The 60,948-nt window shown below is 42.2% G+C and overlaps 3 protein-coding genes, 1 long non-coding RNA gene and 4 other non-coding genes across 13 annotated transcripts; 4 read left to right on the forward strand and 4 right to left on the reverse strand.

Annotated features, from left to right (window-relative positions):
* The first annotated feature begins 15,640 nt into the window (after window positions 1–15,640).
* On the forward strand, window positions 15,641–26,289 carry ctps1a (CTP synthase 1a). Of its 2 annotated transcripts, none has more exons than XM_063899942.1 (19): window positions 15,641–15,829; window positions 17,179–17,378; window positions 17,461–17,631; window positions 17,896–17,996; window positions 18,081–18,197; window positions 18,922–19,005; window positions 20,040–20,120; window positions 20,217–20,368; window positions 21,071–21,203; window positions 21,584–21,672; window positions 21,751–21,845; window positions 21,956–22,018; window positions 22,492–22,535; window positions 22,616–22,712; window positions 22,793–22,848; window positions 22,948–23,044; window positions 23,304–23,448; window positions 24,989–25,081; window positions 26,078–26,289. In XM_063899942.1, exons 2-18 carry the CDS (start codon window positions 17,210–17,212, stop codon window positions 25,071–25,073), a joined length of 1,779 nt encoding a protein of 592 aa, XP_063756012.1. In that variant the 5' UTR covers window positions 15,641–15,829; window positions 17,179–17,209; the 3' UTR covers window positions 25,074–25,081; window positions 26,078–26,289. The 2 variants fall into 2 exon arrangements, with proteins under 2 accessions (XP_063756012.1, XP_063756011.1); XM_063899941.1 differs by lacking the exon at window positions 15,641–15,829 and adding an exon at window positions 16,384–16,519.
* On the reverse strand, window positions 26,283–28,254 carry LOC134875386 (uncharacterized). The gene is made up of 7 exons (XR_010167188.1): window positions 28,197–28,254; window positions 27,686–27,753; window positions 27,386–27,438; window positions 27,168–27,219; window positions 26,940–26,991; window positions 26,644–26,715; window positions 26,283–26,470 (listed from the first exon to the last, which is right to left on the reverse strand). It is a non-coding gene; the product is annotated as an uncharacterized LOC134875386 (long non-coding RNA).
* LOC134875585 (small nucleolar RNA SNORD99) lies at window positions 26,533–26,604 on the reverse strand. Its single transcript, XR_010167249.1, has one exon. It is a non-coding gene; the product is annotated as a small nucleolar RNA SNORD99 (small nucleolar RNA).
* Window positions 26,782–26,911, reverse strand: LOC134875574 (small nucleolar RNA SNORA44). The gene has a single exon (XR_010167239.1). It is a non-coding gene; the product is annotated as a small nucleolar RNA SNORA44 (small nucleolar RNA).
* On the reverse strand, window positions 27,510–27,646 carry LOC134875556 (small nucleolar RNA SNORA16B/SNORA16A family). The gene has a single exon (XR_010167222.1). It is a non-coding gene; the product is annotated as a small nucleolar RNA SNORA16B/SNORA16A family (small nucleolar RNA).
* A 1,066-nt stretch (window positions 28,255–29,320) lies between the features above and the next one.
* rab42a (RAB42, member RAS oncogene family a) lies at window positions 29,321–35,717 on the forward strand. The gene is made up of 2 exons (XM_063898451.1): window positions 29,321–29,642; window positions 31,298–35,717. The coding sequence occupies exons 1-2, from the start codon at window positions 29,428–29,430 to the stop codon at window positions 31,737–31,739; spliced, it is 657 nt and encodes a 218-aa protein (XP_063754521.1). The 5' UTR covers window positions 29,321–29,427; the 3' UTR covers window positions 31,740–35,717.
* A 705-nt stretch (window positions 35,718–36,422) lies between these two features.
* LOC134875582 (U11 spliceosomal RNA) lies at window positions 36,423–36,556 on the forward strand. The gene has a single exon (XR_010167246.1). It is a non-coding gene; the product is annotated as a U11 spliceosomal RNA (small nuclear RNA).
* Window positions 36,557–37,687: 1,131 nt separating this feature from the next.
* On the forward strand, window positions 37,688–47,986 carry gmeb1 (glucocorticoid modulatory element binding protein 1). Of its 5 annotated transcripts, none has more exons than XM_063900017.1 (11): window positions 37,688–37,787; window positions 39,340–39,529; window positions 40,279–40,343; window positions 40,439–40,554; window positions 41,393–41,496; window positions 42,376–42,527; window positions 43,002–43,127; window positions 43,218–43,355; window positions 43,815–43,952; window positions 44,075–44,607; window positions 45,638–47,986. In XM_063900017.1, exons 2-11 carry the CDS (start codon window positions 39,405–39,407, stop codon window positions 45,908–45,910), a joined length of 1,770 nt encoding a protein of 589 aa, XP_063756087.1. In that variant the 5' UTR covers window positions 37,688–37,787; window positions 39,340–39,404; the 3' UTR covers window positions 45,911–47,986. The 5 variants fall into 5 exon arrangements, with proteins under 5 accessions (XP_063756087.1, XP_063756092.1, XP_063756091.1 ...); XM_063900022.1 differs by having other exon boundaries at window positions 43,830–43,952; XM_063900021.1 differs by having other exon boundaries at window positions 40,291–40,343.
* The last annotated feature ends 12,962 nt before the right edge of the window (window positions 47,987–60,948 follow it).

A 60,948-nucleotide genomic window follows, 5' to 3' on the forward strand; every position in this document is an offset into this window, starting at 1 on the left:
TGTGTGTGTGTGTGAGTGTGTGTGTGTGTGTGTGCAAATGTTGCCCTTTACAGTAGCTCAACACCAATGTTGACTGACGTGTTTTATAGGGACAATGAAAGCCTCCTTAAGCAGATTATAACTGCAAACACACACACACACACACACACACACTGAAGCACATGGAGTGTAGAGGAAGGGAAACGGTGAATTACTGCGTCCCCTCGGCTGCAATTTGCGGAGTGGTGCGGAGATACCGTGCATAGTGAAAAATTGTGTACTCTGTATTCATTGCACGACTTCTCCTTCCTCTCCTTCCTCTCCTTCCTCTCATTCCCCTCCTTCCTCTCAGTCACCCCCGGCTATCTCCCTGCACACAGGCTCAAGCCATCGACTCACCGCCGATCAAACCCAATTATGTCTGATCGGCGACACAAATGGAGACGCAGGGAGAGAGGAGCATGTTCGAGGATCATTTCAGATTAGGGCACTGAGCGCTGATGTAGTATTAAATAAAAGTGTGTGTGGGGTGGGGGGGGGGTGGATCTATGACCTCCAGTCAGTAATTGTCTTTACGAAAAGCAACCCCCAGAATTGAAAGCAATCAATTATAGTAGGAGGCATCAATCTGATGCTCTTTACTGTGTCAGGTGCAGGAGGAGTGATGGCTCAGATAGATCGCAGCAGAGTGAGGTGACCCGACGCAGGGAGGATCTTACACAGGAAGTGGGTCACATTGAGAAATTAAATCCCCAAATCTTCCAGAGAACAGGTGCAGGTACTCTGTCTTCATACTGAGCCTTCAGATAGACCCTCAACCCCCCGGGAAGCTGTTCATCATTCAGGAGTTTTGCACTCAGAGAGAATCAAAAGCAAACCTCGACTTTCAATACGAAATCTGTGGATGTTTTTTCAGCCCACAGACCCTTTCTCTCTAACTACTCTAACACATGTTTAGAGAATTGATCTGCATATTAAAGAGGCCCTATTAAGCTCGTTAGTGTTTTCCGTTTCCTGTCGTGTGTTCTACAGGTTTGTGTGCATGTAAATGGTCTGCAGAGGCTAAAATCCCTGTGACACGATCAAAAACAAGCCTTTGCTGAAATGTTGAAATATTTTAAACTCAAATTGCTCGATCGGACTCACAGAAACGGTGGGGAGCGCTCAGAAAATAAGCTTCATTCTCATTGGTAACAAATGGCACTCAGAAGGAGGAGTTTTGTGAACACAGACCCTCAGATAAAGATGTGCAACAATAGCTAACTGGCTTATCGTTATGGGCAGCGTGATGTAGCACAGGTAGCTCGCTGATAGCACGGGGCTTCATGTGTAACAGCTATGGTATATTAAATGTTGTTTATTGACTATAAAGATAATAAATCAGTGTTTAGTGATGCAACTCTTAACTAGAACATCACAAAACAATATAACCATTCAAAATAAACGTGCTTTCAATAGGAACTGGAATAAACAGAACCAGGGAAGAATCACTTTGTATTTCTGGAACGTGAAATTAAGTGCATTAACAAGTGAAGCCAGTTCCCAGCAGAGTGTGTTTCCATGTTCTGTTCTTGTTTTCCTTTCAAACCGTCAGAAGATTACAGGAATTTGTCTCTGCACACACACACACACACACACACACACACACACACACACACACACACACACACACACACACACACACACACACACACACACACACACACACACACACACACACACACACACACACACACACACACAGCGTTATCAGCGGTGTGTGTTCCCTGGGAGTGTGAGACATGTTGTTCTGCAGGGTAATGTGCAGAGAAACAACATGTGTGAGGCAGACAAGTTGGCCTCAGGACAAGGAGGGGTTCGACCAAACCGAGATTAATATCGGACCTTCATTCAGATATTGAGCCATAAGAGTGGTTCTACCAGTGGCTTCATTCTGTTGCTGAACTGGTTACAGACAGTGGTGGAACAAAACACAGTACATTAAGTCCATTAAGAATCCCAATACTTTATTTATCCCAGGGGGAAATTGGGTTTGACGAAAGTTGCTCCATTTTATAATTAAATACAATAAAACGTAATACAATTTAAAAGGCATATCAACTTAAGAAGTTAAAGAATGATGTTTTGAATAATAAAATATATTTATAAAAACAAAAAGAGTTCAAATAAATGTCAAACTCACCCTCTGTCTGAAACCAGAGCCCTATTAGTCAGCCGCTTAGACATGTCCCGCCCCTTAGCCCATCAGCTGCATTGTGTTGTAGCGCTAGCCAATAGGAGCGTGAGTGTTCCATAGTGATGTGATTATGTTCTAGAAGGAAACAAAGGAGACCAATGGAGGCGTTTCAGGCAGGATTTAAGCCTTTGCGGACCATTTACATGCACTCAAACCTATATAACACACTACGGGAGAAGGAACACGCCACAAAGCAGGACAGGGTTAAAAACGACTGAATGCATGCGTTAATTATTCCAGCAGCTCAAAAACAGCAGAATCTTTAAGTGTTCTCTATGCTTCCCTTCACACCTCCTCTTCCTGTTTGTCTCCTCTGCTGCCGTGGTGAATTCTCCACATTCCTGACACTCGGCCGCCTCCTGTTAGGTCAGTTTCTCGCCCCCCCCGGCTCTTCACAACAGCCTCGTCCTCGTCATTATTTCCCCCTGCCAGAAGCCGCTCACATGACTCGACAGTGTCTCGTCACATCTGGTGGTGTTCAGACCTGCAGGTGTAGTTGTGCTGAGAGGTGTTTCCGGAGCAATCAACAGATTCCAGTGGGCTGAAACAAGTCCTTAATTCATTAGTCTGCTCCTGTGTGGCGCTCCTGCTCGGGCCTGATTACACTGTGGAGAGCTCCTTCTGATTTTCCCCTGCAATCAGTGACGGATCGGGATAACACAGCTCCTACGTCTCTGATTCAACACCTCACATCACTTTATGAGTCCTGGAAATATTTTTATACACTTGGTGATTCATTTTCTGTCAGAAAAACATCAAATCTGAGGTGCTTTAGGGGCAGCAGTGGCTTAGTCTGTAAGGGCTTGGACTGGGGTCCAAAGGGTCGCCGGTTCACGTCCCGGCTGAATCAAAATAAAAGGGAGTGAGCTGGCAGCTTGCTCAAGGGCACCAAACCCTGAAACTGCTCGCTGGCACCGGGTACCTGGCAGCCTCCTGCTCTGCTACCTCTCCTGCATGTGTGTGGTTGTTGCATATCCTCACTGTGTGTAAACACTGCAGTGGGGAAAGGGATCAATAAAGTATTTCTGTTCCTCTTCTTCTTCTTCTGTGTTTTTATAGGTGTAAATACTCGTTCCTTCATGATGCTTTTACAACAACAAAACACCAGTGAATCATCTGTGTTTAACGTGAGAAGCTTCATAATAATCTAACGGTATTCATCTTAATCTACGGGAACTCTTAAATGAATCTCAATCAAATCTGCACAAGAAAAGGCGGGTTAATGCTTGTTTCAATATCAAACTGTTATGCAATTATTACTAAAACTTTGATTTGATTGCTGAAGGACATAGTTTAGAAGACGCCGTCAGTCAATAGCCACCTTAATGTCTCCTTGTGATTCATTTTCTGACAAAAATCTAAGGGTGCTTCTCCTTCAAATGAAAAAATAATTAAGATTGTATACATATTAATGCTTGTTGCGCTGATATTCAACTGTTTTACAACCACAAAGCTCCAGCATGTTGTTTAAATTTACCTCCAAACGCGACATTTAAAGTCCATTGTGATAGAATCTGCATCAGAAAGGACAGATGAATGCTTGTTTCCATCGCCTACGGTTCGGGCATTATTATTAAAACCATTGTATTATTGCATAAGTGCAACACATTGACGTCAAAATCCCTTCAAACAGGGTATTTTTATACTCTTTTGTAAACTTTCCCTTGAAAGTGCTGCTTTTACCAGATTAAACCACATCAAGGCTTCTCTAACGCAGACGGTAAAGCGTTTCTAAACAACCGAACACCGGATTCTTCTATTGACATCAATGAGTATGGAGAGGCTGTTTTCTTAAGCAGCAGTGAGGCGGCTGCTGTGTTGCCATAGAAGCTGATTCAATGTGTAATTGCTAATGGGCTCATTAGTGAGGGAGCGACATGAGAGACGGGAAATATCCAATAATATGCTGCGGCGCGTTAACTGGGCTGCATGGATGTGTTTGGATGCTCTTTAAATGATGAAAATAAGGATTCAAAATGAGTTTCATGCTGTTTTTAACTTCGAAATGCTGTTTTATCTGCAGCCTGTAAGCTATACTGTTTTAAGAATATAAGTCGTGTTAGTATTGAGACTAGATGTTCATTAGGCAGGTTTCCAAGGCTCTATAAAGTATCTATAGAAAATACACCGTAGTGTCTCTACCATGACATGTTTACATGCTTTAATGTTCAAAAAGCTCTGTATTTTTAGCCCTTGCAGACCATTTACATGCACTAAAACCTGTATAACACACAATGGGAAAGGGGAACCCCACACAAGCAGAGTGGAGACTCTTTAAGACACCTTTATCTCCTTTATTACTAAACTTCAACTTTGACTTTAATTACACACACAGGAAATGTCTTTGCCATAGTCTTACATTTGCACCACGGTACAGATGGTTTAATAGCACGCACGGCTGATAAAAGCAGTAATTATAAACTTCATTTTCGGGGGAATAATTCCCACACGCTGACTGAGTGGCAGTGCGACGCTGGGAGCTAAATAAAAACACTTTTCCTCTGAAGGGTTTAACAGGAAGCATGGAGACGCACCCCGGATCTCTTCAGGATTCAAGCCACACGTCCATCAGCCGAGTTGTGATGAGTCATGCTGTTACACCATGCCCACGCACACGCACACACACACACACACACACACACACACACACACACACACACACACACACACACACACACACACACACACACACACACACACACACACACACACACACGCTCCTCCCCCCTTTATTCTGCGAGGCAAAAAGCTAGAACACAGTATTCTTCAGCGCCACCAATCCCTGCCCTGGTTTTTAAAAGGTATCTCCTGCCTAATTCAGTTACGTAACGGACAATTATACAACCCGAGCTCCTCAGAGACTCGCCTCAGAAGGGCACTGCGGGGAGCAGAGGTGGAGGAAGGACTCATATCTTTAGAAGAATAATAAGATGTATTTGTACAGAACTTCTCAGACAACAGGAGCAGCTCAAAGTGCTTTGACAACATGGCATGGATGACAATTAAAAACAAGAAATTCACTTCAGGTCAAACCCTTCTTCACACATGCAGCTTTAATGCATAATGTAACAATTCAGGTGAGGAAAGGAGAAGTACTCAGATCTTGTACTTGAGTAAAGTAGAAGTACTCAGATCTTGTACTTGAGTAAAGTAGAAGTACTCAGGTCTTGTACTGGAGTAGAAGTAGAAGTACTCAGATCTTGTACTGAGTAAAAGTAGAAGTACTCAGGTCTTGTACTTGAGTAAAAGTAGAAGTACTCAGGCCTTGTACTTGAGTAAAGTAGAAGTACTCAGGTCTTGGACTGGAGAAGAAGTAGAAGTACTCAGGTCTTGTACTTGAGTAAAAGTAGAAGTACTCAGATCTTGTACTTGAGTAAAAGTAGAAGTACTCAGGTCTTGTACTTGAGTAGAAGTAGAAGTACTCAGGCCTTGTATTTGAGTAAAGTAGAAGTACTCAGATCTTGTACTTGAGTAAAGTAGAAGTACTCAGGTCTTGTACTTGAGTAAAGTAGAAGTACTCAGGCCTTGTACTTGAGTAAAGTAGAAGTACTCAGGTCTTGGACTGGAGTAGAAGTAGAAGTACTCAGGTCTTGTACTTGAGTAAAAGTAGAAGTACTCAGATCTTGTACTTGAGTAAAAGTAGAAGTACTCAGGTCTTGTACTTGAGTAAAAGTAGAAGTACTCAGGCCTTGCACTTGAGTAAAGTAGAAGTACTCAGGTCTTGTACTGGAGTAAAGTAGAAGTACTCAGGCCTTGTACTTGAGTAAAGTAGAAGTACTCAGATCTTGTACTTGAGTAAAAGTAGAAGTACTCAGGTCTTGTACTTGAGTAGAAGTAGAAGTACTCAGATCTTGTACTTGAGTAAAGTAGAAGTACTCAGATCTTGTACTTGAGTAGAAGTAGAAGTACTCAGGCCTTGTACTTGAGTAAAGTAGAAGTACTCAGATCTTGTACTTGAGTAAAGTAGAAGTACTCAGGTCTTGTACTTGAGTAAAGTAGAAGTACTCAGATCTTGTACTTGAGTAAAGTAGAAGTACTCAGGTCTTGTACTTGAGTAAAGTAGAAATACTCAGATCTTGTTCTTGAGTAAAGTAGAAGTACTCAGGTCTTGTACTTGAGTAAAGTAGAAATACTCAGATCTTGTACTTGAGTAAAGTAGAAGTACTCAGGTCTTGTACTTGAGTAAAGTAGAAATACTCAGATCTTGTACTTGAGTAAAGTAGAAATACTCAGATCTTGTTCTTGAGTAAAGTAGAAGTACTCAGGTCTTGTACTTGAGTAAAGTAGAAATACTCAGATCTTGTACTTGAGTAAAGTAGAAATACTCAGATCTTGTACTTGAGTAAAGTAGAAATACTCAGATCTTGTTCTTGAGTAAAGTAGAAGTACTCAGGTCTTGTACTTGAGTAAAGTAGAAATACTCAGATCTTGTACTTGAGTAAAGTAGAAATACTCAGATCTTGTACTTGAGTAAAGTAGAAATACTCAGATCTTGTTCTTGAGTAAAGTAGAAGTACTCAGGTCTTGTACTTGAGTAAAGTAGAAGTACTCAGATCTTGTACTTGAGTAAAGTAGAAGTACTCAGGTCTTGTACTTGAGTAAAGTAGAAGTACCAGAGTGTAGGAATACTCTGTCACAGTGAAAGTATTCTAAATGTTCCTCCAGTGAAAGTAGAAAGTACTCTCCTCTAAATGTACTTAAAGTAGCGACAGTAAAAGTAGTCATTGTCTGATTGGTCCATTTCAGAATAATATCTCTGATATGTTTTATAATGATTGATCATTAAAGTGTTCTCAGAGCTGGTAAAGGTGCAGCTAGTTTGAATGGCTTTGTATACTGCAGGGTAGCTGCTGGATTTACTGCAGGTGAACTACAGTCTGATTTAAGGGAGATTATATTTACCATCATTAATCCAAATCTGCCTAGCAACTACAGGGGTTAAATACATGTAGTGGAGTAAAAGTACACCATTTACCTCTGAATTGTACTTAAGTTCCTGAGTAAATGTACTCGGTGACTTCCCACCACTGACGGTGAGCTGGTGGAGAGCAAGAAATGTGTAAGTCATTTTAATAAAGAGATAGAATACAGTTAAACCCCATCATGGACTAATGATAGGAAATGAATAACGGGGGGGATACCGGTGTGAAATTGTCAATTAGGATTTTCTTCCTGTGGCGGCTGCAGGGAATTGAATCAGCCGGAGATCACAGAGGCTGCACCAGCTAAACTGCAGATTAGAAAATCAGCTTTAATGAAGCCACTGAAGCCTCTCGTACAGGAGAGGCTTTATATTTCACCATCCAGTTAGTGTTGCGCTCCTCCGCGGTTTGACTGATGACATATTTATGTAGATGTTCTGTGTGTTTGCAGATCTCTTAAATGTACTGTAGTGGCACTTTTCTATTCCCATTTTATACATGTAGTGCAGGAACATTTTCTGTAGTGCAGGAACTCTTTTTTGATATGTGCAGCAGGTCAGGCACCTACAAATACACTCATTAAACACAATATAATGTATGTAAACTGAAAGACACATGCAAAAACTAAATAAATACTATGACAACAGGTGCATATTATGTATGGAGGCTGACTAATAACCCGAAACACAGTGGTGGAAAGTATTTACTCACATACTCGACTTAAAGGTCACCTATTGTGCAACCATTAGCCAATAACCAACCAAGGTAAGCCCCGCCCATCTCGTCACCTGGATCTCCTCCTGTGTTTCTTTAAACCAATCACCTCTCAGAGGGGCGTGGCCAGCAGCAGCTCATTAGCATTTAAAGCTACAGACACAGAATCAGCACATTAGGAACAGGGCTGAAACAGAGGGGTTTATGGGATGCTGCAATGATCTGTTTGGTGTCAGAATCAGAAACAGGCACCTCGACTGGGTTTGCATTATAGAAACACAATGCACTTATAAAGATAAAACCATGGGGGAGACTGTTTAAGGAACAAAAAGGGTAAATTATTCAATACCTTACAAACATGCAAGAAAGTACAAAGACATCATGTCTGTATATGAACTTTTTTTGCCAAGAAAAATGTCACTTTGCAGACCATTTACATGCACACACACCCATGTAACACACTACAGGAGAGGGTGGCTGTACTTTGACATTTGTGTAGTTGTACTTCACAACAACAAAGCGTCTTATTCTTGCACTGGCTGCATCACACTGAGCTGCTCCACTGTTTCCATGCTGACGACCATGAGCTTCCCACTGCTCTCCCACAGCAGAGCCCAGCATTCCTGGGAACATGTGATTCTCCCCTCTGCTTCCCTTCCACGTGACCACAGAGCTGCTTCTCCCTGGAAAACAGTGGGAGCGCTGCAGCAAAGAGTCAGAGACGCTTAGCATGTGTAAAAGGACTTCTGACAACACTGGCAATGCTAATGCTACAAGCTACTCCACTGACGCTGAGGCTAGTTCTACCACCACTGCAGATTGGTGGTTATTTGCTGCTCTGTTTGCCCAAGAGGACACTGCAGGGTCTTTTTTTATAGCTTCACGTGTACCCAGCCAAGTGTGTAAAGTGTGCCGATCACACTTTTGGTAGTTTCGTAGCCAGGCTGAGTACAGTTCTTTTTATTGTCACACTGGGGGGAAATCGACTCGAAGCACAGCTATGTTTCTTAGTGTGAGCAGAAAGTGCATAAAGGACCATATTAACAGTTAGCTTTTGTGCAAATCAAGCATGTTTATTGCACCAGGAAGACCTGTGGCCCGTTTGTTCACGGTGTGGGGTCTCAACGAAGGCTGGTTGCATAAAAGTCCAACCACATGCATCCCTTACACCCCCTTTAATCAGAGCTCTATCCCTGTCTGACAGTTTGGGAATTCTGTGGAGAGTTTTCCTCTTAAAGGTGGAACCGTATTGTTGTAAGGGTCGGAAATGATGTTTCCAACTCTCTCCATCACAGCATGTTACCCTACACATGTAGTTGTATTGTGATTTCAGTTTTGTTTGAAAAACCTATGGACAGAGCGGTGTTGCCTCATCAACCAATCAGTTAACAGCTGTATGTAGCGGTGGTAGCTAGCAGGGTATATAGCGATAGACTAAAAACATAACTAGCTGCAAGGCTCTGTCACCAACCTCTCAGTGAGCAAAGAGCAAATGTGAGCACAGCTGTAACACTCCCTAACCCATCACCTGCACCAAACTGCCGGTTCCTGCTGTTTTATTTGACCCTTACCCGTCATCATGACCCAAAAATACCTGAACTATCTCAACAGGGCAGTAACTCACTCCCAACATGGAGGAAGTAACCCACTGTTTTCCAGCAGGGAACCTTAGACTTGGAAGACCTGACTCCCAAATCATCCAAAGTACAAACTGGAGGTCACGGTCTGATTTAACGAATAGAACAGCATCATCTGCATAGAGTCGCAATTCTGACATACCCAAACCGGACCCTCTTCTTCTCCTGACTGCACCTTGAGTTTCTGTCCATGAATACCACAAACAGAATCAGTGACAGTGAGATAGTGTTTGACTTTGTGCTGAGTATAAGGACACAGCTCTCTTAGCTTATAGAAGAACCGTATATGTGTGAGGTTTATCGTACAGTGTGGGTCACCTTCAGTAAAAACACAATGCAATGAAAGACTGAACTCGCCTTGAGGCGCTGTCAGCCCAATATAAATAATTACAGCAGTCTGACTTGCAGTAGAAAACCCTGTAAACAACTATCTATGAATAAAGAAGGGGAAACAGGTCATCCTTGTACATTTCTGGCTCAAATATAGACACAAATGTTGAAGTATATAGCTTTAATTCTCTTCAATGTTGCTGTGTTTTTGGAGAACTGTTTGCACACATTCATGGTAAGATCCACTTCACAAAAAACACATCTAGAGGACAGAAGAAATGGAATATAAAACATGTCAAAGGACACAAACAAAGACCTTTAAGTCGAGCTCATGCAGGAAAACTAAAAGCAATGTGTGTGACCTGATCAGCCGGTAATATTTATATAAAAGAGATCCTACAGAAGAGGACGAGCTGAGGGTCCGCCCTTCGCTTCCCTCCTGTTGTAATCAACGGCAGCAGGAGGATTTTTGATTTATGTTTCCGAGGATCTGTGCTCCAGGAACGACCCCAGCTGTTGCACCGACACAGCTGAGGCCAGAGGAGAGAGATGAGTAATGCAATTAAGCGATGAATCGGACGAGGAAGATGGGGGGATCGGTGTACGTGAGGACGAGGAGGGGGTTACAGTTTCCCGCTGATGTTCCCACACAACAGAGCAGAGCGTGGACCAAAGCCCTGCTCCGGTGTCATCCTCTCAGCTTAATTAAATGAGATAAAAGTGGCCCTACAGTCTGACGTCTGCATCGCTCAGGCGTGGGTTCATGTTTCTGTGATTTAAACACACTCAGTGACATCTCAGAGGGGAGGCAGGGTTAACAGATGGGGAGTACAAAGCAGACTCTGGTACCAACACTGATAGATCCACACACACCGGATTTTGTACAGTTTAACTTTAATCACTCATTAGGTTTAGCTTTCATCTTTTTAACAAACGAATATAATCTTAAGCGTACATATTCAATATCTGTAAATGTTATGCAATGTTTCTAATTGGATGTTTCAATTAAGATCTCTAAGAGGAAAATCTCACTGACGTGTTTCAGCATCAAGTCTTTGTTTCAGTGATTAAATAAGTGGCTTAATTATAATTAAAAATGCCCTTTTAATCGTTAAAAAAAATAATTTCTTTAAGTTTTCCTCTGATTTTTGAGTCTACATCTATCCTAATAGATGCGCTTCTACCCAAACATTTGTTGATGACTAAATTTCGCCTGCAAACATTTTAACATCACGGTACCCTTAACTTGTTATTCAATTGTCAATTAAGGTCTTTTCAAAATAAAAAGGAGTTCACCTTTTCAAAATAAGAGCTTTGGAACAAACCAATTGTTTTCAAATGTAAAGATGGCATTTCAAATGAACGTGCTGTTCAAAATAAGAGCTTTCAGCCAGTGTAAATGAGGGATTAGGTCATTCATTTTGAGATTGCATCGTGAGGAGAGGCTTGTGGTGTTATGTGTGTGTGATGTACGATTATCAGCGGTGATATAACTGTTGGATATCCGACATCACATGGACAAACCTTCTGTCTGTTGCTCTGGATGGAGAGAGACACTTCACCACCATGGTGTAAGACAGAGTAATGGGCCCATCCCCCCCCCACATCTCTGTTAGCACGTGTGGAGGATCTGAGCAGCTTCTGCTTGCTGTTTAACCCCCGACATTATTACCAAAGCTGCAGAAAGACATTTTCCACAGTAGATGATCGGGATAAGTCTTGTGCCTCGCCATCCGATGGGATAAATTAGACGGACATCCAGATCCAGGATCTCTGACTCTGACTCTGCACTGGGAGGCTTTGCACTTTTACATAGTGTGTTAATGTGTGTGTGTGTGTGTGTGTGTGTGTGTGTGTGTGTGTGTGTGTGTGTGTGTGTGTGTGTGTGTGTGTGTGTGTGTGTGTGTGTGTGTGTGTGTGTGTGTGTGTGTGTGTGTGTGTGTGTGAACCCCTGGAACAATAGCCAATGCTAATGCTAGTGCTAATGAGGATCCCAATACAGATGAAAATGAAGTTTGCCCCTTCCTTTGTGTGTTTCTAAGTTGGGCATCTCCACACTTTGTTTTGGATGGACTTGCTGTTGGAGCCTGCCTCCTGTGGCCGTTTGAGGAACTGCAGTTTGGGGAACTGTTTATTCCTTTCGGAAATAAAAATGATTCTCAAGAACAGAAATACCCAGATCTTCCAAGGATTCACACTAGATCTTCTGCCAATTTAACCTAGATCTTCCCTTGATCTTCCCTGGATCCTTCCTGGTTCTTCCCTGGATCCTTCCTGGTTCTTCCCTGGATCCTTCCTGGTTCTTCCCTGGATCCTTCCTGGTTCTTCCCTGGATCTTCCCTAGATCTTCCCTGGATCCTTCCTGGTTCTTCCCTGGTTATACCCTAGATCTTCCATTAATCTAACCTAGTTCTTCCCTATAGATTGTCCCTTGATCTACCCCAGATTTTACCTGGATCTACCCTGAATCTTCCCTCGATCCGTCCTGGTTCTTCCCTGGATTTACCCTAGATCCTCCGTTACTCTACCTTAGATCTTCCCCTTGATTTTAGGCTTCCATTGGGTCCATTGAGAAACTTGGGTTTTCTTTAAGCCCTTTCTCCGATTTGTTACATCACATCCGGTCTCAGCTCAGTCACATGAATGAGTTTACCTTAAAAAAGAAAAAAGCGTATTGATAGATGTCTCTTTTTCAATGTAAGTCAATGGGGAAAGTATGTTTTGGGCCCAATGACATCACACGACTGACACTGAAGTTGTAGTACCACTGTTTGGCCACTATGATATTTGATTTAACTCTTGGTGCATTTCCTGTTGGCTTTGTTTTCTGCTTCCACGTCCTGGCTCCAAAGATTGATTTTCTTCTCAAACTTCCAGAACAAAAACAAATGTTTCCCAAAACTTTATCTTTAAATATTGACCACAGACCCCCAGCAGCAGCAGACACCCAGAGTTTGTAAGAACACATTACCCATGAAACAAAGTAAAAGCAGCATCTGACCTGCCTGCTGCTCTAATAGGAGGAAATGGCTTGTGGTGCATCCAGCCCCGCTGTGGGAGTTTAATTCAATCACAGCTCCGGTCAGAAATGAATTAAAACTCTCATTAAGCCCCCCCTCCCGTGTTCCAGACACTAAGCTGGCTGCTTTTACAGATTGGGGTGTTGCAGCTCTGTGTGTGAGTCAGCCTTCAGTCACTCACTCCCAACATTTTGTGATTTTAATTTGCCGTGCTCACCCACACAGCGAGCCTGATGAACACAGTGCGCACGTCTCGTTGTTTAATCCCAAACCAGTCACAGTTTGACGAAAGGTGAGACAGCAGAGCCTGTGCTTCATGTCTGAGCGAGCACAGTGAGGATAACACACTATCACAGGATCAATGACCTTATACTAAAAGCTTAAATAAGACAGAAATGTTACTCCAGGAAGAGGCCAGTTATTTAACTTCTACCTTAACTGACCTTCATTTTTCAGCTAGAGGGAAAATTAAAAGAGGACATCCATGTTATTTGATATATTTTGCCGCTGTTTTCCATTTTAAAGCCCATTAAACATAAGTAAGATCATCCATTAATAGATAAACCCCTGATGTTACACCGTGATGAAAGCCCTGTAGGGGGGATTGGATGTTGTGACAATTGCTCCTATAATAAAATAATGAAATCAATACATGCTAAAGCTATATTTACATAAATGAGAAATGGAGTTAAATACAATTAAGACAAATAAATATATGGATAAACCTAGAAGTTGAAGTTAGATTAAAAAAATACAACAATAAATATTTAATAATATTAAATATTTTGATTATTTATTTTACTTTTTCTCCATTTATGATCAAATAAAAAAGAATTTTATAAACAATCAAAGAGAGGTTGGATTATTAATCAAAAACATTTCATATGTAAAAATATGGTTTTTAGAATACATGCAATAGTGTAATAATATTCAAAATAAAATCAATGGTAATAAATTGGTTTGGTGGTAAATGAGATTGATTTTTAGGCCTAAAAATGTAATATAAATCTTGTTTGAGATATACAAATCCACATCCCATAATCACTAAGCACTTTATTAACAAAGCACAACATGTGCTTTTGTGTGTGCAGGGAGAGGAAGCAGTGTGTTGTTACCGTACACTGTTTGTATAAAGGTTGTAACCCGGAAACATCCACAGAGTTTCTGCAGAGAGGTCCATCCTGCAGCAGCTCTGCTCTGAGGCTCTGTGTGACACTGAAGCTCATTCCTATTATATCACAGTATTATTCTCAGTGGATTCAATGAAGTACAAGACAAAGTGTGCACGGCTCGTGGTTCTCTGCCACTTGGAGATAAGATATGAACAATGCAAGGAGCTTTAACTGTAATGCTGATGAATACCTTGTGTAATATGTGGAGATAAACAGCTGGCTGAAGGACTTTCTACAGGAGGGACATAAACACATAAATACATCCTGAAAAGTGAAACGTGAGCTCCCCCTGCTGCCTGGAAAAGTACTTTATCCACCTCTAGTAGAAATGTACTCATTATATTTATTAAAGTGTAATAATTATAATAGATTTCATTTACAAAGCGCCATTCAAGGGACCCGAGGCCGCTCTGCATGTTGAAGGACAGACAACAAAACAAACAAAGTAAGCAAATAGTAAAGTAAAATAATTAAATAGCATTATTATTGTTATTTAATTATCATTATTATTATTATTTAATTATCATTATTATTATTATTATTTTAATGATCATCATTATTATCATTATTATTATTATTGTTATTATTATTATTATTATTTAATTATCATCATTATTATTATTATTTAATTATCATTATTATTATTATTATTTAATTATCATCATTATTATTATTATTTTATTATTGTTATTTTTATTATTATTATTTAATTATCATCATTATTATTATTATTTAATTATCATCATTATTATTATTATTTTATTATTATTTTATTATTATTATTATTATTATTATTATTATCATTATTATTATTAATAATAATAATCATATCATCATTATTATTATTTAATTATCATTATTATTGTTATTTAATTATCATTATTATCATTATTGTTATTTTTATTATTGTTATTTAATCATCATTATTATTATTATTTAATTATGCTCATTATTATCATTATTATTAATGTTATTGTTATTATTATTATTTAATTATTAGATGTCTTTGATTTGTTAAACCGATGTTTCCCACCAGACTTCTCACATAACTTCATGTCCATAATCAACCAACACATATTTTTTATCTAAGGAAATATAAAAGATATATGTTTTAAAATCAGTCAAAGGGACCAAAGCTGTTATTTTACTTTAATACTTTAACTACATGTTGCTGCTAATACTGAAGCACTATGACTTTAGTATATTCCCTGCAGGCCTTCCACTTGTAATGGAGTATTTTTAGACTTTTGGATGACTCTCTTTACTTCAGCAAACTATGTTAGTATTATTTCCACCTCTGTGTTTACTTTTTCCTGTAGAACTTTAACTTGTAATTGAGTGTTTTTAATTTGCTATAGTGATATTTTTAAGTGAAGAATCAGAGTACCTTTTCCATCCTTGATTATAATTAAGTAGGATTTTTCTTGCAGAACTTTTACTTCAAACAAAGTGTGTTTACATGTCTGTATTAGTTCGCTATGTTTACCTAAATATGGATCTGAATGATTCTTCCAGCTTTGGTAAACAGGATCTAAAATGGCTCAGTGATGCATTAGCACCAGGAGGGGGCAGCAGTGCAGTCAGGAGGATGAAGCTGCAGTGAAACCCCCCAGAAGAAGAAGAGGAAGAAGATGCTTCTGTGTAATGAACTCATGAATAATGTGCTGCTGCAGACACGTGTAGAACCAGCTGCAGGATACATGGCTCTTTAAGGAGGCATTAAAAGCGTTTCTATTTGGATCGATATCTTATTTTGTTTAGAGGTTTTGTGAGCTTTTTTTCGTCGTCGACATTTTGTTTTGAAGAGCAGAATATTTTGGTGAGTTGATATTTGATGCTGTAAAACACTTACATTATCAGCTTAACACAACACATAAGCATGGGGACCCTTGACACATTTCAAAATAAAATTGCACTGTTATATAAATGCCGATTCAACTTCAACAACAGTCTGTTAAGGCAACACTAGTGTGTGTAACACTATTACAAATGCTTAGTTGAACTGTCTTGCGGTTTGGTTGCTATTATCTTCCTGTAAAAGCAAATACAAATCTACACAGCTTTTATTTTGAAGGCGATGCCGGATATTCTGTTCGGGCTTGATGTGGTTGTTAATCAAATTGAGACGTCTTTTTAGTATTTGAACACAATAATTGAAGTCAGTTAAGGTTGAAATAGTCCACTTTTTACCCACCGACACTTAAATAGCATTTATTTTGTGTGTCTCTTTGTAATGATCGTGTTATCCCTAACTGTTAGCTTGAAGCTAATCGCGCTCGCGGTATTACTGTAGTCTTAGTTGGATTTATTCACGGGAGCATCCTGTGCGGTCTCCTACTCTATCTCTATAACGGAATGAGGGAGTCCCCGCCCGCTCGTCCCACACGGTTTGCAAAATCAAACGCTCCTTATGTACCATGCTTTATTAATGAGGATCTGTTTTGTGAAGGATGAAAAAACTTCTGTCTTTTACCTTCGTGAGATTATTATCAAACGGTGGTTTCAGGAGGTAAATGTGCTTTGTTTATATGAGGATCTACTTGATATATTCTAGTAGAAAGACCCACGTTGTAGAAGGACATCGAGGTTTAGCCTTTGTTATGGTTAGCTAGCTATAGCAAGATTGTCCTTCATAGACATGCTTTCTAACTATGCTTCATGTGAGCTAAAACACTCTTTACTTTGTCAGATATCCAAATATAAATGAAAGTATAATGTTTAACATATGTGTCAAATGTTAATTCTCTACATGTATATTTTCTACTTTTAAATACCTTTTTACAGTAATGTTTCTCTAGTAAAAAAGCCTTACAAATGAAGTACTCTCTTAAGGTCCATACACTACATTTCTGTTGCCGCTTTCAGCCTCATTGTGTGGCTTTAATAAGCATGTACTGTCAACTCCAGTACTAGTAGTTATTACCGTTAAATCTTAGTCAAATATATTAGATTTATTTATTGTTTTAATGGTTTTCTTTGTCTTATAATAACCCTGTTTCCTATGCAATTCCTGAAAACTACAAGTAATAATTTACCAGCATAGTAAGTTATCGTTTTTTATTAAGTAGTTTCTATGATTTATCCTCCTCGGCTCGGTATAGTTGAGATATATTTGTCTTTGTTGAAATACAATATTGATAATGGCTTCCTTTGACTCGTATTTCCCAGGTTTTCTCCGACTTGCAGACACCAGAGCTCCATGATGAAGTACATCCTGGTTACTGGAGGAGTGATCTCAGGCATCGGTAAAGGCATCATAGCGAGCAGCGTGGGAACCATCCTGAAGTCATGCGGCCTGCATGTGACAGCCATCAAGATCGACCCGTACATCAACATAGACGCCGGCACGTTCTCCCCCTACGAGCACGGTACGTCCCAGGAGATATGGATTCAACACGTGTATGATTTAAACTGCGGCGTGTTGTAAGCGTGTTTTATCTCGTTGTGCAGGGGAGGTGTTCGTGCTGGACGACGGCGGTGAGGTGGATCTGGATCTGGGGAACTACGAGCGCTTCCTGGACATCCGGCTGACCAAAGACAACAACCTGACCACCGGGAAGATCTACCAGTCGGTCATCAACAAGGAGAGGAGGGGGGACTACCTGGGCAAGACCGTGCAGGGTAAATAACCCGTCTTAAGTTTGGGCTAGGGTGCTTTTATACTTTTCAGAAAGAATATGACATTATGGGGTATTTAATTTCATCTTCCATCATTCAAAGTGCACATTTTATTCCATGTTCAGGAAAACCATTACAGCATCGGGTTGTTTTATTACGATCCAAGTGATTCTATTTTTGGACTTTTTCAGGAAATGATCACATTTTGGGTTTCTAATGATATTTTCCTCAAGAATTGAGTGATAATTTGGGTTTTGCCTCTTCCAGTGGTGCCACACATCACAGACGCCATCCAGGAGTGGGTCATGAAACAGGCCAAGGTTCCTGTGGAGGACGACGGCGTAGAACCTCAAGTCTGTGTAATAGAGGTAAGAAATACACCAGAACCTGCACCACTAAAGGCCCATAGTAAGGTGAGTTGTTGCAGAATATCTCACGTTGTGTCTGTGCAGCTGGGCGGCACGGTGGGAGACATCGAGAGCATGCCCTTCATCGAGGCCTTCAGGCAGTTCCAGTTCAAAGTGAAGAGGGAGAACTTCTGCAACATCCACGTCAGCCTCATTCCTCAGGTGAGACAAATGCTGATTTACAGGTTTATTTGTGAAGTCTGCACCTGCACAACAACCACGCAGAGTACAGGCATTCAGCCCGGAGCACACAGCGAGTCTGCTCAGGTTCAAAACAAACCTGGTGATCTGTGCACACTGAAACCTGTTCCTGTACGACACAGTTTGCATCCAGAGCTCGTATATTAATATTGATGTGAGTAAAGTCACAGCTAGGAGGCAGACATGAGTAAACAGTTATCCTGAGTGTATATATATTAAGATATACTGTATATATTTAATCCTGGATCGATGTCAATGGTATATTTCCTGGAAAATAATTTGAACATTCAGCGATTCTTAGGCTTCTGAAATACTGAATTGGCTCATTTTCCTGGGGTTTTCTCAGGATAAAGGGAATATCTTTGGGTTTTTGACTTTGGTTTATGGAATTTTACACAGTTTTCCTCAAAAGTAATGCATAAGTGTACCTGCTGAGGTTTGCATGCAACGATAATCTCTGGTTGTGATCCTTAAATCAAACCCAATGATCGCATCAGAACGTTTTTATCCAAGTTCCTTTGTTGTCCACTTTTCATTTTGCAGATTCACAAACATGGCACGTTCTATGCTGACAAATAATAATAATTGTGTGTGTGTGTGTGTGTGTGTGTGTGTGTGTGTGTGTGTGTGTGTGTGTGTGTGTGTGTGTGTGTGTGTGTGTGTGTGTGTGTGTTATTGTGTGCAGCCCAGTGCGACAGGAGAGCAGAAAACAAAACCCACACAGAACACGGTCCGAGAGCTCAGAGGACTCGGACTGTCCCCCGATCTGGTGAGGCTCTCACACTTCTTGACTAAAACGTGTGTGTGTGTGTATCCAAAACAGACTCATGAGATCAGCAACAGATTCTCCTGACGGATCATGTGGAAACGAGGCTTAAGCTCCTTTACAAAATCATGTCTTGCTTTCTATAAATATAAGATGTACTGCAGCTGAGACAAACTGAACTAACCTTGTTTACAGTTTATTCAAAAATAGGTTCTCCTATGTTCACTTCATCTTTTTAAACAGTATCCTGGAAAAAGTGTGTTATTGTTCTGTGAAACATCCTGATTTACCTCCAGTGTGTCTGTGTGTTACTGATGTCTCTCTCTGTCCCTCTCTCGCTCTTAACCCCTCTCTCTACCTCTCTGTCTTTACCTCTACCTCTCTCTACCCCTCTCTCTACCTCTCTCTCTACCTCTCTCCCTTTACCTCTCTCTCTCTACCCCTCTCTCTACCTCTCTGTCTTTACCTCTACCTCTCTCTACCTCTATCTCTTTCTCTCTCTCTCTCTCTCTCTACCTCTCTCCCTTTACCTCTCTCCCTCTATGCCTCTACCTCTACCTCTCTTTCTTTATCTCTACCTCTCTCTGTTTACCTCTACCCCTGTACCCCTACCTCTCTCTCTCTACCCCTCTACCCCTACCTCTCTCTTTTTACCTCTCTCTCTTTACCCCTCTCTCTCTTTACTTCTCTCTTTACTTCTCTCTCTCTTTACCTCTACCTCTCTCTCTTTACCCCTCTCTCTCTTTACTTATCTCTCTCTTTACCTCTACCTCTCTCTCTACCCCTCTACCTCTCTCTCTTTACCTCTACCTCTCTTTACCTCTACCCCTCTCTCTACCCCTCTCTCTCTCTTTACTTCTCTCTCTCTTTACCTCTACCTCTCTTTACCTCTACCCCTCTCTCTCTCTTTACTTCTCTCTCTCTATACCTACCCCTCTCTCTCTACTTCTCTCTCTCTACCTCTCTTTTTCTCTTTACCTGTCTCTATACCTACCTCTCTCTTTCTCTCTCTCTCTCTACCTCTCTCTCTCTCTCAGATCATGTGCCGCTGCGCAACGGCTCTGGAGAACTCGGTGAAAGAGAAGATCTCCATGTTCTGTCACGTGGAACCTGAACAGGTACGTCTCTCCCTCTCTCTCTCTCGCCCTCCCTCTGCAGCACCTTTAATGAATCCCCCCCCCCAGACTCTCTCTGAAGATGTCCCCTGTCTTCAGGTGATCTGTGTGGCCGACGTCTCCTCCATCTACAAAGTTCCTCTGCTATTGGAGCAGCAGGGGGTCGTGGGCTTTCTGACCCGGAGACTCAACATGCCCATGGAGACCCAGCCGCGCAGGATGCTCACCAAGTGGAAGGAGATGTCCGACAGGTGAGCCCTAAAGCAGCCAGGAATATAAGAATGTGAATTTAACCCGATCATAAGTTGAATGAAACCCCAATAATTAAATAGTTTTCCCCAAAACGTAAAAAATAATCACTTAACTTTAGTGAAAGTGTAATAAAACACACTTTGTGTATTAACGTGAAGGATAATGTCTTTAAAAACCCCAAATTAGATCATTTCAACTTCATTGAAAGTGAAAAAAATTGCTGGATATCAAATTTTTACAAAGATTGACAATATTTAAATACCCAATAATGTCATAAATTATTCTGAAAAGTAAAACAAATGTATTTAAAACTCAAAGTAGATAGAAATGAATCAGAGGATGAATCCCTCTTTATTAGTCACACACATGCACACAGCAGAGCACACACAGTGAAATTGGTTAACCCATCCTAGTACTAGGAGCAGTGGGCAGCTATCGTGCAGCGCACGGGGAGCAATGGGGAGGGGGGGATTGGAGGTGTCCGGTGCCTTGCTCAAGGGCACAACAGCAGGGCCTAGGAGGTGAACTGGGACCTCTCCAAGTAGCAGTCCACTTTCCATATTTCAAATCTGTTTGGGGACTTGAACCGGCAACCCTACGATTCCCAGTCCAAGCCCCTACTGACTGAGCCACTGCTCAAGTATTAACTTGACCAACAGAAAGAAATATGTCCCCCCCCCCCCCCCCCCATCTGCTGTCAGGTCCGACCGGCTGCTCGAGCACTGCTCCATCGCTCTGGTTGGTAAATACACAAAGTTCTCCGACTCGTACGCCTCGGTGATCAAAGCTCTGGAGCACTCGGCGCTCGCCATCAGCCACAAACTGGAGGTCAAGGTAAAATCACCACGATCGCTTTCGATTATGCATCTGAATTAATCAAAGCTGCACAACATTCAGGTGCATCACCTCCAGGATCAGCATTGAGCTGTACCTTTGTCTGGTTCTGTTTTATTAATATCAGTTACGCAAAGGCCTCATTTACACTCCTATAGTGAGACAAATATAGAGTAAAAATGATGTGATAAATTCTGGTCATTAAAATGTGACCCACGCAGAACATTTGAGCTGGAAATGATTTCACCTTCCTCTATAGTTAATACAATATAAGTTGCTTTCTTAGCAACACTGCACATATAGCTATCGCTTCTTAAAATGTGGAGTATTCAGCATTAAATACATCCGTTCACCTAATATAACGTGCTTTTCCCCCTCAGTACATCGACTCTGCGAATCTGGAGCCGTCCATGCTGCAGGAGGAGCCGGTGAAATACCACGAGGCCTGGCAGAAGCTCTGCAGCGCCGAGTCAGTGCTCCATACACACATCTGTAATAAAACATCCTGGACTTTCTAAATGTGTACTAACGTCTCCTCTGTCCTCAGCGGGATCCTGGTTCCTGGGGGGTTCGGCGTCAGAGGAACTGAGGGGAAGATTCACGCCATCAGCTGGGCCAGGAAACAGAAGAAACCCTTCCTAGGTCGGGAGATATCTCACTGCTGCTGCCATCCCTGCTATTATTATTAGATATGTTATATTAAAATACCTGTGTGTGTGTGTGTGTGTGTGTGTGTGTGTGTGTGTCTGTAGGTGTGTGTCTCGGGATGCAGTTAGCTGTGTGTGAATTTGCCAGGAACACACTCGGCTGGACAGGTAAAGTAAACTCTCCTTGGTTTATCATTTTCTGGGCCTGGCGTCGTGACAAATAGCTGAAATCTGCTCAAATGAAGTCACTGTTGAAGCGTCGGAGCCAGTTACCTGATTCCTCCATTAACACAAACTAAATCACAGAAGAACCTCAACGATGTCAGACCAACAACAACATTTATGAACGAGTTTCCACATATTTAAAACTGATATTAATAAATGAGCTGGACAGAGATGCAATAGATATAATATTTAGAATATAGACGATCTCTGTGTGGATGGAAATGAGTGAAGTGTATTTATGTAAACAAAATGAAGCTTTTTGCCTTAGAATAATACACATTTTGAACTGATCCTGATAAAGCAGTTTGACATTTGGGAAGTAAATGTGTCTGAGGTTATTCATATTTACCCTTATCTTATCATTCATTACTTCTCTCAAAAGCTGATTCCATGCCTTCTTCTGTTTCCTACTTTAGACGCCAACTCCACTGAGTTCGACCCGGACTCAGAGCATCCTGTGGTGAGTCAGTCTTTAAGTCAGGAGGGAAATGTGTTTTATTTTTACCTGGAAAGGTGTGTTGAATAGATTTCCTCCTGCAGGTGATCGACATGCCGGAACACAACCCGGGTCAGATGGGCGGCACCATGCGGCTCGGGAAGAGACGCACCATCTTCAAGACCAACAACAGCGTGCTGCGTGAGAAACGCTTCTAGTGATGCCTAATGTGTTGTTGTTGTTGTTGTTTACCTGCTGCTGACAGCCGCTCTGTGTCACAGGTAAACTGTACGGAGACGCAGAGTATGTGGACGAGAGGCACAGACACCGCTTTGAGGTACGTCTTCCTCTAAAGAGCTTTACATGGACTTCCAACCTTTCCGGCAGGCGAGGAGCTAGATTTATATTTGTGTTTATTTGTTGTTGTCCCGTGCAGGTGAACCCGGAGCTGAAGAGCCACTTTGAGGAGAAAGGGTTCCGCTTCGTGGGTCAGGACGTGGAGGGAGAGAGGATGGAGGTCATCGAGCTCGACGGTGAGAGGAAGGAGCTAAATCAGAAAGTGTCTCTTGAGGGTTTTAAAGAGGAGCTGCAGGATCTGCTATTATTTCTGACTGATTTTGTGATTTACTTTACCAACCACTGATGTTACTCAGGGATAACAACCAAAAACACATTCAGAAAACCATTGACTTCCTCACCAGGGGACAGGAAGTGATGAAATGCTGACTCTTCAGGGTTTCTTGCCCCCCTCTCTCTGGATACTGACTGGACTAACATGTGTTTGTGTTTCAGATCATCCGTACTTCGTGGGGGTTCAGTATCACCCAGAGTTCACCTCCCGCCCCATCAAACCCTCCCCCCCGTACCTGGGTCTGCTTCTGGCTGCAGCCGGGAAGCTGCAGGGGTATTTAGTGAAGGGCTGCCGGCTCTCCCCACGGTACACAATAAATACTACTACTACTAGTATTACTCAGAATTATAAAGTCACTGAGTACATTTACTCAAGTACTTAAGTACAGTTTTGAGACATGCAAGAAACCATTTCATGCTAGTTGTACTTTTACTCCCCTACATGTATTTAACACCTTCAGTTGCTAGGCAGATTAGGATTAATGATGGTAAATATAATCTCCCTTAAATCAGACTTTAGTTCACCTGCAGTAAATCCAGCAGCTACCCTGCAGTATACAAAGCCATTCAAACTAGCTGCACCTTTACCAGCTCTGAGAACACTTTAATGATCAATCATTATAAAACATATCAGAGATATTATTCTGAAATGGACCAATCAGACAATGACTACTTTTACTGTCGCTACTTTAAGTACATTTAGAGGAGAGTACTTTCTACTTTCACTGGAGGAACATTTAGAATACTTTCACTGTGACAGAGTATTCCTACACTCTGGTACTTCTACTTTACTCAAGTACAAGACCTGAGTACTTCTACTTTACTCAAGTACAAGATCTGAGTACTTCTACTTTACTCAAGTACAAGACCTGAGTACTTCTACTTTACTCAAGTACAAGACCTGAGTACTTCTACTTTACTCAAGAACAAGATCTGAGTACTTCTACTTTACTCAAGTACAAGATCTGAGTACTTCTACTTTACTCAAGTACAAGATCTGAGTACTTCTACTTTACTCAAGTACAAGACCTGAGTACTTCTACTTTACTCAAGTACAAGATCTGAGTACTTCTACTTTACTCAAGTACAAGATCTGAGTACTTCTACTTTACTCAAGTACAAGACCTGAGTACTTCTACTTTACTCAAGTACAAGACCTGAGTACTTCTACTTTACTCAAGAACAAGATCTGAGTACTTCTACTTTACTCAAGTACAAGATCTGAGTACTTCTACTTTTACTCAAGTACAAGACCTGAGTACTTCTACTTTACTCAAGTACAAAACCTGAGTACTTCTACTTTACTCAAGTACAAGATCTGAGTACTTCTACTTTACTCAAGTACAAGATCTGAGTACTTCTACTTTACTCAAGTACAAGACCTGAGTACTTCTACTTTACTCAAGTACAAGATCTGAGTACTTCTACTTTACTCAAGTACAAGATCTGAGTACTTCTACTTTACTCAAGTACAAGACCTGAGTACTTCTACTTTACTCAAGTACAAGACCTGAGTACTTCTACTTTACTCAAGAACAAGATCTGAGTACTTCTACTTTACTCAAGTACAAGATCTGAGTACTTCTACTTTACTCAAGTACAAGATCTGAGTACTTCTACCTCCTCTGGTATTATTACGTGTCTTTACTGAAGTTCTGCCGGCTATAATTCTGTTTAGATGGGATGAAGATACAGCAGGGAGAATATTGAAGGAAGTTGCTCTCTAGGAAATATATCACTTCCATTTTTCCCAAGGTTCCTTCATGTTGTTGTCCTGAAGCTGTAAAACTCAATCAAAGATTAATTAATGACTGTTGTTGTTGTTGTTGTTGTTGTGTTTCCTGCAGGGACACGTATAGCGACCGCAGCGGCAGCAGCAGTCCGGACTCGGAGATCTCAGAGCTGAAAATGCCTTCTCTCTCTAATGAATGATTTTTAAGGTACAAAATAAAATGCTCATGTTTTCCGACGATGTCATTTGCATTTTGAGTCATAAAACACAACCCTTACTTTACCTGAACAGAGTTTGGGGAAACTTCATTTCCAGTTTGAACCTGCAGACTTAAGCAGGTCATGAGACCAAAGATGGTTTCACACCAGTCACGGTATTTAGTAACACGTGTCCGGACTCCCCGCTCCTCCTTCAGTTGAGTTTTGTTGCTAGGCAGAATAATACAAGGAAATAAAGTGATGTACAGAAGAGATTTCTTCCTATGAGGACTACTATGAGGTCCTCCTGATGTAATAAAAACACCTGAATTATGCGCCAACATATTTGTATTTGTGAAATGTCTTAAATAAAACCCTGAGGTAAACGTATAAACCCAGGAGCTGCACGGCTCTTCAGACAAAGATGGGTTGGATGCAGTTTAAATGCAGTTCATCTGGTCAAATACCACATGACCTCTGTCCCAAACATTGGTCACTGGTCTGAGTTTGATCATTTTGCAGCTAGACAATCCAGTGGGATGAATGAGAATAAACTGGGAGTAGACAGCATGCATTTCCAGATGCAATGCATAAAAGCAACCTATTTAACTCTGCCATCCTCAAACAAAAGGAACACGTGCCCTCAGCTGCTGGGTCCAAGCTTTACACCAACAGTAGAAAGGTAGTTGGTTTTGGATCAGTCCTTCGATTAACTTGGAAACTAAGCTAAACCATCAAGTGCAATTAGTCTTAAACAATTTGACTGCACTGACTTATAGAAGCTGCAAACCACTCTAATACTGGTAAGGTTTATTTGGCCATGGTAAGTTTAGTATTAGATGATTCAGTTTGATCATTTTGAAGCTTGGCAGGGTAGTGGGCCAAGGACAATTTCCACCAGAATTCTTAATGACCATGAATTTAAAACAGTCCCTCAGAATGGAAGTCTGAGGCTCGTTGCACCGTTTGCTGTGTTGACTGACTTCAACCCTGTTCTCTCCACTCAGCTGCTGGGATGAATGTTACAGCCCTCCGATGAGCTTGTGCGGGAAAGCTGCAGAAACTGGGCTCAGGAACATGCAGCGCCAGTACAACCCTCACCTTGGCCTTACTGTAAATAGGTAATTTTACCCAACTGTTTGCAGTGAACGTGTCTCTAGATGTCCGTCACATGTAAATTCAAGAATATAAATAAAGGGATTCTCAAAAAACTTCTGAATTAGGTTTTTTTATTATTTATTTTTTTAAGGTTATTGCAAAACTTGCAGATTTGCAATAACATTACTCATTTGAGTAATACATGAGAATGCACACAGGAGAGAAACCATCCAGGGAGGCAAACGGGCTGCATCTCAGAGTCCTCAGTCACCCATCTTCGTGCTGCTCTCAACGCACCAGACCTGAAAACAGAAAAACACTCTTTAGTGAAATGCAAACACTTCTTCTAAGATGATCATTTAAGAGCTGATCTCAGTCCCATATCCGCCAAGTTTCATCCAACAGTCCTCTTGATTTCAACTCATCATAGATCAGGAATGTATGAAATGATGCACGGACAAAAAGACTTGCATACCTTTAGGGATCAGGACGCGAGAACCCACATATCTCAAGGACATCCGATTAAATCTCACGGGCAGATTTATTCCTGCAGGAGGAGAAAGGCATTAAAATAAAGCATTGTTCCAGATTAAGCATGAATACACAAGAGAGGATCTGTTGGACAGTTGAGTGGCTGGTGATGGCATGAGGGGCCACAACAGTCAAAGACCACCCTGTAATCTGGCACGCACTTGGAGAACCTAGAGCTACACACAAGCCCCGGTCCTTAGGATAGCATGCCGTAATTTTAAACACTTTAATTTAAGTCACCTTGAAGAGAGACATCCTCAGGGAGTCACTCAGGGTCAGCAGTGATGGTCACCTGAAGATAAAGATATGGTGAGTTACGATGCAAGACTTCTTATTTACAGTGGATTCATTGTTTGCAGATGTGGCTCAGTTATCTAAATTGTCTCAATCAGATCATATCAGTGAGGGCAAGTTTGTCATCACAGCCAGAAATACTCAATTGTAGAGATGTAGTTTTTCACGACATACCTGCAGTGATTTAGTCATCATCACGTTTCTGTTTTCCAGCGTTATCCAAAACCTGCAGAAAGACTAACTTATTAGAGCAGAATTACATTGAGCATTTTACACTAGGATTCAGTCCAAAGTGGCTCAGTTGTCTAAATTGTCTCAATCAGATCTAGTCAGTGAGGGCAAGTTTGTAATCACAGCCACTTCATACATCTGAAATATAGCTCAGTAAGTACCTGGATGAGAGGTCTTCATGGTTCAGCTTTTCAGCCTCACTGTTAGCAACGACCTGCAGAATGATAGAGCATAGCAATTAGCACAAGAGATTTTAAAACACTTAAAAGTTGAAGATTTAGTCCAAAATGTCCTTCCCCAAATGTTGCGGAAACAGTTATTTTATAAACTGATCAGCGACCGTCGGAAGAAGTGTTCTTCTCGGCATCCAGATGACCGCTCAAAGCTACAGAAGAGCATGAACGGCTTCGATAGGAGCCTGATTGACAGTTTATATAAAGTCTGCAGAGAAACGCACATACCTGCTTTCTGTGCAGGTATCCATTGTTGCGGAACCCTGGTAAGGTAGAGCTCCTATTGCAGGTTGAACCTGTAGAAAGACAAATGAGAAAGTCAGTGCATGCCCTGTGCTGCAGAAGGGGACTAGAAGCAAAACGCCATTGAAATATTTATCTGAACTAAAAAGTTGAGCAGTACATTGACACGTGGTTCACATGCTAACATTTATCTGGCTTTAAGCTAAGCAATTATACCCTAGCATCGTCATATTTTCAATTGTTATATTACAATAATCAGGCAGCACAATGTTGGGTTGAACATAAATAAAAGTAACATGCTATTATGGCTATAAACTTAAACAGAACCACGTGACAAGTTTCTAAGCTACGTAAGCTAACGTTAGCATGTTGGTTTGAGCAAATGTTAGCCGGAAATTGAGGTTAAGATTATAAAATACTTATTTTCAGTTCATTATAAGCTAAAGCTAGCAAATAAGCACTGTTAAGACATTAAATAAGAATATGTTTAGCTTACCGGAGTTGTGTGTCCGCTCCTCTTCTTTTCGTTAGGGAGGCTTGAAGCAGAAAGAGACTGAAGGAAGGGTTCAGTGCGCTTATATACGCCGGCGCCCAAGCAGTGCACACTGATTGGTCCATGCGGCTCATGTGGCCCCTGCTGCATGATGGGATGTATTTTTTAACATGCATTTTAGCGGTAAGTTTTCTGAATTTTTTCATTTATTTACGCATAAAAAAACCAATGCAAATAACTATATTCAGATTTTGATGAACCTAAAATGGTTTTACAACAAGAAGAAAGTAAATATATTATGAAAATAGTAAGAAATAAACTGTAAAATCCAGTTGTAGTGAGCAGCTCGCTGATTGGTTCTCACAGCTCACATGGAACGCGTTGCATGACGGGATGTGGAGTTTTTGCAAGCATTTCAGAGGAATCCTTGCCGTTTTCTGGATGTATTGTTGCTTTGACACGTGAATACCAACAGAAAGAGATATTTCAGGATGTTATTGAACACATACTTGTTTAACAAAGAACAAGGAAGTGTGTAAAGATAGAAATAAACTCCACATCCGGTTTCGGCTTCTCTAACCACTTCAGAACCACGGACAGCTCTTGTAGTCACAGTGCAGTGTCATTCTCTAAATAGACAGTTGTGAAATATAACATGGCTATGAAGATATTTCATGATTTGTTTTTGAATATAATTATTATCAGCTAGAATTAAACACAATGTACACAAAGCCTGGTTGAACGCTTAGAAATATGTTGCACATTTAAAGATACCTCATTTAATATCTGCACAGCTTTACATTGTTCAATAATACATCTATTTGTATTATTGTGAGTACTTTGTCATATTTACTGTATTGTTTTTATTTAGTTTCGTATATAACTGCGTTTAAGTCTGCTGTACACTGATTATGATTCTGTTTACGTTGTAATTGCCTGCCACATGGCTAAGAGCTTTACATGCGTCTGGGACAACCTGAATTATATTTTCTAACAGTTTAAAATCGCACTACTGATTATCTCTTCTATAACCCAGTACAAGTGGCCCATTGACGGCTGCAGGAGGTCTATAGAGGGGCTTCAGTGGAGCTGTAGGTAAATCTGTCACATGATTGCTGCGTCTCTTCCTGGGCAGCAGGGCAGCCTCATGTAAACACGGCGCGCGCACACAAGGCTTTGTCTAACACACACACACACATCTCACACACACATCCCCCGTTATTATAGTCATGCCATGGATATTTTGTGGCAATACCAATTCAGGATAATTTTACTCGGAGATTCCACGGTGGGGAAATCGTCGTTGCTGAAGCGCTTCACGGACGGGATCTACAGTGATGTGGCGGACCCCACGGTGGGGGTCGATTTCTATGCCCGATCGCTTGATATCGAACCCGGGGTGAAAATCAAGCTGCAGCTCTGGGACACGGCTGGACAGGAGCGATTCAGGTACGAAAACACAGAAATAGACGTACATGTAAAATGCATAGGATGATTATGCACCGAGCAGATTTGTGGTTAAATAATGCAGAGGCCTCATTGGTTCGGTGTGGCAGCTTTTGTAAGATACACAATTGAATAAAATTACATTAAATGCGACCTCCTCTGTCATTGTGATGCAATGAATAGGTAAAAAAAAAGGCAGGAGAATATTAATCAGGCCTCGATCTTCTGATGGCCTATATAAAAATCGAGTCGCATCATTGCATTTATTCATGGATGATTGGCAGCCTCCTCACATGCAGGCCCCATGTTTGATTCCCTGACTCCACAGTCTTCAATGCAACACAAGGATGCTCACATTTAGCTGTTTTATTTGTGCATTCCTCAGCCCTGTTGCTGCCCTGTTTCATGTGTCCTGGCTGTCTTGCTCGGATAATTTGCTTTAAATCACTTCTCAGTGTGCAGCTCCACTCTTAGATCTGATTTCTCTTTTGAAGACGAACCTTCAGAGGGTGGTTTTCTTCAGGCTTCACCACACTTTCATTTCTGTCTGCTGTGTGTGTGTGTGTGTGTGTGTGTGTGTGTGTGTGTGTGTGTGTGTGTGTGTGTGTGTGTGTGTGTGTGTGTGTGTGTGTGTGTGTGCCATTTTAAAAAAACCTCCATGTGCACAAACATGGGTTTAAAGGGATCCTTGCAAGACAGGGGGAGGGCATCGGATCCCCAAGGATCCATGTTTACTGTCTGGTTTGTGGTCAATTGATTACCTTCAGCTGAAATATAACGGTCATGCATTTCCAGCTGGGCAATGTCCACATTTTGAGGCCTTGGTCTTCTAAAGGTACCCTGTGTCCAAATCCTTATTTAATCTAGATGTGCATACATGATTCAAGTGCCTGAGCATATGCACATTACTTCCCGGGTGTTTAAAGCATCAGGATAAAACAGAAAACATAGATATGCACCAGAACTAGAACTACTTTTCAATGGGGACAAAAACACATACATTGAAAGCAGTGGAAAATCCAATAATCGGGACAGTTTGAGATTTAGTGATTAACGTCTGGTTGCTTTAAGTAAGGAGAGAGGAAATTAAGAGATTATCGGAGCTCTAGACCTGAGACGGACTTGAACTAAGTAACATTGAATAAGACAGGGACAGAGAGCCTATCGTAAATAAACCTTGAGTATTTAACTGTTGAACCAACGGATTAACCTGACACTTTGGGGTCGTCTCTGCTTCTGACTTGGACTTGTCTTGATTAGGTCCAAACTTGGGTTTTTGGGGTTCTTGTGTCTGTTAAGGCTTTAAGACTCGAGACCTTCTTTTGAAAAATGTCAGACTTGACTTTTTAGATCTGCTTGAACAAGTCTTCAGCCTTTGTTGGGAAGTCACAGGCGTGTCTTCATCAGAGCAATCCAAGATAATCAGAAATCCTAATTCATGGTCAAAAGAATGCCAAATTGCCAAAGATGATGGTGATTGGTAAAAAGTCAGAAGTAATGCTTAGGCAGGTCTGTCCGCAAGATGACGAGCAAACACCTTTTAAAATGCCTGTTTTCTGAATGGAGATCCGATCGATTAGGGCTAGTAGTAATCAAATAAATTTTTATACAGAGCATCATTCCATTTCTAATGTGTCTTCATCTCTTGTTCCCACCAGGTCCATCACGACATCGTACTACCGTAACTCCGTCGGTGGGCTTCTCGTCTTCGACCTCACCAACCGCAAGACCTTTGAGCACGTGAGGGAGTGGCACAAGGAGGTGAGTGAGCACATCCTGCCGCACCACATGGTCTACATCCTCATCGGCCACAAGAGCGACCTCAACAAGGACCGCAAAGTGAGCCGGGACGAGGCGGAGCAGCTGGCGGCCGAGATGGGCATCCGCTACGTTGAGACGTCGGCCAAGTGCAACAGCAACGTGGACCGCGCCTTCGAGCTGCTGACCAGGGACATCTACGAGCTGATGAAGATGGGCGAGATCGTCACCCGTGACGGCTGGGATGGGGTGAAGAGCGGCCTCACCGCCAAGGTGCTGTACCCGACCGACGACGACGACGACGTACCGGCTGCCGTTGCCGAGAAGGGCTGCCACTGCTGACTGTGAACTGTGTCCAAACACTGCACCCACCCCTCACGTCTTCTCACAGTCGCCCATCGAAACCAAGTCACTCAGGCTCAGTGATATCACTTCCTCACCTCCTGCTTCTCTGTGTTTGGGTTCTTCTTGGGGGGTTTTCTAACCATTTTACATCCCCCCCAATGTGTATCTCAATGCCATGTGGTGTCCCATGAGCTGAGCTGGGCCTAGTAGGGTTGGGAAAAGAACAGAAAGAAGATCAGATCTGTGGGTTTAGGCTGCATTCACACCAAATCAGGCATGATGAGGGTTACTTAATTGGCCACAAATGGTGAGATGTAATGACTGATTGACGTCTTTGGTCAGGGTTGTACGGCTCCCGAATTACGCTTAAATGATGCAGGTTTTTCTTTCAGCCCATATTTCCGCCAACTAAACTTCCTCTTCTAACAACTACGTGTTTTTTAGCCATTGTACATCCTAAATGTGTATTTTATAGGCAAGTTGTATCTCTAAAGCCATGTGGCATTAGCTGAGCTGGGCCTTATTGGGTTGCAGAAAAGAGAGCCCTTGTGATAAAATCTACTGCTTTTACACCAATCAGGTGTTTTGTGTTGTTGAAAGGTTACTTAAAAAGCCCAAAATAAGCAATGTATGTCTTTTACTGGGTTGTACAGCTCTCAACATGGTTTTCTTTCTCCTATATTGTAACTCAAACTCACTACCAACATTGAAATGAATGAGAGGACTTTCATTCTGCACCCGCGCCTGATTTAGTGTGAATGCCTTCTTACCCAATCTCCACGGCCCTAAAACTAAAGGACTCTACTGAGGATACATTTCATTCAGCACTATTGTGGGTTTCTATCTGTCCAAGTTTGTGCAATGCTTTGCCTGCGACTTGTTGTGACTGTGAAATTGTAAATAATAGTGAAATCTATGGAGGGGAAAGGTCACTGAGAGTGTGTCGAGTGACGGACACCGCGGTAAATCAACGTGCTCCTCATGCTTCTGTACGTGCACACACGCCAAACTGACTCAAGTCTTTGATCATCCTGTGAATAGATGAGTGATGTTTTTGTAAAGAAAAATAAATAGTTTATTTCTAGATCAGGTGTATACATAAAGATAGTATTTAGGGTAGGTATTTGTATCATAGCATCCACAGGAGGAAGATATGGAGTGTGTCAGCATCAGTTATCAGACCTTTAATGGCCTTAGTGAAGATGTGTTTAAGAGAACACACAGGAGCTGTAATATCACCTGCAGCTCTCTGTAGTTTAACCTCAAACAGCTGTTAGTGTTCAAAGCTTTATTCACTAAAATAATATTCCATTCAGGTCTGAGCTAATGTTGGGCGACAAGCATAGTGTGTAAAATAGATGCTCATTAAATCTGCTTCTGTGGGCCTGTACTTGCCGTTGTCCTGATGCTTGAAAATGCAAGCTTCAAAGTAGAAAAGTGACAGCATATATACTGTTAAATCTACATGGAAATTCATTCTCCAGATCCTCTCATTCTAGCCTGCTTAGCAGATAATATGGCATGCCCTACCAAGAGACCGTTGCCAAATCTCGTTAGGCTACCCCTCTCACACTTGATTTTATGCTTGATTTTATATGTGCATAATCATTGTAAATTATTTGGCCCTTTAAGATTTTGCAGACTTTTCAATCGTGGGATAAGAGCATTGGGTACCACTTAACAATAATCATTATGAACCATTTATAAACCAGTTCTAACATAGTTTTCATACACCAACACAGGCCCACTATTTGGCAAGATGACTAAGCGTTACATTGGCTGCCTAGCAGTACAGACAAATGTGGGCTCACTATTTGGCAAGCAGCCGGTCGCAGTTGTCCTGTTTATCTCTGGTCTTATAAAAGCTTATTAATGATTTATAAAGTGTTCACAACATGATTAATAAAGGAATTACAATCTATTTGCAAACCCTTTATAAGTGTAGTCTTATTGTAAAGAAGTACCGATCATGGATATTTGTTGGCTCGTCCCTAGCCTAGAATAGCCTAGCCTAGCACAGCTCAGTTAGCCCGGCTCTGTCTTTAATGCAGCATTACTGTTGAATCAATACACAGAAAGAAAAACAAAACAGCTGATGGAAGTTATCTGGTAAGGTAATAGTTACAGCAAGGGAACGTTGATGAGTATGTTTAATAGGACAAACTTTAGTCATGTTCGTTGTTTGTTCACTTTAATGAGCAATGCTAGCTGCTACTCTGCTGTTTCCAGTCGTCATGCTAGGCTAGGCTACTGCCCTTTGGACTCAAGCGTCAGACTAAATGCATCGTTGATACTAGTCTCATCCAACTATCTCAAAGAAAGCTAATAAGTGTATTCTCAAAAGGTTGAATTGGTCCTTAAAGCTATCGAAATTCCTGTTATTACTCGTGATAATCTGATACATGCAGTGATTTTCAATGCCTTGATTTCCTTCAACCCTAATATAAATCTCAATGTCAAAGCTTCACTTAAAGTTGCTGAAAGTCTTTACGTCACTTTCAATAGTCACTCATGTTTCCATGTAGTATTTGGGATTTATAGACTAGTAACAGTAATAATAGCAGCTGAAAGGAGCCTTGTTAGGTTGTGCCTGCAGACGCTTATACTCTGTTGTTCACGGGCCTGAGAGACCACCACAGACTACAGAACACCAGGCCTGGGAACCCCCTCACTCCCCCAATTCACACTTTGCTAGCATTTCACAAAAAAAAACTTGCTCAGACACACACACTGTAAACTGCAAGAGATTATGCATTCTGGAGGTTTTACTTTGCGTTCATGTGACAGTGTTTTTCTCTAAATTGATAACATCTCAGACGTCCCTTTACTTTTTAACCTCTGTGCTTCCTGGTAGACCACGCACCTTTTATTGCCGGGGTCGAACAATGTATATCGTGTTGTTTTTGTTGGTTTGATGATCAGACGGTTACATGTTCTGGTTCTTGGCACAGGTGAGGACTTCATCACATCCTGTCCCTGCAACATCCATGTGTGAACCAGTCTGACTAATACTACTAACTACCTTCCTCACTTTGTCATCCAAACAGGGTTAAACTGTATAATATTGTTTCAATTTGTGTTTTAATACTTAGCTAACTGTTCTCCAGTGAGCATGATTTGCCTTTTCTAATCACAGTGTTAAAGAGTGTGAGACACCAAGAAGAAAGACGGACTTTATGGGACAGAATAAGCTTGTAGACGCCTCTATATCCAGCAATGAGTTCATATTTAAAGTAATAATAACAGCATTTGTAATCTAACATACAGTGATCATCCTGTGTAAATGACCATTGTAATAATGGATGCCGTAGTCCAGATCCAGCCTCTCTTTTACTGTAATCTTGAAGGAACTGTTCAACATTTTGGGAAATATATCTATGTGTTATCTTTTCTGAGTTTAATGAGAAGATTAATACCACTTTTGTACGTAAAGTAGAAAAGTGGAGCCAGTCATTTTGCCTTGCTGCATCAATTTGCGTCACTTTGTCTGGTTTATTACAGCGGTATGAACCCAATATAAACAGACTACGATCTTATTTAAATGGCAAACATGTGTTATACAGTCAGAAATAAAGCTTGAGCATGTTTGTTTGCAAGACGACAAGCGAACAACTTTTAAAATGCTCTTGATTGAGTTTGGATTGATCAGCACCTCAATTTTACGTAGCAAAACAACTTTTTTAACACATGTTATCTCTCAGAAGGAAAACAGGTAAGCACATTTCCCATAATGTTGGATTAGAACATCAGTAGTTTGTTTTTCTATGTTGTCCACAGGAATGATCAACAAACCCACTGTCTGGGCTTTTTCTACAGAGCCCATAAACTGTCCAGCTCTTCATCCCCATGGTCACATTTCACAGCTTTACTGAATAATGTTATTTATTTTGTATATCATGTTTAATGGTTTCTCCTTTTATTTGATGTGATTTTATTGATTGGTTAAAAAAATAAAATAAATAGATGTACAATGAATGATGTGTGGACTCGTTTTTCACTGGGGTTTGGTGCCATCTGCTGGTGGAGGGTTATCATTACCTAGATTGGTTATTCTTTAGCAGCAAAATATCTGTTTTGGATTTAATATTGAAATTTGGGCATTTCCCCAGTACAACAAGGAGTTCATATTTACAATTACACACAAATCACACATTGCAAACGCTTTGTAAGCCTAATTATGACATGATGTTGCACTTTGCCTTGATTCTGTTTGTCTTTTTCCTTATCTTTGATGTGTTTTAACTATATAAACTGATTAGCAGCAGAATTTACAGAAAGCGTCTGTCTCCAGGGCTTCATTGTAGTTTAAAATCTCACAGCAAACATTAACGAAGCCGGTGTTAAATGTGCTCGTCTATTTCCCCACATTTAGTGAGGACAGCGCCGGTTCGCAAGGCAACCAATGAGAGCCAAGGTTTTTATCTAAACCCGCCCACTTAGTACCCAGCATGCTCTTCGGCAGGCAAACTTCACACAACAAACAAGCTTAAACTCCGTCGATTAATGACATAAACCTATATATGTTCATGGATAAATGCTGTTAAACATGTTTATACTTTAACAGATTATTAACCTTTGTAACGGAAATGTAAACACACACTCACACACACTCATATTCTGCACCGTGAGGGAGTGACATGTCTCCGCCGGTCAGACGGTGGGGTGTTTTGGGACACCGTTAAAAAGGGCTTCTGCCGTGCTTGGCACAGGAGGGGTGGGGATAACCACTCCTTCTGCGGAATCGCTATCAAGAGATTTCGGAAGCACAATTTTTAAAGCAGGGGCTGCTGGTGATCACTTGTCCTGGCGCCCCGTCATCAAATGTATAAAATAAAGGAACAGCTGCATGAGCATTACATGTCAGACCCATGACGTGAATCACAACATCATACATGTCCTAAACAGTGCAACAGCCGGTGTCTCTACCACTTTCTACCAAGACGTGAAGTAGTTTACATCCTAAGTCAAAGATCATCGAGTAAAATGAAGAAGCAGATTTTTCTAAACATATACTAAATGTAAAGAAACCATAACGAAAATCACAATACAGATCAAATGATTTAAAATAACTTCAAACATGCCAGGGGTCCACAGAAACACATTGTTAAATAACTATTTTACAGGATATTTAAACAGAAATCTAGCCCAGGTTTACAATATGAATGCATTTCCAGAACAGATGGACAGTGTGGGAGTCATACTCTTTGTGAACCATGGAGGTTGGAACAGAAAATAGTGATACACATTTAAACAAGACGACCCAGAGGACGGGGGGAGGTGGGTTGACTTTTAGGATGTTTTAAGCAAAATAAAACAAATGCTCTGAGCTGCAGTATTCAAAATGGCATGCATGAATTCACACACTTCCTTTGACGAATGTTAATGCACATCAGGCAGAAAGACCCACTCTGCATATCTTTATAAGGGAAGGTCATACGTATGAAATAATATCTCTTGTATACAATTAAGATACTAGTCAATAAAAAGAGCCCCAGTTTACAATAAGAATTATTTTCCAGAACAGATGGATAGTCTGGGAGTCACATAAGCATTCATACAAGAAGCAATTAAATGCAACCTGATATATCAGTCTTATAGGAGTCAATCTTTGTGCCAAAAGCAGCCCAGGGATGTTTGAAAATTAACGTAATAATATACATTTAAACAAGCAACCCTAAATGCACCACCTTGCTAAAGGGTTATGATTCATTTGAAGGAAGTTTTAAGCAAAATAAAACAACTCTACATGCTTCAGTATTCAAATTGTACCAACTTTAATGCAAATTCAAGCAGAAAGACACACTCTACATGGATATATCTTATAAAGTAAAGCTTATAGGGACATGAGGCATGAAGTAATACTATCTCTGTTGTATAGAATGAAGTCACAAGTCAGTAAAAGGAGTTACAGTGTGGTTTAGTCAGGGTTTACAGGAGCGAGATAACAAGGCGAGCGCTGTGCAGCAGGAAGTCAAGCTGTATCTCAGAACTGCGCATGCGCCGCAGCTCTCCTCAATCTATCGCTGCGTTTCTCTCCATAAAACGGTAAGCACGAGCTATTTTTTTAACTGTGTTATTTTAAATATGCTTAAATCTAACACACCAGCCGATCTCACGACACTGGCGCTATTTTGAGCCGCGTAGTGATGTGTATTTTACGCATGGGGTGCAGCGGCCGCACAGAATGGAGACGCCGCCGCCGCCGTGCCGTTGTTTGCTGTACGTGCCGCCGCACAGGGAGACGTCATTTTGAGGGAGAGTTAAAATGTTACGAAGGGACGTACGGTTCACACACACGTAACCGTCACACTGTAAATGCAAAGCGGTTACCCGTCTCGGTGTGTATAGCTGGTGGGTTTTGGTCCAGATTCACACACATATAGTTACGCCCTTGCTTGAGCCATAATGGCTACCGTCGAGCCTCAGTGTCTGTGTGTGTGTGTGGATCTAATCGGCATTAGACTGCACACAGCGGACGTGATAACCCACGTAACATTGACAATATAGACGGTTTTATCTGCTAAAATAATGCAGGATTCATCTTAAATGTAACCGAGCTATCTACCTGCCTCCATGTCAGTTAGCAACCCCTAAAATCCCCTTTCTGTTCCACAACGCTCGTGGGTAAAACACACTAACCGTTATTTCTTAATTCAAAATCTGACAGTTTAAAAACAGTGTGATGACGTCAGTGGTGTAAACTAACTAAGTACATTTACTTAAGAACTGTACTTTAGTACATTTTGAGGTACTTGTCCTTACCCGAGTAAGTTCATTTTATACTACTTTGTGTGTGTGTGTGTGTGTGTGTGTGTGTGTGTGTGTGTGTGTGTGTGTGTGTGTGTGTGTGTGTGGATCTAAACAGCATTCAAGCGTATTTCCTGACGCTTATTATTCCCCTTAACTTTGTAAGTATAGAGTGTATTATATGCTAAAAAATGATGAATTTATCTTGAATATGACGGAGTGATCTATTATTATTATTATTATTTACCAGTCGATATAGTGTTGTCATGAATAAAGTGCGTTTAGAAACAGTTTATAGTAAGTAATATTGCTAACTAGTAGCTAAGTACTTTCTCAAGTACTGTACTTAAGTAGGATTTTGAACTAAAATTAACTACATTTATGAGTCATGTTTTACTCTACTACATTTATTTTACAGATGTATTCACTTTATATATTAGGATTTTGACACACAATACTTAGGAAACACTCAAATGAAACCTTCCAGCATTATATCTGAATAACCGTACCATGAATGGGTTAACAAAAAAATAATTGGCAGAAATTTTGCTTAGAAGTTATTTATAAAAAAATATTATACAGTTCCATTTTTTCAGCTTTTGCTTGTTAACAAATGTGCAAAGGTGATGATATGAATCCTGTTTTTATCTAATTGTTCCTCCTCTGACAAAAAGTGATATCATGATAAGGGCTGTGCAATATATTGATATTGTGATATTATTTTTTGGTTGTTTCTTTTACCGTCTTTAACTGTGTTTATTTTCAATAAGGCAAGTTCCTCGTATGTGTAAACCTACATGGCCATAAACCTGATTCTTGTTTCATGTTTTATAATGTATTCTCTTTTCAGATGAGCGTACTCCTGGATAGCTGTCCTATGAAAGCAGCCCCCCCCTGCAGTCAGCTCTGAGCGCGATGGCGACGGCCAACGAGGTGACGGTGTCCATGGCGGAGGTGGTGATGGTGAAGGCTGAAGACGGAGACCCCGATGACCCCAGCAAGACTCAGGTCATCCTCCAGCTGCAGCCCATCCCCACCGGGTATGTACCTTTTTATTTATATGCAGTCCATATGTACTGAGGACAGGGGGGGTCTAACTGAGAGTGAAAGCACAGTTTTGCCTAGATTTAAACATCATAAATTACCAACGCAGCTATGGGGACACTAAATGATCAGCTACCATTAGGGTTCACTAACAGTGGGACAGAGGAGGCTTACCCTAAGTATATAAGATGCACAGACAGTACCCTCTGGCCCCTAAGCTTAAGGGGGGTCGCAAGGCCTCTATGTATCCCTCCGGTTGGCCTATATCTCAGAATGTGTTTTCTGTGGAGAAAACCAAATGAAATAGTATTTTTTATTTATTTGAATTGAATATATATCACTTTTCTTTAAAATCTCACAGGATAATTGCAAAGTGAAGACCTGAACACAAGCTCAACTCACAGAGCCTTCATGCTAAAAAGCTTCCTCCTGAAGTACAAAAGTATGGAGTTATAATAACTAAAGAGGAAATAGAACATGGCCAAGTGTTGGAGAGAAAAATCACTTAATTTCTACATAATACAGATAGAGACGTATTTTTAAACCAAATAAACAAAACTCCTCTCTGATGCAATATTCACAGGAAATAATCTGCTCAAAATTCATTCAAATTGATCATTTTTACACCAGTTTCCTGCAGGAATTGTGTCACTTTTTGTGTATATTTAGAAGTTTTTGAGTTGATCTGCACAGTTTTTGTTATGCATTAAATATGATATATAGAGAATAACATTTAAACACACAGTTTTCTTTACAGAGAAGAATCCGCTGAAACAGACGCTGCCGTCATGACTGTCGAAGCACATGAAGGTGAGAGAACAGACAACAGCTGCACACATTACATTACAAGAAAATATATATATATATTTATATGTATGTTTTTAAATTCTGTGTTATTATTTCAGAACAAGCTGACGGAGATGACGTAGAAATCGGCTGTCCTATAACCTGCGGAGACTGTAAAGCTGTGCTGCTGGTGAAGAAATTTGTTTGCCCAGGAATCAATGTGAAATGTGTAAAGGTTGGTCTTTATCCTGGTTTTTAAGTCTACATTGACTACGTTAACATCCAAATAATGTGCAGTTATCGCCCTTATTCTGATAAAAGACGATATTCCTTCTGACTGTTTTACATGCAGCTATCAAAACATGTAATTGTTCCATTCAGAAATCTCCTTCTGTGCATGCACCCCGCTCCAGAGCGTTGCAAACTGTTGCTAGTTTGTTCGTGAACATGCACACATCTGTACCAAAAATATTTCATTAAAGCAGATTGCAACTGCAGTAGGCTAGCACTAAAAGTCTTCAGAAGCTCCTTTTATATAATATTATATTTTGAGCTAAAATGCATCACATTTCACTTAAAGGCTGCTACAATGGTTGTTACTAAACCCGACTGTACACAGCTGAACGGCAACTAGGTCACTCAATAGTCACTCAGCAGGAAATAAACATGCACTACTTCTCGAGTCCCAGAATAACTGAGTTCAATTTCCTATTTCTGATCTCTAAACACGCGTCCGCTTCAAAATGCATTATTCTGTTTACCACTAAAAGTGAATATGTGCCCCTGTTGTTATACTTGGGGGGTGTTCCCTTTCCTGTAGTGCAGTGTGCATGTAAACGCTCTGCAAAGGCTACGGCCTCAACACATTGTACGTGATAGGCTGAGGGGCGGGACATCTCTAAGTGGTTAACCAATCACAACAGAGCCAGCCAGCTAACAGAGCAGACTGGGCTCAATGCATAGATATTTTAGCACTAGGTAGCATGTTACTGTTTGATGTGATTTTGTTTTACCCTCTTATCTGCGGTCTCTACACTGGACTAAATGTCCTTTTTTCCCCCCCCTTCTGCCAGTATGAAGACCAGCTGATCAGCCCCAAGCAGTTTGTGCACATTTCTGGAAAAGCCACTCTGAAGGACTGGAAGAGAGCCATCAGGATGGGGGGGGTCATGCTGCGGTGAGCGGACTCAAGAGCCAGAAAGCCAGTTTTAAATGTTCTGAATTCTGCCTGGATGCACCAAACATAACGTTACAAATATAGCATGCAAACTCTTACTCAGATGACCGTCTCCTTTATAGCTCACTAGAAATATAAGAAAGTCTATTATTTAACTTGCATAAAGCTACAGAATACTTTAAGGTTTAACTTATTAATCGAAGCTATATAAGTGTTTCTTTTTTGCTAAACCTCCTTTTCCTTTGACTCTTGTCTTATTGCATGTGGAGTGTTCATGGAAAAAAAAAAAGTCTAGTTAAATATAGCACGAGGCGCTCACGCCACTTCCGGTCTAAATTAAGCCCCGCACACTTCCCGGTGAAAATCCTGCATTACAGTAAGCTGCTGAGTCAGATATTGCACCTCCAACAACAAATAAATCCAGAGCTCTGGTTTCTTTACTTCCTCTCCAGAAAAAAGGAGAGTAAAAGAAAGGATCAGAAATCTCAGTCTCAGTGTCAGCCTGCTGCCTGCCACTCGTCCCCCGGCAGACCCACCGGACATCCATCCCCTATTTACTCTCCGTAAGCTGTCTCTGCCGTCTGACCAGACATCTGACCCCATCTCCATATTTCTGGACTCATTACACCCTTTCTGACCAGCAGAGAGATTGTTTCCTATCACTTTAACATTTTATGGGGAAAATCTGCATTTTGGTTTGAGGGCACCCACAGTGAGAGGGAGCAGAGACCCTGTAACTGGTTTAGACTAAACCCTGGACAGTATACGAGGGATGTTTAACAAGCTCTAAATGCTCCTTTGTGGCCAATCAGACTCAACTCTTCTTCCTCTCTTCATTTTCTAACTGTCTGAAACTCTTCCATATTTCTGCTCTCTCAGAAAAATGATGGACTCGGGTCAGCTGGACTTCTACGAGCACAACACGCTGTGCACCAACACGTGTCGCAGCACCAAGTTCGACCTCCTGATCAACAACACACGCTTCCCCCCCGACGGCACGGGAGGACTCCCCACTCCCACCTCCTCTCAGAGTAATTTCCCATTAATGATAAGCTATTATTTTCTGTTGAAAGGGAAGTTCAATTTGAGCTGTTTTACTCTTGTTTTGATGACAAAATACTGACAAATATTCTTAAAATAATTATTTAATGTTTCAGAATTATGTCTGAGTTTCTTAAAGTTATAAGAAATGTTGTCAAATAGTTAATCATGTTTAAACTATGACTGAATATCTCAAAATATGTACTTTAATGAAAAAGAATGGCTTGATAACTAGGAAAAGAATATTAACGTCAAAATATTGTTGAAGTATCTCAAAAATAGTACATTTAAGTGGCAAAAGAATGACTTGGTAAATCAAAATAATTAGTTGACTTATTCTTACTTCATATAATTTGCTTTTACTGGCCAGTGTTTTCAATGCAACAACAAAACGTCTTTATTGATGTGCTTTGGAAAGGTCATTTCTTAAGTCTGTATATAATGTGTGCTCTCCTGACTTGCAGCTCAGTTGGTTCTGGGTAACGGCAGCTCGGCTGGCGAGGACAGAGGCGACACGCTGAGTGCCAAGATGGATTGGATCACCAGCTCCCTGGAGGCTGCAGAGAAGAAGGAGACCAGTGAGATCTCAGGTCAGAGAGAGGATCCATCTCACCATCACTTCAGTTACAGATCACACTTGGAGCACGCGTGTGACGGTGCATGTGTTTGTGTTTCCACAGAGGACACGCTGAACTTCTGGAAGGGCATCGCTGACGTGGGTCTGCTGGGCGAGGTGGTGACCAACATCAGCACGGAGCTGCAGGAGCTGCTGAACGGGGTGAAGCAGCGCAGGGAGCCGGCGGGCTTACAGGACACAGGTACACAACAAATCCAACGCACAAAGAACTAGGGCGGTCAAAGATAAAGGGAATTCCTTTAAGCACCGCACATGATTGTGAGCCTCAGGAAGCGATGGAGTAGTGACTTGAAGAGGGAAAACTAAAAACAAGCCTCAAGTAAAGACAGAAAAGAGGGTTTTCAATGGTTAAGCACAGGGATTTTAGCATTTGCAGACCATTCACTTGCACTAAATCTCCACATGAAAGATTGATTGACAGAAAAAATAAGTCTCGCTCCAAAGTGCATGACAGGAACTGAACGGGTTGAAGGAACAAATTCAGCTGCTGTCAGAAGCTGACGGATGAACGAGCCTTTAAAAGATTTGATTTGTGTACTGATAAAGAGTAAATAGTGTTTGGATGTTTACCCCGGCTGGATTTGTTCCTCCTCTCTGACTGACTGAGTGACCCTGTGATTGATTGCCGCACTGATCCCAGATTCCTGTCTGGTAGAGGTGGCGGTGCTCAGTAACCTCGCTCAGGTGTTCGGCCTGCTGGACTCCGTCAAGAAGATCCTGGAGACGAGGAGGCAGCAGACGGACCCGAGCCAGGAGCAGATCCTGTGCACGCTCAGCAGTGAGTAGGACGTCAGAAATAGATCGTCTTTATGAAGTTATAAATGATACCATCTGGACATGTTCGGTATTGATAACAAATATTAGTTTAGTTTATTAAATACCTGACTCTGTGCTGTGCAGACCTGGAGGTGCAGCTGGAGGACCAGAGGAAGCAGCAGCAGGTCCGGGCTCTGCTCTCCTGCCCTCAGCCGGCGGCCAAAACCAAAACCCCCACCAAGCGTCCGCCCAAACGCCCCCGCCTGCAGAGACCCGCCTCCACCAGCGCCACCCTCCTCTCCTCCCCCATCGCCCAGCAAACCACCCTGCAGCCCCAGCAGTTCACCGTGCTCTCCCCCATCTCCCTCACCTCCATGGGGCAGCCCTTCACCATGGCGGGCCTCCCCCTCTCCTCCTCAAACACCGTCACCCTGCTGCCCGCCGGCTCGCAGCTCTTCACCCGCTACATGCTGTCCGGGGACGGGAAGTCGGACACCATCACGCTGCACCCGTCCTCCGGCCTCACGCTGCTCGGCACCGCCCTGCAGGACTCGGGGCAGCTGGGCACCATGGTGAACCCTGTGGAGCTGCTGCAGCTCAGCCAGCATGCGGGGGGTGGTGAGGGGATGCCCATCGAGGGACAGATGGTGGACGGAACCATGCTGGTGCAGCAGGAGGTGACCACATGTTGTTCTCTCAGATAGATACACGTTTAAATCACAAGAACCACACATTTGGCGACAGCTAGTTAGATAGCTAGCTGAGGTAAGCTAGTTAACTAGGTTTATAGATAGATTGATAGATAGCTAACTTTTGCTAGCTAGATTGCTAATGTTCGCTATATAGCTAGACAGATGCTAAGAAAAGAGGGTACCACTTTACAATAAGACTACCCTTATAAAGGGTTTAGTTTGCAATTCATTTATTAATTAGGTTGTGAACACTTTCTAAATCATTAATAAGCTTTTATAAGACAAGAGATTAACAGGGCCACTGTGACCGGTTGCTTGCCAAATAGTGAGCCCACATTTATCTGTACTGCTAAGCCTTATATTGGCTACTTATTTCAAGTAGCCAATATAAGGCTGTCACCTTGCCAAATAGTGAGCCCACATTTATCTGTACTGCTAAGCCTTATATTGGCTACTTATTTCAAGTAGCCAATATAAGGCTGTCACCTTGCCAAATAGTGAGCCTGTGTTGGTGTATGAAAACTATGTTAGAACTGGATCTTAATGGTTAATAAAGTGTTTACAACCTAATTAATAACCTCATTATAAAGCCTTAATAAATCCTTTATTAGGGTTGTCTTATTGTAAAGTGGTACCGAAAAGAGACTCAGTTCCCCGGCGCAACGTGACTTAAAAAGATGGCAGCACTGATCCAGGTTTTCTGTAACTGTTCACAGTCTCCACTGACCAGTCTTTAAACCCTGCAGAGCCCACACCATGTTCCTGCTAGTGTTTACTTCCTGTTAGTGTTTACTTCCTGTTAGTGTTTACTTCCTGTTAGTGTCTTCTTCTGTGGATTTATCTGACGTTTTTTAACCTCTCTCCTTCTCTACCTTGATCCTCCTTAGCAACGGTCATTATTTTGCTTAGTAGAGGTGTGTTTTCGAGTATTACCGACCTTCGAAATTTCAAAATTGACCAATCAGAATCGATTATTGAACTAACTTGTGCTATATATATATGTGTGATTGTGCAGGGAGAGGTGGAGGCGGGTCAGGAGCACACGGTCATCGAGATCAACCCGGCGCCGATGGAGCAGGGGGTGGGCGTGATGGAGCTGCAGCTGAGCGGAGACTCGGGTCGGGACGCCATGATGGTGCAGAGCAACATGGACGAGACGCAGTGCCAAATGCAGGAGGTGCAGACTGGGGGGGTGGAGGGGCTGCAGCTGGACGCCAGCGGGCAGCTGTCGGGCGTGCAGATCGTGGTAATAGAGGAAAACACTCAGGAAGAACAAAAGGACAAATGAGACTCTCTTATTCTACCCCTCGGACTGTCAGACTGTAAATACTGGATCTCCAAATCCACGCTCTGCCTCGGCCTGAGACCAAGCTCTGGGGTGGTGGTCTACCTGCCAGCAATGTGAACCGGGAAATGCTCAAGACCGCAATGTTTTTATGTAAGAAGAGTCTCTAAAGCTATAAATTGACACAAAATTCATCAAAATCAATACAAAGATGGCCAGTTTCCTTTTTAAACTGCCATTTCTGATCCTAAACATGTCAGCAATTGACTCAATAAGCCCCCAAAACACTCCAAAATTGTCCAAATCGGTTTTATTTTCAAAATATTGTATGCATATGCTAATTAATGCATATTGTGCTCATTTCTATGTGCTGGGGACCTATTTTCACATAAAACTTTGGGGTATTCAACATTTCCAGGTTCAGAACAGGACTCTCTGAGTTGGCAACTAGACCAGTAGTCGGACATATTTCCTTTTTTTGGTGTGTGTGTGTGTGTGTGTGTGTGTGTGTGTGTGTGTGTGTGTGTGTGTGTGTGTGTGTGTGTGTGTGTGTGTGTGTGTGTGTGTGTGTGTGTGTGTGTGTGTGTGTGTGTGTGTGTGTGTGTGTGTGTGTGTGTGTGTGTGTGTGTGTGTGTGTGTGTGTGTGTGTGTGTGTGTGTGTGTGTGTGTGTGCGTGCGTGCGTGCGTGCGTGCGTGCGTGCGTGCGTGCGTGCGTGCGTGCGTGTGTGTGCGCGCGCGCATGTTCCTCAACATTTTTATTGAAACAAAGAGGCTTCACAACATCAAATATTCTGTTATTTTAAGTATGGTTTATTACAACATCAAGTATTAATAGTTGTGCCTCTGATTTCTACCTGTTATCATGACGTTTTACTCACTGAATTAAAACTGAGACGGGGCCAACACGAGTAGTCCGACAGAGAAGAAAGAATGTTGTGTTCCCACAGTTTCTCCGTAAAATTATGGAAGATTTCTGGTGTGCTCACTTGCGGTTTTAAGGTATAACCTTTGACTTAATGGGTACAGATTTAGAGCAAAAAGGAATATTTCAACACCAAAATGACCATTTGTACACCAATGTCTCTCCCTCTGCTGAGGAGTGTTTGCTTATATGCTTCAACAGTGAACAAAACATCTCAAAAGGGATAAAACACCAGTAAAACTATCCTAACACAACTTAGGGAGACACATTCTAGTTTCGTCTGTACAGTTTCTGAGCTCTTATTATTGCTACTACCAACCCGTTTACATTTCAAAAAAGAGGAAGAGATTTACAGCACAGTTAGCCTGATGTCTAACCTCTGTTTTGGTCATGATGGAGCTTCACAGCTACATAAACAACACAAAAAAAAGATCTTTTGTGCAAAAACTAGGGTGGTCTGTCTCACTGCTCGTGTCGCTGTGTTCCCTTATCTCATCAGTGACCGTTACCAGTACAATGTCATCAAAACCAGCAGAAACGTTGGCCAAAATCAGCTGAATTGTAATCCTCCTTTTAAGCCTCCATGAACAACATAAGGACAGAACAGACCCTCTGCACCCCCCCCTCCTCTCACTGTGGATCAGACTCATTACCAGGAGCAGTGTTGGTGGGAAGACTTGCACTGTTTGTGTCGTGGTTTGTTGTTTTTGCACTGTGATGACAGGAAGAGGTTCGCCTGCTCTCTGAACCTTTCTCTGGGATTGTTTTTAATGTGCGTAGTGGAATGGAGACAGACTCTCACTGGACACGCTCATGCACTTATTCTCAGTGTTTGTTTTTTTACCATCCACACACTCCATGACTATGCTTCACCCATGGCTTTATCCCAGTATGACAGACGGTGTGATCTGCTGGGTTTTAAGTCAATATATAAAGTTGATGTCAAACTTGGTATGCATTTATTTTACAGTTGTAAAAGTAGTGTTATCATATTTATTGGTTTGCAGACTAAAGACATAAATGAATTTATGGTTCAGGCTCACATCAACAAAGACCGATCCCACCATTTCAGATTATTTAAAATGAACAATTGAGGATATTTGCATACTGACTTTGTAATGTGTTTTAATATCAGATTAAAACTGAAAAGAAACGAAGTGGTTGTTTGGGTGTTTCTCCACCAGAGGGCGCTGTGGGCTCACCTCACTGCGGGATGGATCGATCTGCATTCATAATTATAACATCAATAAAGCTTTATTTTAAGAGCACTTTTCAGGATGCATCTCAAAGTGCTTTAACAGTATGCCACACAATATAACACAAACACAAAATTAGACTTAATTCAGGTCATTCAATCCTATAAACTCGCATGTGCACATGATGCATATTTTATTCCCAAAAAGGAAAATAGGTAAAGTATAAATACAATAAAATAATCCAAAACTGAAAATCAAATCAGTTAAAGTAAAAGTGACAAAACTAAATTAATAAATACATAAAATAATACATTAATAAAACGTTTAATATAAAAATTGTAAGTCATGAAAAATATATATATAAATACAACTAAGAAATAACAACAACAACAATAATAATACATGTTTAGACTAGATAACATTTGATTTATTTATTCCTGTCATGCTTTAATCTGCAATTGTTTTGTTACAGCATCTTGTAAACAAGGCATTGCACACACAGAAATTATAATAGAGGTAAACATAAACAGTAAATATAAACACATTGCCTGTAATCTGCAGAGTCATGGTGGCTGTCGGTGATGTCCTCTCTGGAGTCTGAGCTGACAGGTTACCGGGGGCTCTGTGGTTATTACTGCCTCTAACTGAAGCCCCTAATACTGGCAGACAGGCGGCATGACGGGAGGCAGGAGGGTGAGGGTCAGAAAAACACAAAAACAGGCTCCTACTCAAAACAGAGGGAGGAATATACACCCAGATAAAACATCCATACACTTCTTCCTCCCCATCTCGTCCCAGTGGCAGCCATCTTTGCTCTTTGACTGTGTCTCCCCATCGCCCCACACCTTGATGAGCCAGACAGGGGGGTTGGGAGGCCCCCGTTGGCGATGAAGAGGGCCCAGAATGACGGACAGAGGTGTTAACCCCGCGGTGCTGCAGGGGGAGATGGAGGCGTTCTTGTTTACACACACTGTGCCCCGATTGTCACCTTGTCTGTCAGGGAAACCTCCGATCCACCCCCTCTTATCTCACCCTGAGACTCTCTGCTACTGCCTCACATCATCATAAATCATTTCCTCTGGCACGCCATCTTTGCTTCTTCATGGTGTTTTTCCCTTCACTCCTTGAATATTACTGTTGATATTAGTGTCGTGATGAGGTTTTTGTAGGCTGACCGGGAAGTGAGCATCACAAGGTTTTCCTCTACATGAAGGCTAATGTTGGGCTATAAAGGAACTACAGCACGGTCACATGACTTCACGTCACCACCGCTAAGCTAAAGGAGGCTAATGTTGGGCTATAAAGGAACTACAGCACTGTCACATGACTTCACGTCACCACCGCTAAGCTAAAGGTGGCTAATGTTGGGCTATAAAGGAACTACAGCACGGTCACATGACTTCACGTCACCACCGCTAAGCTAAAGGTGGCTAATGTTGGGCTATAAAGGAACTACAGCACGGTCACATGACTTCACGTCACCACCGCTAAGCTAAAGGTGGCTAATGTTGGGCTATAAAGGAACTACAGCACGGTCACATGACTTCACGTCACCACCGCTAAGCTAAAGGTGGCTAATGTTGGGCTATAAAGGAGCTACAGCACGGTCACATGACTTCACGTCACCACCGCTAAGCTAAAGGTGGCTAATGTTGGGCTATAAAGGAACTACAGAACGGTCACATGACTTCACTTCTCCACCGCTAAGCTAAAGGCGGCTAATGTTGGGCTATAAAGGAACTACAGCACGGTCACATGACTTCACGTCACCACGGCTAAGCTAAAGGAGGCTAATGTTGGGCTATAAAGGAACTACAGCACGGTCACATGACTTCACGTCACCATCGCTAAGCTAAAGGTGGCTAATGTTGGGCTATAAAGGAACTACAGCACGGTCACATGACTTCACGTCTCCATCGCTAAGCTAAAGGAGGCTAATGTTGGGCTATAAAGGAACTACAGCACGGTCACATGACTTCACTTCTCCACCGCTAAGCTAAAGGAGGCTAATGTTGGGCTATGAAGGAACTACAGCACGGTCACATGACTTCACGTCACCATCGCTAAGCTAAAGGTGGCTAATGTTGGGCTATAAAGGAACTACAGCACGGTCACATGACTTTACGTCACCACCGCTAAGCTAAAGGTGGCTAATGTTGGGCGTGATGAGGACCAGTAGGGTATTTACTGACGTGTTTTATGTCGTAGAACAAACATCTCTTCATCTTGTGTTAACCGCAGACCTTATTTCAGGATCCTGCACCACTCTCCTTCTCCTTCTCCTTTGTCATAATTGTTTCCAAACTCTTCTCAACAATTATTCTGAAGAACATCTGCAGAAAAATTAAGATACATGTGGGTACATACAGAGTACTTTTACAGCTCCTCTAACCGGCCACAAAACCCCAACTTCTTCTTCTTCTTCGTCTCTGCTCTTTGTTTGCCGTCTTATCTCCCTGACTCTGCGGCACGCACACATTTGTCTTGTTTAATTATAAATAGGAAGTCCCACTCTGTGCTTAATAACATTTTATCTGCTGCGCTTTAACGAGAGAATAAGAGACAGGCTGTTTTGTTCGAGATACTCTTCCTCCCCCCTCTCGTCAATTTGTTTCTCCACTTATGCTTCCTACATTCATCAATTTATGAGAAATGTTAACCTCCCGGGAGTCCTCTCGCCCCCTCAGCCCTCAAAATGTATATCCAGAATAAATGTCCATCACCACGCTGCCTCCTCACGTCCTCCGGCTATTGAAACTCTCCTGGTGTGCATCATTTAGTCCTGTATGCCTGCTTCCTGCTAATTCATTATAACCTGCCTGGTGTATTTTTGGAGCCTGTTTTGTGCTCGTTTGGAAGCTAACACGAGGCCGTATTTCATATTAATGTGTCCTTTGGTTCCCAAGATCCTCTTTGCTGAGAATTTGTCATCCAACGTCCAAATACTACAAACAAATCTGCACAATTTAATAGGAAAAAGCAACATTTGCTATGTCGTTTAATGAGTGTGCACAATGTTTATGACTGCATATGAAAAATGATGAAGTAAAGGTGGAAATAAGGAGGTAAAAGTTGTAATTATGAGACAGAAACTGAGACTTGTGACTGAAAAAGTGAGAAATGACATAAAAAGTCAAAATTTGTTCTCAACATTTCGATTGTGTGTTCATGCCTCATAATAACAACTGTTTGTCTCTTAAATGTAAACAAACACAGGTGGATGTTTCTCTACCTCATAATTCTCTCTTGGCATGTCTCGTCCACAGCAGGACAGGTGTGTCAGTCAAACCTGATCGAAGCGAGCGTCAACGTCAATCAGTTGTCAGAGGAGAGAGAGCTGTGAAACGATGTGGAAGACACAATTCTCTGACCTGACGTGTAATGTTTGATCAACGTGGGAGCAGCTTATCACAGAATGGAGAGGCAGCAATTTGGTGAAACGCTGGGGTTTTAATCAATGAAAAAACCGAAGTAAGATACCAAGTGTCTCCCGGAAAATAGTGAGAGGAAGAACCAGAAAAAGCTTGACGAATCGTAGCCATCCAGGGTCACCTGAACTGAACTTTGTCCGATCAATCAAACACAAACCAAAAATAATACATCAAAACAATACTTCAGGCATTTCAAAGTTCTCTTTCATTGTCCAAAAAACTAAATAAATCTAAATAAATATTATAATTGTTTTTACTGTTTTTATTTTATTTACAATTTCTCATTTTATTTCATGCATGCAGCAACTGTCACAAAACACCATTTTCCACTGGGGAAAATAAAGTATTCTGCTTTAGTGTAATATAAAATGTCCCTAAACACACACACACACACACACACACACACACACACACACACACACACACACACACACACACACACACACACACACACACACACACACACACACACACACACACACACACACACACCACAAGGGACTGATATTTTTAGTAATGCTATTCGAGCATCCTGGCTGGCCCCCATAATGAGGTAGGGAGATGGAGGCCGGTTCCTCTCACAGGTCAGCAGCCTCTCTGGACCCAGGGAGCTGTCTGCATTTTCACCAGCGATCTGTATTCATTTCCACCGTGCGGGGGCCCTTTTTCTGCTTAATATGGGTCTGCTGCAGCCTCCCCGCCATCACCAGAGTTCATTCTCAGTGTGTGTTTTTATCAGCGCCCCGAGGGGCTCATGTAATTGCTCAGTGCTGATGAGAACAGCCCCGGCTCAAAGTACCATCTCATCCCGCAATTACACCCGTGGAAGTGCAGGGGGGGTGATGGGAAAATAAAGAAAGTGCCTGGTGCGGCGCGGCAGGTGGAACACTCCGGCCTAACCTGCTCCTGCTGAGTCGATAGAGGACTAAAAAGTCAGACATCTCCTTGGGGATGGAGAGTTTTTTAAGCTGTTAATCCTCGCTCTGAAGATGATTGAGGTGAACATCTGACATTTGAGGCCTTTTAAGTTAAAAGTTTACAAAGAGTGTTGCTGTGCTGAGACAATAAAGGTGGCAAACTTTCAGAGGACCTTCCCGTGTTCACAGTGTGAGTGGGTTAACCCTCGACAAAACCTGGCCTGTTTGCTATCCTCCAAAACTACAGCACAGTCGAATGACTTCACGCCACCACCGCTAAGCTAAAGGAGGCTAATGTTGGACTATAAAGGAACTACAGCACGGTCACATGACCTCACCTCACCACCGCTAAGCTAAAGGTGGCTAATGTTGGACTATAAAGGAACTACAGCACGGTCACATGACTTCACGAAAAAAACACATTCAAAAAACCATTGACTTTGAGACTCGGGAACCAGAAGTGCTTAAATGCTGACTCATTCCAAGGTTTTAGGACTCATTCCTGCACCACTGTATAGAGAAATAACAGATCTCTGAGAGAGGGAATGTGATCGGTGCCCTCGCCCAGACTGTGCAGCTCTCGGCTCGTCTGTATGAAAATAAATGCTGACGAGTGTTGAGCTGTGGTGTGCTGCTCTGGTGTCAGCCAGAAGGGTCTGCAGGCTGACAGGCCGACGCGCCTGGTTTGCATTGAGATGCGTGGCGCTCCCTCGACCCCCTCCCACTCAAGTCTGTGGATGGGCCGGGGCAGAAACATGTCCTCCGTCAGTGACGGCGCTGCAGAACTCCAGCCTGTCTTTGTTCCTGTCATTGCACACTCCTAACTTTTTTTTGCTTTGAGGCTGTGTGTGACTCTGTGGATGTTACTGAATATTTAAATAGGAACTCTGCCAGCAGCCTTCCACGTCCGTCCGTGCGCCGTTCAAACTTAATAACATGACCCATGTTTGTATTAGGAGATTTCCTGCAAACAAAACCTATTAACAAGCAATTCATAAGCAGCCAACACCAATCAGCAGCTCATGTCAGTGATTAATCAAGAGTTTACAGCAATGCTAGCAGCTCTGTGAGGCGGGACTGTAGCGTCTCTACTTTAAAGAGTCTCTCCTGCTGATGTTCAGGTGTATATCAGTATGTAGTGTCTCTACTTTAAAGAGTCCTCTCCTGCTGATGTTCAGGTGTATATCAGTATGTAGTGTCTCTACTTTAAAGAGTCCTCTCCTGCTGATGTTCAGGTGTATATCAGTATGTAGTGTCTCTACTTTAAAGAGTCCTCTCCTGCTGATGTTCAGGTGTATATCAGTATGTAGTGTCTCTACTTTAAAGAGTCCTCTCCTGCTGATGTTCAGGTGTATATCAGTATGTAGCGTCTCTACTTTAAAGAGTCCTCTCCTGCTGATGTTCAGGTGTATATCAGTATGTAGTGTCTCTACTTTAAAGAGTCCTCTCCTGCTGATGTTCAGGTGTATATCAGTATGTAGTGTCTCTACTTTAAAGAGTCCTCTCCTGCTGATGTTCAGGTGTATATCAGTATGTAGTGTCTCTACTTTAAAGAGTCCTCTCCTGCTGATGTTCAGGTGTATATCAGTATGTAGTGTCTCTACTTTAAAGAGTCCTCTCCTGCTGATGTTCAGGTGTATATCAGTATGTAGAGTCCCTACTTTAAAGAGTCCCCTCCTGCTGATGTTCAGGTGTATATCAGTATGTAGAGTCTCTACTTTAAAGAGTCCTCTCCTGCTGATGTTCAGGTGTATATCAGTATGTAGTGTCTCTACTTTAAAGAGTCCTCTCCTGCTGATGTTCAGGTGTATATCAGTATGTAGTGTCTCTACTTTAAAGAGTCCTCTCCTGCTGATGTTCAGGTGTATATCAGTATGTAGAGTCCCTACTTTAAAGAGTCCTCTCCTGCTGATGTTCAGGTGTATATCAGTATGTAGTGTCTCTACTTTAAAGAGTCCTCTCCTGCTGATGTTCAGGTGTATATCAGTATGTAGAGTCTCTACTTTAAAGAGTCCTCTCCTGCTGATGTTCAGGTGTATATCAGTATGTAGAGTCTCTACTTTAAAGAGTCCTCTCCTGCTGATGTTCAGGTGTATATCAGTATAGTGTATTAATTTGTAATAATAAGTTTACCATCTTAAATTAAATCTCTACTGAATTTATTCTTTAATTATGAATCTTTTTCCTTCTTCCTTTAACCTCAGTTCGTTTATTTTTAATTTCTCTAAAATAATTAATTAGCTTTTAAATCATGTCTATCTCCAATCAGTAATAAGCCTTTGTGCCCTTTTAAACTATTATAAAATACTTTGTGCGGCATTTTGTCAATTAATCTAGTATTTTCTTGCTCTAAGACCATTAAAACCTTCTTTAAAGCCACTGGTTTGTTGTGTAATATAGAAATAGGCACATCTTCAAGTGGTTTATTGGGCATACAGGTAGACTGCACACAGCACAACTCCCCCTTAATTCTGCATGACTAATACAATTCACATCAGATAAATTATGCAGGTTTATATCTTGTTTTACGGCCCTCCCTTTACAGGCCTGTTTACAGTAGATGTATTCAGAGTTTACTGCTTCTCCGCCGCCAGATGTTGCCTCCCACTCCGCCGCTCCCGGTGTGCTCTGCTGAGTTGGCCTAATGTCGTTAAACTGCATTAAAAGTGATGAGTAGCCGTGCAAGGCCGCCATGTTGGGACAAACTGCAGTCCACATGCTGTTCTGCTTGATATATAAGTCTGCAGGAAACCCGGCGAATAAAAATGACCCTCGACGCGACCCATATTTTACAGAGGAGTGTTCTTTGAGGGCACTGAGAGCGGGGGACATTCATCATAAGGGCTGGCTTGATGTGGATATGCATGCTGCAGAGAGTGCACGGTGGGGAAGATGCAGCACAGACAACAGGGTACGTTTGATTTGTGCAACACTGTGTGAAGAAAAGGTGGCGCTTCTGCGAGCAGAGACGGGACAACAACCACGACTGATTCATGGCTGTGTTTGCGTTGTTGGTGGTCAACAAAAAGAGCTTTTGATAAATGAATGCTACCTTTTAGAGAGCATGCATGCTACCTCCACTGTTTTTAAATCTCTGACACCAAACAAACCCAAAGCTGAATCCTCACATCTGCATCTTATATCACAATCTGTCTGTTTCCTGTTTTATTTTGAAAGGTGTTCCCCCCCTGTCTTCGTCCGTATCTGCTTCCGGTCTCCGTTGTTGGAAACTCACCTTCTGGTCTTATTTTAACAATGTGATCACGTGACTCCTCCTGATGTCACTGCAGATATTTGACCCCTGGTTATTGGTCACGTTGATGACTGGCCCAAAAAATAGTGTCAGAAAAATAACATAGAAAAAAAAGCGAATTAAAAGAAATCCTGAAAAACTGTCTCATTACTGGAAGTGTTTGTCAGTGTATCTGAAAGTACTAGGTTAGCTACGTTAGCTAGCTAGCTTACAGCAGATCTGAGTCGAATCCTCACATCTGCATCTCATACCACAATCTGTTTCCTGTTTTATTTTGAAAGGTGTCCCCCCCTGTCTTTTGTCTGTGGTTGCTTCCTGTCTGTGTTTTCGCTCCTGTCTGATCACTGATTATGATCACCTGCTGTCGCCCCTGTGTTTCTCCTCCCCTCCCCAGTTGTGTCTTGTCTTGTGATTACCCCTGTGTTTTTAGTCCTGGTGTAAAGCAGTTTTCCCTGGTTTTGGCACCTGGTATTTTGTCTGGATTTCCCTCGTCTGCCCTCCTGTGTCCTCTAAGTATTCCTGGCTGGTTCTAGTTTTGTTTGTTACTTTCCCCTATTATTCTACCTCGTCTGATCCTGCCTTTTTAAGGTTGTACCAGCTTTTAAATGACCTCTGTACTGCTCTTGGGTTCGCATTTCTTGACAAACCCTGACATCTTAGCCAAAAAAAAGTCCCATTTCAACCAGTGGCTTCAATCGATTAAAGACTGTAGCACGTTAATAAAAAACAAAAAAGCCAATCAGTGATTAATCATGATAAGGTTTTAAAATACTAGTATTCCAAATCAATAAATGCGTGGTGTTTTCAGATAGAAATGCATGAAATCTGAGGTTTATTTTACTTTAGTTATTGACATGAAGTCTGATTATGTTCAGACACTAAAGCATCAACAAAGCTGCTGTGACCCCCCTCTGTATATTCCTCTTTCTTTGCCTTTGCATAGAAGCCTTTGCAGACCATTAACGTGCACTAAAACCTATATAACTCACGACAGGAAAGGGAAAAACATGCTGGAAAACATTCAATACTTGGGTGCCTTTTCAAACCCCCCCCCGGGCCCCCCGCGCCTGCCTCTTCATCACATAAAAGCGTTAATACACTTATTCTCACTTCATTATCCTCCTCATGTTTCCCTCCCTGACACAACGGTTTTAGCTCCCGTTTTGACACTGATTAAATTCCCCCACAAACCTAACTCAGCTTTATTGGAAAATTAATGTGTGGGAATGAAAACAGTGTCCGGAAAATGCTCCATAATTACAGTGATGGTTCAATACGACACAACACTGAGACGGCTTTGAGGCGAACTCTCTGAGCTACAAGTGCCTGTGAGGTCGGACCATGGCTTGACACTCAAACTTTTAAATCACTTTTACTTGGCTGAGGTCTTAAAGGGAGGTCAGAAATGTCACATGTTTTGGAACTCTTTCTGCTTTTGCTTTTGAGGACATTGATGGATTGAATAACACTTCTGGATCAGATGTTCTGTCAGTGGAAATGATCAACATATATCATTCAGTTGGACAGCTGAAGAAGACTCTGAGGAAAGCGTTTGCACTACTTTGCAAGTCAAGGCAAAACCATTAATCATTTCGTTAAATTAATGCATGACACTTTCTTCTGTTGTGTTTGTTTATATTCAAACTTTCAAAGCTTGCAACTATTAACAACAGCCACACTTTTTCAAATGACCTCCCTTTACATTCAGCAGCTTCAGGAAACATGAGCAAGAAGCTCCAAACACAACGGAGACCAGGGGACACTAAAGAGAGACGCACACAGCTGGAGACCAGGGGACACTAAAGAGAGACGCACACAGCTGGAGACCAGGGGACACTAAAGAGAGACTCACACAATGGAGACCAGGGGACACTAAAGAGAGACGCACACAGCTGGAGACCAGGGGACACTAAAGAGAGATGCACACAGCTGGAGACCAGGGGACACTAAAGAGAGACGCACACAGCTGGAGACCAGGGGACACTAAAGAGAGACACACACAGCTGGAGACCAGGGGACACTAAAGAGAAACGCACACAGCTGGAGACCAGGGGACACTAAAGAGAGACGCACACAGCTGGAGACCAGGGGACAGTAAAGAGAGACGCACACAGCTGGAGACCAGGGGACACTAAAGAGAGACGCACACAGCTGGAGACCAGGGGACACTAAAGAGAGACGCACACAGCTGGAGACCAGGGGACATTAAAGAGAGACGAGCACAGCTGGAGACCAGGGGACACTAAAGAGAGACACACACAGCTGGAGACCAGGGGACACTAAAGAGAGACGCACACAGCTGGAGACCAGGGGACACTTAAGAGAGACGCACACAGCTGGAGACCAGGGGACAGTAAAGAGAGACGCACACAGCTGGAGACCAGGGGACACTAAAGAGAGACGCACACAGCTGGAGACCAGGGGACACTAAAGAGAGACGCACACAGCTGGAGACCAGGGGACACTAAAGAGAGACGCACACAGCTGGAGACCAGGGGACAGTAAAGAGAGACGCACACAGCTGGAGACCAGGGGACACTAAAGAGAGACGCACACAGCTGGAGACCAGGGGACACTAAAGAGAGACGCACACAGCTGGAGACCAGGGGACACTAAAGAGAGACGCACACAGCTGGAGACCAGGGGACACTAAAGAGAGACGCACACAGCTGGAGACCAGGGGACACTAAAGAGAGATGCGCACAGCTGGAGACCAGGGGACAGTAAAGAGAGACGCACACAGCTGGAGACCAGGGGACACTAAAGAGAGACGCACACAGCTGGAGACCAGGGGACACTAAAGAGAGACGCACACAGCTGGAGACCAGGGGACACTAAAGAGAGACGCACACAGCTGGAGACCAGGGGACACTAAAGAGAGATGCGCACAGCTGGAGACCAGGGGACACTAAAGAGAGATGCGCACAGCTGGAGACCAGGGGACAGTAAAGAGAGACACACAGAGCTGGAGACCAGGGGACACTAAAGAGAGAAGCACACAGCTGGAGACCAGGGGACACTAAAGAGAGACGCGCACAGCTGGAGACCAGGGGACAGTAAAGAGAGACGCACACAGCTGGAGACCAGGGGACAGTAAAGAGAGACGCACACAGCTGGAGACCAGGGGACAGTAAAGAGAGACGCACACAGCTGGAGACCAGGGGACAGTAAAGAGAGACGCACACAGCTGGAGACCAGGGGACACTAAAGAGAGACGCACACAGCTGGAGACCAGGGGACAGTAAAGAGAGACGCGCACAGCTGGAGACCAGGGGACACTGAAGTGAGACACACACAGCTAGAGACCAGGGGGACACTAAAGAGAGACGCACACAGCTGGAGACCAGGGGACACTAAAGAAAGACGCACACAGCTGGAGACCAGGGGACACTAAAGAGAGACGCACACAGCTGGAGACCAGGGGACACTAAAGAAAGACGCACACAGCTGGAGACCAGGGGACACTAAAGAGAGACGCACACAGCTGGAGACCAGGGGACAGTAAAGAGAGACGCGCACAGCTGGAGACCAGGGGACAGTAAAGAGAGACGCACACAGCTGGAGACCAGGGGACAGTAAAGAGAGACGCACACAGCTGGAGACCAGGGGACAGTAAAGAGAGACGCACACAGCTGGAGACCAGGGGACACTATAGAGAGACGCACACAGCTGGAGACCAGGGGACACTAAAGAGAGATGCACACAGCTGGAGACCAGGGGACACTAAAGAGAGATGCACACAGCTGGAAACCAGGGGACACTAAAGAGAGACGCACACAGCATGTTGTAACTGCTGCATGTGTTGAAGGGTTGAGATGTGTCTTCATGTGTTTTGATTTGTGTTGTTATGTTTGCATCGATTCTGAAGCTGCAAGTTTTCTGGGGCCGTCTTTGCGCGTTTGCACCTGCAGGCCACCGTACTAACCTGTTTACTTTATTCCCAGTAAAGAAATTGGATACAAGCTCCGCATTATAATCAAAGTTCATCAAATACAAAGAGCTATAGGTCGACTCCTATGCAGATGAACTTATATAACAGGTGTAAAGCTATATCTCTAACTCCCACACGTTGACTTGTTGATGATGTAAGTCCACTTATCTGGACATTTGGACTCAAGTGGCCTACGTACAACATTCAGCAATATGGAACTTTCATCCACAGAATAATGAAAACACTTCAGTGTGTTCGGTCCTCTGACACTGTGCTTCTGTGATATCTTATATTTCGGGTCATGCTGTGTGGGTGGGTGTGATGCGGTTTTATCCCCTAGTGTTTTTATTATTTATCTAGGAGAGAATTACAATATTTAACATTTTCGTACCTCTACCGCCACGAGACCCAAGGCTGCAGTTTGGTCTTGAGTTCCCATTTTCTTGAAAGCGATATTTCATAAACAACTGAAGGGAGTTCCTTCAAATTTGGCCAAAACGTCCATTTCACCTGAAGGATAAACGGATTAGCTTTTGGAGATCAAAGGTCAATGTGGCGTCAAGTCCAAACGTAACAGACGTACGTTTTCCGTCCCTTCCTCCTGAACAAATGAATACCAAAGCACCATGAGGGAGTTTCTTTAAAATTAGCCAAACCATCAATCTGGACTCAAGGATGAGCTGATTCGATTTTGGGTATCAAAGGTCAATGTGGCCTCAAGTCCAAACCATTCTTGTTGATGCAATACCTCAAAGGCCTGTCCTTAGAAACAAAACCTTGGATGTTTGCGGTCAAAGGTTGAGGTTTTTGGTCCAGGAAATGATTCAGTAGTTAGGACAGTTTCCCCCACATGCTTGTCTGTGTTTCTGTGATATTTAATATCCGGGTCATGCAGTGTGGGATGTTGTAGCCTGGCTGTAGGCAGCCATTACATTCAAACTCCCTTTAGAAAGTAAGAGAATGACCATTTAAAAAACATGTTAATGTCCCCACGCCAACCAAGGCCGAGGACAGAGTATGTCTTTGAGTCCTTCGTCCCTTTCTTGTGAATATTTCAGAAACATCTTCAGGATATCTGTTCACATTTGGCAAAAACATGCATTTGGACTCAAGGAGAAATGATCAAAGGACAACTGACCTTCTTGTGATCTCAATAATGCTTAAAGAAATGTCCTTAAAGGTCACGGTTCAGAACACAGGGGACATTTACATTGGTTTTTGTGCATGTTAATGGTCTGCAAAGGCTGAAATCCCTGTATTGGAAGTATTTCAGCCACCCCCCCACCCTGCCTCTAGCCTGAAATGCCTCCATAGGACTCCTTTGTTTACTTCCGAAACATAGTGACATCACTATGGTACCTTAGCGCTTCTATTGGCTAGCGCTCCAACAC

This window comes from Eleginops maclovinus, chromosome 13, assembly GCF_036324505.1.
Source record: "Eleginops maclovinus isolate JMC-PN-2008 ecotype Puerto Natales chromosome 13, JC_Emac_rtc_rv5, whole genome shotgun sequence".
NCBI classification, from domain to species: Eukaryota; Metazoa; Chordata; class Actinopteri; order Perciformes; family Eleginopidae; genus Eleginops; species Eleginops maclovinus.

Coding starts and splice junctions, on each gene's coding strand:
- gmeb1 (XM_063900017.1), top strand. CDS start 39,405: ATGGCGACGGCCAACGAGGTGACGGTGTCCATGGCGGAGGTGGTGATG. Junction 43,128..43,217: donor GGAGACCAGTGAGATCTCAG/GTCAGAGAGAGG, acceptor GTGTTTCCACAG/AGGACACGCTGAACTTCTGG. Junction 43,953..44,074: donor GATCCTGTGCACGCTCAGCA/GTGAGTAGGACG, acceptor TGTGCTGTGCAG/ACCTGGAGGTGCAGCTGGAG.
- rab42a (XM_063898451.1), top strand. CDS start 29,428: ATGGATATTTTGTGGCAATACCAATTCAGGATAATTTTACTCGGAGAT. Junction 29,643..31,297: donor GCTGGACAGGAGCGATTCAG/GTACGAAAACAC, acceptor TGTTCCCACCAG/GTCCATCACGACATCGTACT.
- ctps1a (XM_063899941.1), top strand. CDS start 16,461: ATGAAAAAACTTCTGTCTTTTACCTTCGTGAGATTATTATCAAACGGT. Junction 20,121..20,216: donor GTCACGTGGAACCTGAACAG/GTACGTCTCTCC, acceptor CCCTGTCTTCAG/GTGATCTGTGTGGCCGACGT. Junction 21,204..21,583: donor GCCACAAACTGGAGGTCAAG/GTAAAATCACCA, acceptor TTTCCCCCTCAG/TACATCGACTCTGCGAATCT.